Here is a 72,089-nt window from a genome sequence, read left to right as displayed (position 1 = left end):
ACCAAACACTTCCTGTTTTCTAGACATTGAGTTAGACACCTCAAGCCTAACAGAACCCTATCAGCAAAATAAATGCTGAGATATTGTCCCATTTTGGGGGTAAAGTCTTCACAAAAGAGAGAGAAGCATTTTCTTCACTTAGAGTGTGGTTGAGCACTGGGACAGGTTCCTTAGGGAACCTGTTCCCTGGAACAAGGTCATGGCACCAAACCTGCCAGAGTTCAAGAAGCATTTGGAATGCTCTCAGACATTTGGTTTGATTTTTGGATGGTCTGGTGTGGAGACGGGAGTTTGACTTGATGATCCTTGTGAGTCCTTCTAACCCAGGGTGTTCTCTCTATAGTTTCCATGCAAGGGGGAACGTGTTAATTCACGAAGCTGGTCACTGTTTTAGTCGAGCACAGAAAAGCAACAGCCTCACAACTGCTGTTGTATGCAGTGGGAGCATTCACACAGAATTCTGCCAAAATCAGACACTAAAGTTTAACATCTAAAGGAGACAGTATTAAATTTTATGTTTCAGAGCAGAGACTAGCTTTCAAAATGCACTGCTCTTCTCTGTTCAGCAAGCTGAGCTGTTCTTTCTGTTGAGCCCTGTTCTCTCTGTGGAACACAATCTAATAGGATTTTTCATGACCTGCTGCTGTCATCAGCCAAAGGAGAAACTGCAGTATGTAAAAGATATTTAGGCCAGCCAAGAAAAGCATGAGAAAGGAGAGCATGCCACACCTACACAACTCCCATGAGGCGCTTTGGTGTCTCATAATGCAGACAACTAATTAGGTTCAGACAGATACATAATGAAATGCTTCCTAGTTCAATTGTTCCATTTGATATGATTTGACCCAAAATAAAATACATTGTTTACATCTCATGAAAAGGGAAAACAAAGAATTTCAGTTTAAACCCTATGGGCCCATGCTTTCAACTGGGGGAGGGAAAACAGGAAACTTGTACATCATAATATAATGAAGTTCACATAACAGTTAATAAGAGCACATTCAAGAATATCAATTCTTTCTGATGAGTTAAGACAAAGCTTTACATGAAATTACTACTACACAGTTTGCCAGATTGTGCTGACATTTTTCAAGGTACCCAGTTTGAACAGACAAGTCCAGATTATATTGTCCTAGAAAACAGAGTAAAAATCCAGTTAAACTCTGAATTTTATCGCTTTTGCATTTATATGCTTTTAAGTCCCAGATCCTGAAATCATAATTATGACAGAATGACATATTTCCATTTTATTAAAAAAAAAAAATAATCCCTCAATCATGAGGAAAAATCTTGAGAATGTGAGTTCTTACAGAGGTGTTTTTTTTGTTGTTGTTGTTTTTGTTTTTGTTTTTTTAAACATGCTTTGATCTTTATTTTTGGAACAGTTATCACATTTTAATCAGTTATCGCTAGTAGCATTATAGGGCAATGAGGAAAGATTTTTTAAAAAATACATTATATTAAACATAGCATCATTTAGCTTAGGCTGCTGGAAAGATTAAAAAACTTCAGTCTAATGGAGGCCTTACAAAGTACCAACAGTAGAGAATATCTTTGTTGTAGTTTCATAATTAAATAAGATTCTCCAGACTCCTTTTTACCCCAACAGTTAATTCTGAAGAATGTAAGAAAATAAAGAAGTACAAGATTTTAATTTGTATTTGCAGCGATATAACTGAAATAAAGAATACTTTTCCTGACTTCACTACAAACAAAATAGTAATAAAATTGTTGATCTATTGAGCTTTTTCATGAGCTCTATTAAAATAATTTATTATCATTGCTACCTTGGAACAGATTCCTAAGGAAAACAGTTTTTTTTCCTTAAGTGGATTCAAATATACCTTCCATTTGTCTCTTAATACAGTAAAAAAGGCACCTACTGTTTTATGAAAAAAACATCCATACGATTAACAGATTACTTCAGTAGACACCTCAATATACTTCAGTGTATTCTTGAGAACTTGGTTCTCCAGACCTCTGGGCTAATAAATCTATTCAGCATGCTCAAATGTCTTATTCTGTTAGTATAAACCACAATAGATGTACATTTTCCAGTTGAAATAAAGTCCTTTGTGCTCCATTTAGAAGCTGGAGCTATGCTGTTGCGCTTATCCAATTTATATTCAAAGTGCTTGCAAAGAACTTGACAGGTTGAGAACTCACAAGATTTTCAGAACTTCCATATACTATATTTTAAGGGACAAAATTTATCTTAATAAAGACAATATTCATTGCAGACCCTGCTTTTGATCAGAAAGAACTAGTACTAAATATGGGGCAATATAAGCTTGTGAAATATATAACCCCCAGCAGAAACACAAGCAAAATAAGCAGTAAGAAATGTAAGTGTACTCAAAATATTCTGATTAGTGCTAGAAGCCAAGTCATCGTGTACTTATCACAGAGCATTTTACACATTTGCTAGACATACTGCTCTTGTCACAATCACACAGACAATACTCCTTTTTTTCAGCACTAAGGAGTTATGAATCAAAGGAATATACTAAAGACAACTTTCATCCAAGCAATTCTTCGTCTGGATGTGGGAATGCAGTCTCTGAAGGAAACTACCACTGATGAGGCATACAAAAACTCTGCTCAGGCTGCTGTGAGAAACTTGGCTAGAAGCGAGAAGGAGCAACAGGGGAAACTTGCTACATTGTGAAGTTTCATTACTGAGAAGGGTTTGCACAACTTCCAAAGTACTTATGCCTGCAAAAGCTTGCTTCCTTTGGAGGATGTAGTGGCTATTTGTGCTCTACATGTGTAAAAGTCTGAAGCAAAAAATTCTGATGCTGAAAGGGTTTTATAAGTCATATTAAGATTAATGGTACTGCATATCCGGGGAGAAGAAACACTGACCCTTCTAAAGGATAACCATCTTGCAATTAAGACCCCAGGGACAAGATTTTTATTCTGTACAGATTAGATCCAAGTACCTGACCCTGTAATGAGGCTTAGCCAAGCAGCAAAGAAACCATTGAAAGTTGGAGCTTCCCTTTTTAAAAAGCATAAAGCATGGCAACAGACGTTGATATGCTGCTTTTAGAAATCAGGGTACTCTAACACTTGAAGATATGCAATTCTCTAATTTTCTGCTTCAAACCTAATCTGTCCAAAGGGAATAGATGTTTTTTTTAGCTCTGTTCCCTTCCAGAAAAATACTAAAAATACTACCATATAGTATCACTATATGGTGATACTAATGAATTTTTTTTTTTTCTCCAGAGGCCTGCTCATGTATAATCAATTGATTTTAAGATCAACACAAAAACTGCTTATTGTATGCACTTGATGGTAGCTTAGTTCTTATATGTTTATTTTCATATTGTGGAAAATAAAGTGCATTGTTTTATCCTGTCATACTGGGGACCAAGTTTCTACAAGCTGTAAAGGAACAAACCAAGTAATGACAATACTTCAGGGTCTAGTAAAGTAACTGCCTAAAATCTCTCATCAGCATTGAACAACACTATTGTCTGCAGACTGGTTACTCATCTTCATATTCAGCCATTAACACATACCGTATGTCTAGAATATCTATTTAACACAAAACTGTAATTATCTTTACCTAATTAACCAATACATTAAATCAAAGGCCAAATCTAGAAAGTTAAACCACAGCAATTACTGATTGCGATGTGTATTTTCATTCTTATAATTGTCAGTGGAGTTTCTCTCTGACTATGATTAATACAAACTGATTAACTTTCTTTTTATAGTTTAAATCTTTCTAAAATGTATAAATATATTCTAGTATTAGTAGGTCTTGAAATTACAGCTGAGGGAATTAATTTTTCCTTTATTTATTGAGTTCAATAGTGATTAATAGTGATTAGCTGAGCCCCATCAATTCTTTCTAAAGCTCCAAAACGTACGTGTTATATAAAAAAATAAATATTTACTCAATATTTACTGCTAATTTATTTTTCAGACTTACCTTATTGAAAAAATAATAATAATATTGACCACATATTCTTTCTGTGATCACCCAGAAATCTAAACAAATTGCTTATGACTGGAAATCCAGCCCAAATTTAGTCTTATTGCAAAAGGTTAATTTCTTTTTACTCTTTCCAAATGCACGTTGTATCAGTTAGCCAATCAATAAGATTTTAATGCAAAACACAAATTTGTACAGCGATTGTTTGCTCCATATGCCATGTTAACTTTATCATTTACTTCCTTGTTCATCTGCATGTGACCATACCACACTGAGCCAGTCCTTTTTATTCTCATGCTATTTTTAGAATGTCAGAATTTCAGAGAAAAACATACTTAGAAGCAGGTTTCCAATTGTTTTTTTTTTTTTCTTTTTTTTTTTCTCTCTCTTTATATAACTTCATTCCTTTCCAACATGTCAGCAGTATAGTTGTTTGCCTTCTGTCTGCTTGCCTGTCATCTTTGCTATCTATCTGTACCAATCACTTCCAGAGATGCATGTTTTTATTGTGAAAATTAGGATGCATGAGACAGCACATGGATGATGACTATTTTGCTACTGTGCTTCTACCTACATACAATATGTAAACAGAAGTGGTCCTGAGAAAGTGCTTGTTATTAGGCCTTGATTTGTGAATTAGTTCTACCTCCATCAATTCTGTTACTATTCTATCACTACTATTCTTCTGTTCAGGATGAAGCTAAAATTAAATGTTACTGTAAAACAAATATATTACTCCAAGGATTTTGCTGACTCATTTAAATTAAAATATTATGTGCAACAATTTAATTTTGGCAATGTCCAAGGGATCCAAGACAAGCTTTCCAGAATCGCATGCCAAGCCATGTTTCTATGAGAAGCCTTCCGCCTTGCTTCCTTCCTTCTCACTAGCTTGCTTAGCTCCTGGCAGCTCACCTGATGCGCTGAAAGCCTGAATGACCTGGAATACTAAGCATGAGCTCCTGACATTGACATCTCCCAGGCAGACTGCCAGGTGAACAGTTTCAAAGCAGAACACTATTTGTTTGCTCAAGATGCTCACATCTCTCCAACCAAATAACTTTGGAAATACAGTATTCTGCAAAACAGAACAACTGTTCTCCAGTCAACTCTGCCTAATATCTGTTTTCTTTCTTTAGTAAAGGTTTGCTAAACATTTCAAAATCAGTGCATGCTCCTTCCCATTTGATGTACTCTGAGATCAAGGAGGTATCACAACATTCTCACCCTTGAAGTGCTGTCCGTGCAGAGTAGACTGTATTTGATTTAGATTACCAACCACTATTTCACTATGACAAGACTTTCAGTAAATAGGAAAAAAGGATTTTCATCAAATTGCAGGTTTCTACAGAGGCCTTTCCAGGCATATTAAACATGCTAATTTAGAAGGTATGTCAGGTGTAGCTGAGAATACTACAGCCATTACTAGGCTAGACTTGTCTCTCAGAATAATTCAAACTAAAGGCAACTACACAGAAATGAACAGACCTAAGCAACAGAAACACTTAAGAAAAAGAATATCTGGCAGCCAATACACAAAAGGAAGTGTTTTAAACAGTATGTGTGCAGATATTTGACAAGCTTGGATGACTTCTCACTTAAAATAGGTTTCAGTAATAAGTTTTATTAAATCCCCCTTCATTCTTTATCAGGTTACATTACTACATATATACCCTAAGAGAGATGCAGGTGTGACCAACAAGATGACATTTCACCAGCACTGAATAATTCAAACAATTGTGTAAGCCAGCAAATAATTTATATCTTCCAGTGCTAGATGCTAAAAATAATAATAATAATAAAAAAAAAAAAGCAGGACAAATATATAATCCATTCTTGTAGCACAGAACCGAGCCTACAAGCAGGAAGTCCCTAAACATTCACCTACAGGAAAGTCCAGGAAGAAACACTAAATGGCACTGATATTATATAAGCACCGAGTGCTTAGCTGTCTTCTCTCCTTTGAAAACTAGGCAAAGCATATTACTCAGTGGGGCAAATATCATGGTTTGCACCAGTTTCCATCAAAAAGAAATCAGCAACTCTATTCTTAGACTTTTAAGCCTTTTTAAATATATAAGTAGTTCTACCATTGCTAGTATTAGGGCCAGATTTTCAAAGGAGTTTAGCTCTTATTTTAGCACCTAAATAAATCAGCAGATTATCAAGTAAGCTCAGTTTGTTGTCATTAAGCATCTTAAGAGTAAGGAAACAGAGCATGGATGTCTTTGAGTACTTTTTTCTTTTTTTTTTTCTCCAAGTTTTACCGTTTAATTTTCTCTTGAAAGACTGCTAGAAAAGCTGATTCCAATTCCAGATGCTATGTAATTAAATTATTAGGGCCTTAACCTCACCACTAAGAAACAATATAAAAAAGACATACGGCATGCTAAACTACATTTATGCTCATCATTGATAACGTTCATCAGGCCAAAACCTTCTGCCTGCTAAAAAGGGGCTTCTCTGATTCTCCAGCATTTTCACACAGCACAAAACATCTGGTTTGAGACCAAGCCTCCACCAATATACACAGAAAAGAGACAGCCAGGAAAAAAAAAAAAAAAAGAAAATGAAAAAAAAGAAATAAAAAGTATTACAAAGGCTTATGAAAATTTAAGTGGAAATTCTGATCAACAACAACTGCAAACAATTTATGGCATGGCATGTGATTCAGAAGGAAAATTGTATAAAGTAAATCAACAAAATATAAGGTATGACAACTTAACAAAAGAGACATAACACTGCTCACTGAAAATTTTTGCCTCTGCACAGTAATTACCCTGTTCAACCTATGAGAGGGCCCAGAAATGGCAAATAGGGAACCAAGTATTGTGGATTGCTGAAGAATGGGATCTAAACTAAACAATTAACTATAGATAAATTAGATAATAAACTAAAATACCATAGTTCAGTCAAACTTCCACTTTGATTTACCAACTCCCTATTCTATATCCTCTTGTATTCTCTAAAAGATGCCTACATGACTCTACCACAACTTTTAATTCTTTACATTGTGGATTTCTCCACAAACTAGCATTTTTCCTGCTGCTGACATGCTCTGCAGTGAAAGGATGCATAAACAGGGGCATATCTTTGTCCCTGATTCAATTCATAAGATATGTGCTAGAGGACATTTTTCAGGTCATGATGTGTCTTGCTGATTTATGGTAACTGACAGCTTCCACAAGAAGTGTAGAAATTGTTTTCTAGATTTTTAAAATACAGTTCCTGATCAATTCTCATCAGGTATTTTGTCAGATGACTACTAGGTAACATTTATTTAACAGGACTCAGGGGAAGGGAGGGTGGGGTTAATCTGAAAGGTATGACAAAGAATTATCATACTTTTTTTCTTTTAACCCATTTTATTCATACTATATATATATATATATTTTTTAAAAGTTACATCTTACATTGACATATAATTTGTTTATACTTAATGCAAAAATAAGCATCATTAAATGCCTACAGATTACACTTACTCACATTTGAAGATTATAATCAATGATCAAATCATTACAGAGATATTCAGAAGGATATTCAGGTAAATGTACATACAGAGGGACAGACCTATGTTAGCATAACGAACTTTATTTTAACAGTATTTTGTAAAATGCAGGATGCATGGAAAATATTTTTTTGACTCTAAGTACAGTCTAAAAATTCTTGTCTTCCGAGATCTAGAGTACAAATTTGCACACAGATTATACTGCATTTCATTTCCACACATGGAAAAACATCAACACTATAGAAGCAGTATGTTTAATATTTTCTGAAATGATTATTGATAAAAAAATTTCTGGGAGCCAAATTGCACCAACTCACTCATTCAGTTGAATTTAGAGATTGTCAAGAGATTAGCCCTGAAGCAGTTTACTCACTAACCTCTGCTAAAGTTAGTGAGCTTCTTATTAGAAGCTGAAGAGCACGTAATGTCTTCCAAGTCATAGTGTTGATGCCACTACATACTATTGCCACTAAAATTTAATTAACGATAGTATCACTTAATGCATCAGCCTATCAACATGGAACTCCAGAACATCCCCCTTTAGATTTAAATTGATTTTTAATCACAGCTTGTTTTCAAAGGTTCTAGGTTAAAAAAAAAAAAAAAAAAAAAGTAATAATAATAAAAATCTGTATCACATTGTATCACTGTATATCATTGTATACAAGGTAGTATAAGACTAGTAAAGAGAGACACCCAGAACCATAACCTTCAGAAATCCTTGATGTTAGTCAACTAGCCTGAGTTAGCAAATCAAGTACTAAATCACGTATCTTCTAAATTAGAGCTTTGAAGCAGATAGCATGCAACTATACACAGGGTTTTAACCTGTATACCCTTCATATACTATCTTAATGAAGAAAAATCTTCAGTAGCAAAGATTTAAAGAAAAATACTCTAATGAACAACAGAGAAAGAGAACCAACTCCTCAATAATCAAAAACTTATTATCGAAACCCTTAAAGAATTTAAGCCTCATTTGTATGTTGAAAACAAGGTAGGAGGCCCTGAAACACTAATCAGATGTATTAAAAATGAAAGAAAATATCAGACACGGGAAATGATTGTAATTAAAATTTGAACACATACAAACAGAACAGCTCCAACATTACTAAACAGAAATCAAACAATGGTATCCAGTGTTAAGGGACTGAATAATAAGCCACCATTTAATTACCCCCATCTGCTCTTGTAAGTATGTACCTCAAAGAATTATGTTAATTCCAGGTATTAAAACATCAATTATCTTAAAAAGGTTGAAAGATTTGCTGACCTTACACCAAAAGTCAAAGATCCTATTTTTCCAAATATTTATTTATTTATTTATTTTCAAGTTCACTTCCATTTTTCATTAAAAAAATCATTAGACTGGGAAAGAGTCTGAATTTGATTTTCCTTTAAAATGATTTCTTAGAATTCTGCTTCCAAAAGCTTTTCTTTATAAATACTATATTTTATTAGTTTGACTTGATTTCATGCACTATCAGCAATAACAGTTATTAGTATTACCAACGTCAGTAAGTTATTATATAATACTTACAGCTTATCATCTGTATTTAATTTTTAAATGTACAACAACTACTACTTTCACCTCCTTTTCCAAATCAAAATGTTTCTCAATTCTACTGTAGTCTAACATTCTTAGGGTCAAGTTGTTTCTAATTGTCTTTTCATATTTTTTTTTAATATTTCTTCTATTGTAAGAGGTCTCCCACAAAACACCCTTAAACATTACTTTTAGGCATCAATTTGAAAGCACAGCTGAAAATGTCTACAACCACAGAGCATCGGCGAGTTGCAACACTGTAGTTAACACTTCAGAAAGAGGTACAGAATATTTGATTTGAGCGATGTTATGGAAGATATTAAGGAGCAGGTTGAGTTAGGCACCTACTTCTGCTCACATGTTCCAGTTACCCTCCCCTGTCCCCTTTTTTTCTTATAACTTAATACTTTGATTAGAAGAATTAAAACAAAATCCAAGGACAGATCATCTTTTTTCTGTTTGAAAACAAACTCATTGCCAAAGCTCCCTACTTCTTTGGAACATGCATTATGTTTGGGAAAACACAAATCATATTAGTCTATCAGTGGCCAGAGGGATTAGGGGTAATCTGTGGTATCTGCAATAGGGTAATCTCTGAGAAGCGTAAGAATAGTATTATCATTTATGGTCAACAGGCGTATGGTCAACATGAATATCACAAAGATTCATAGATAATCTTTCATAGAAGTACCACCAGGCTAGATCAGAGCAGCAGACAAGCTGTGGCCTCCTTCGATTCAGCAGAATTTCATCTTTATTCTAAGATCTAGTCTTTCCAGAGTCCACTTTTCCTATCTTGAGAAAGCTCAAGGTATAGCTAGATAATGTAGCATGTGATGTTTTTTCTATTTTTGTCTCCCTTCCCATTGCTACATACATCAACTCCACTTAGCTCATGGCAACAAAATATTTCCTTTTCCAGTAAAAACCCTAATGATTCCATTTTACCTACAGTACACAAGATAGTCTCTCTGAAAAACAAAACACTTTGCATTTTATAATTAGGTTGTAGGAAACATATGTGACATTACAGCCAAGAAGAACTGAAACTAATAAGATGTAGAGAATATGCTATGCAAAGGTATTTTTTTTTTTTTAGAGAAGTTACTTTGGTCTCTTCCAAGCTTCAACGCTGCATTCTCCTGTTAGAAACACCTTTGTCTTTTCACAGAATCGGCTTTTTAACAGCTTTCCATAGATGTGACAGTTTTCCTGCTCTCTCCTTCCTCCTATATTATTCCTTTCCTTTAAGATATCTTGCTAAGAAACAAACATGTTCTTCTGAGTCAGATTGTCTCTATAAACCTTCTGGTGCTTTCCTCTTCAAGTTTGATGCAAGTAGTCTAAGACGGCTACCAGTGCTTGACTTTAGTCACTATTTACTACTGAAGAACAGACGTAAAAACCACTCTTGCTGTTGTTATCACCTCAGATACTATACAGACTGTTTTACATGATCTGCTAAGCAAATATATTTTTGGTGATATCTTGCAACTTTATACATTTCTTTTATTAAATAACCTCATTTCCAAATTATAATCAGCCCAGGTTAATCTGTTTCTACAGTCCTTCACTTGACAGATTGCCACATACCTACTACTTTACATCAAGAAAGAAATTACTTTTGAGTGCTGGCATCCAGTCTTTTCCTGAGAACAGAAAACGCTTTTAGCTCTTGTTGATATGTCTGGCCAAGTCTCATCAATCCACTGAAACATTGTTCCTTTTACATTTTGTGTGTTTTAAGAAACAGATAGCTTCCCATTCCCTTTCTTTATGTACCCCCCTTCCCCCCCCCACACACAGCCACCCACCCCACCTCACCCACCCCTTCATCTCCCCAAACACAAAATGTTCTCTCAGTTTAGGAGTTCATCTCCCCAAACACAAAATGTTCTCTCAGTTTAGTGCTGATGACACACAATTGCACCAAGGACAAAGTATTTTTTGTTTTTCCTTCTTACTCAGAGCCACAGTTGTCATCAACTCCATAGGGGAAGTTTGTTTAGTTGACAACTTCTCCATTGTCTTATTCAAATACCAAGTTACAAATGAGTATTTGGATATTCCTAACATTTTAAAAATACATATATATTTTAAATAACCCACAGTGAATATAAAAGGTTTGTTTAGAGTTTGTCTAGATTGAAAATTCACTTCCTTTTGTAAGAGATGTTCCTGAACCAATTGTCTTTTTGGTATTTTTATTTTTTAAATCTCTTTTGGAAAACTTTGTTTGCAGAGATGGCTAAGTTCCTGATGCACAGGGCCCAGGGGATTTGAGTTTTGTAGATTTCAATGGTTTGAGCACATTCTGTAACTCATTCTTTTTTCAGTTTATTTATATTTTAAATCAAGCCAGTCTGTACTATCTTCGAAATAAAGCACAGATGATCTGTACTGCAATCATTCTTTTCAGCAGGTGGAGTGCTAGCCCACATGAAGTTTACAAGCTTTGTGAACTTTGCATGTGCATTTGAAGCTGTGAACAAATCCAAAGAAACTATTTGAAGTAAATCTGCACTAATCATTCAGTTCCATATCTTTCTGCTCATCAGCAGAGTCCTGAAGTTTGAGCTGTGATCACTGGTCCAAGGGATTGGTAAAACAGGAGTTTCTAATAGTAGTTTACTGGCATGTTTAACATCATACACCACTGCTGGATTTGTTATTTACTTTGATGAACGATGCTACCAAGTCTGAGCAGTTCTACCATGTTTATGTTACCCCTCAGTACATCTCCCTAGCCTTGTCACTCACCCATTTTATTATTATGCAAGTCTGATGCTCTAAGATTTCTTCTTTATGTAAGTTTTAAGCAAACAGCTTATGTTTGTTTTCCTTCAAGGAAACAGCAATATAGTCAAAGAGCTTAAGAGAAGCACCAAAAGAATCAGGGATAAAAATGGCTCTCCAGAAAAATATGTGGATAATTGGAGAGAGTCATCTAAAAAGCAAAGAAGACAATGCATATAAGAAAAGGAAGGACTCTTAGTTTGTGAAAGACTGTGATGGATTCAGAATTGATGTTAACTGATTTCTAATCTGAAAGTAATCATGAAGCACCAAGGTGCACTGAACAGACACCACCTATTCAAAGGTAGCTTGGATTCCCCTAAACCCTACGCACAAACGCCAAATACAATTTCCAAGGAAGGCAAGAGTTTAACAGAACAATAATACTTAAACAATAAACATCTATTACCCAAACCAAATGACTGCAATCCTGCTGTCAATGATCCTCTTTTCAAGAACTTGGTATCATTATAAACTGGTTTGACAGGCCACTAATACCATCAACATACTATGTGACCAATAAGAACAGGAGAGAACATACCAATTTTGCATTTGGAGTGGGGGAACAGAAAATGTTTATTTTGTACATGGAAAGCATCCAAGTACAGTTGCTCAGCAGAAGGAATGCAATATTTTCTAGCAGAGGTCTGTTGTCAAGCTACAGCAATCTTGAACTAAACCCAAGTTCCAACCCAACTAAGAATCTACTCTTTCAAGCTGGGCTAGAAATTGTTTGTTTCAAATTAAATGGGCAAAAACTGTGCAATATTCATTGTTTCTACACCTACCATCAGCTTCAGAGAGTTTATTTCTTATTTAGGCAAAAAAAGGGAATACTCCCCACCTCAACAAACATCTACTACAAGTATGTTAATTGGCACAGCAGTTCCAATAATCCATTGAGATGGGATAGTTGAATGGGAAGCGAGGACGGGCTATTCTACTCCAAGCTAAACATCACAGTAGTATGTTCTGCAGTAGGTCACCAAGACTAGTTCCATTCCTACAGGTAGCATGAATCTAAGACCATCATATTGTCTACTCAATATTCATGATATTGTTAAAATATGACAGTCCAGTATTAAGCTAGACTGACACATCATGTTATGCAGTTGTCATGGCATATCATCATTCAGTATCTATTCACCATTCATTACAATGGTGTAATTGTATGCTTCAGAAAATGATCCCTGATCTCAAAGAGATTCCACTCTACTACAGAGAAAGATATATATCTTGTAATGATAACGTGAAATAAATTGTACTTCAAGATTTGCTAAAGACCAGTAAGATACATCATAGCAACTCAGGACTACACACACTTCAGTGAGTCACATTTTATTAAGGTGAAGATGAAACAAAGATCAGATATGTAACACTACTTCCAGATTAAGGTTTCTACATGTCCTTTTCCAGAAATTCTAATCTGTATCCCACAACTATTCCCCACTCTCACCCCCCCATTTTTACTTGGCCAAAGTGAGGCAACTAGAAAAGATTGCAACAGCAGTGCTAGCATCTCTGAGCAGGGACCAAACATTTCCATAGCAACTTGATCCAGCTACACAATCCTTGGTAACCAGTTTAATGCAGTTATTGTATTTACCTGCATTATTGCTCCAGGGCTGAGTATTTTACATGACTATTTGCTAGTTTCACACTAGGTACATTTTTGTTTTGTGTAATACCTAATGAAATACCTTTCCAGATACACAATTGAAGTTTAAATTGGCCCACAAAGAAAACACACAGAACAGTCAACAAAGTTTTATTAGTGACCAAAGACTTTAAAATAACTTTATTTTCACACTACATTTCAGTTTGAGTCTATTTGAGCTAGGAAAGTACATCTAAATCTCTAAATTGGTTCAGATCCATCCAAATTGCAGTAAGTATATTTAACTTCTAATGAAAAGTAACAAAGTAGGTTGTGTAATCAACACACCAGATCCAACCCTGTTGAACTTGACATTCAGCTGTTTTTCTAGTAACAGCATTCAACAACAACCAAAGAATTCATTCTCTGCTAGTACCCCTTACAGTACCGTTGATTAAATTGTGAAAAATTACTAGGCCGAAGTTACAGGCTCCTTTTCTTCATCTTCTGTGACATTTTTAAATTTTATATTTATCTTTAGATTTTATTTTCCTCTTAATGAATTACAACTAAAAATAAGACGTAATTCACTGTTTTAAGTATTCTACTTCTGTGGGTTTCTAATATTGATAAGGTCTAGAACGAGTTTATTTTAGGGTTGCAACAAATCGATAGGAAATGGACTGCTATTAAGTATTAATAGTTGTATCCTCCAGAAGTGGTAACTAAATACTATATGGAGCATGTAGTATATGTAGTATAATCAGCCTTTCTGCACTGCAGTACTTTTGAGATAGCAAGCATATGTATGCTTATGTTTATAGCCACACACAGTATCTTGAAATAGTGATCCTTTTGTGGTAATTTTCAACAGATCACTTAATGACACTGATTCCTTGTAAAACAATGTACACTAAGGAAATTGTAATAATTTTGTCCACTGTCTGTTGAAAGTAGGGAACACAAAAGGTTCAAAGTGTAATGAAAACAAAATTAATTACACAAGAGTTTGACTTCTAAAATTCTAGCCCAAAGATGTATCATAAACCCCATATTTGTGCAGTCCTCATAGAATCAAAGCCTAAGTCATTGGTTTTATACACCATTTAGCAATAAGCAGCATGCCAGCTCTTTGAACCTGATCCCTTCAGAAATAAAGTTTGAAGGCAAGATACATAAAAGAGAGATGTCTAGCAGAACTATCTGTCTGAAAGAGGTAGAGAAATGCTGGTGATATGGAAAAGAGCAGTCTTCCTGGGCTGAAGTGCCTAGGGTGGCAAGAGGCTACTGGAAGAAAGTTATAAGCAAAAACAATATGTGAAGAAAAGGAGGACATAGGAAAAAATAAGCAGGAACATAACAGCGCAAAGGCAAAAGGCAGGAATATGATTCAAGGATGAATGAAGAATGTCTGATAAATAGCTTCATCCAGAACTCATTGAAGACAATGGCAAGACTTTCAGAAATGATTTGATATGAGGCTTGTAATCTTAAATGACTGTATTTGGAATCACTGCTTGACCAGCACATCAAAAACCGAGTGCTGCTTAAAAAGTGACTTCATAAAGCCTCTTTTGAGATGAAGACACCACTGCCTCTTTGAAGATATTCATTAAAGGATGAAGCATGTGAACAGTCAGTACAAGTCCTCTGAAGTTTAACTATAATCTCCTTATTATTTCATACTCAATTTCTGAAATATCTGGTGCAGGAAACAAAACTGAGGCAGATAACTTCATCAGTAAATTACCTGGTGTCACGTTAAAGGGGTGTAGCTGATTAACCGTTACGGGCCCGGTTGGATTCAGAGTACTGAACCAGTCGGACATTCACCAAAACTGGGGGTCCGCTCGGACATTCACCAAAAACGTAATAACCACCTGGGGGTCCGCTCAGACATTCACCAACAATGCATTAACCGTCTGGGGGTCTGGTTAGATTCAGAACACTGAACTATCACGGATAACCACCCTCACCCTAGTTGCATTAATGAGAGCTATCACAATGCAATCAAGTATGGTTTATTACAGCAACAGATAATCAGGTTCTTTTGGATTGCCGGTGATAGTGACTATCTGCAAAAGCAAGCTAGTATGCATGAAATACACAGGTGTTACAGGGGTTCTAGGTGCGGGTTCTAGGTGCGGGTTCTAGGTGCGGGTTCTAGGTGCGGGTTCTAGGTGCGGGTTCTAGGTGCGGGTTCTAGGTGCGGGTTCTAGGTGCGGGTTCTAGGTGCGGGTTCTAGGTGCGGGTTCTAGGTGCGGGTTCTAGGTGCGGGTTCTAGGTGCGGGTTCTAGGTGCGGGTTCTAGGTGCGGGTTCTAGGTGCGGGTTCTAGGTGCGGGTTCTAGGTGCGGGTTCTAGGTGCGGGTTCTAGGTGCGGGTTCTAGGTGCGGGTTCTAGGTGCGGGTTCTAGGTGCGGGTTCTAGGTGCGGGTTCTAGGTGCGGGTTCTAGGTGCGGGTTCTAGGTGCGGGTTCTAGGTGCGGGTTCTAGGTGCGGGTTCTAGGTGCGGGTTCTAGGTGCGGGTTCTAGGTGCGGGTTCTAGGTGCGGGTTCTAGGTGCGGGTTCTAGGTGCGGGTTCTAGGTGCGGGTTCTAGGTGCGGGTTCTAGGTGCGGGTTCTAGGTGCGGGTTCTAGGTGCGGGTTCTAGGTGCGGGTTCTAGGTGCGGGTTCTAGGTGCGGGTTCTAGGTGCGGGTTCTAGGTGCGGGTTCTAGGTGCGGGTTCTAGGTGCGGGTTCTAGGTGCGGGTTCTAGGTGCGGGTTCTAGGTGCGGGTTCTAGGTGCGGGTTCTAGGTGCGGGTTCTAGGTGCGGGTTCTAGGTGCGGGTTCTAGGTGCGGGTTCTAGGTGCGGGTTCTAGGTGCGGGTTCTAGGTGCGGGTTCTAGGTGCGGGTTCTAGGTGCGGGTTCTAGGTGCGGGTTCTAGGTGCGGGTTCTAGGTGCGGGTTCTAGGTGCGGGTTCTAGGTGCGGGTTCTAGGTGCGGGTTCTAGGTGCGGGTTCTAGGTGCGGGTTCTAGGTGCGGGTTCTAGGTGCGGGTTCTAGGTGCGGGTTCTAGGTGCGGGTTCTAGGTGCGGGTTCTAGGTGCGGGTTCTAGGTGCGGGTTCTAGGTGCGGGTTCTAGGTGCGGGTTCTAGGTGCGGGTTCTAGGTGCGGGTTCTAGGTGCGGGTTCTAGGTGCGGGTTCTAGGTGCGGGTTCTAGGTGCGGGTTCTAGGTGCGGGTTCTAGGTGCGGGTTCTAGGTGCGGGTTCTAGGTGCGGGTTCTAGGTGCGGGTTCTAGGTGCGCAGCCTAGAAATAAACGCGTTAAAAGGATCAAAGACTCTATAGAGATTTATAAGCAAATATTCAGATCTCACCCAAAGGCGTCCCAATGGGGGGGGGAAGAGAGGCTCAGCCCGTCGACTGATCCCAGGAGTCAGGAGGTCCTAAGGATGTTGTATGTCCTCGGGATGGTATCTCCCCTGACGATGGTATCTTCCCTAACATCCCCTCTATCATGGGCCAATTTATATTATTTTCTATCTTTTAGGTGGAGCTTGAGTGGCTCTAGTCAAGCATATCTTAGTTATGATTGGTGTAAAGTTTTCCCGTCTCCGTTTAAAGTAATAGGCTCCGAGAAATTCAGAGCGCATGCTCAGTGAGGGGTGGTCGCACCTTGGAGGCGGGTAGCTTTTGGGATGGAGGTGTGTTTTGGTATTATAATGATATTATAATGAGCAAAAAGTACACTAGGGTACAGCATTTGTCAAAACATGACAGGTCTTTGGCTTAGGGTGGCAAAAAGTGCAGCTTTGTGCACAAGAACAATCGAGGCCCCACCTGATTACAGAGCCTAGCCGTGGTGTCTCCACTCCACTCTACGCTCCGTGGTGTTCCTTAGAGCTAGCACACCAAGTTTCCCCAGCGCGATAGCATCTAAGGTTGGGAGCCTAGGGAATGCTCAGATAATGCAGTTATGCCCTACCCTGAAAGCCTCTTCAATGCTGTACCTTTTCCTTAAAAGCGTGAATGTTAGTTTTATTTTCCTAGTTACTTCAGGCATTTACACCACACCTGGACAACTAACTTTATTCTGAGATTTCATTTATGTGGGGGCATATTCACATACACATATGATTATAACAGCATCTAAGCTTTTTACTTTTGCATTTACCTGAGTAAACACTGAAATGCAGTGCAATTTCCCCCTTACATTAGCTATTTGTTACAGCTACTAGCTACTGCCTTCTTACCACCCACTGATATACATTTACTTTTGAAATTTCACTGTTCAATTAAGGACAGTTAAGAGATGGTATCCAGCCTTTTACAGCGCCTGTAAGAGAACAAATTTTTCACCATAGTTTGCTTTTTATTTGCTTTTTGTGGAGCAGTGATGTTTTTGTGCAAAGGAGAAGACAATGAAGCTTAATGCATAGCATGTTGAATCACAGTGAATTCTGAAGCAAATACATACAAGAGTATATACAAATACTTTTGTATATGCAGTGTCTTGAAATATATTAGATACTGGATAAGGCACTCTTGTTCAAATGCATGAAATCTATCTATATTTGTATGGTAGTGTTCAACCTTTCTTCTGTTCAATAAAAGGATGCATTTATACTTACTCCTGAATTTCAATTGTAGAGTTCATTGATCTCTTTACAAAGAATGCTAAATAATAAGCTTAGTACTGTCTTAACCACTACAATTATCCAACTTCTGGTACAAATGGGAAACAAGCAAATACTATTCAGATTTCAGGAGGTGCTTTGCCTGATTATGGACCAGACAGTCAAGAACAAATTTATTTTCAAGGGGGATATATTCTATATCATCTCACAGTGCTTTACTCTGCAGATGAGTACAATCAAATCAGCAAGCAGTTCCAGGAATAGTGCCAACCTGTTATGAAGAACTGCATCAGATTCAATCCTTCAGAGTCACAGAACACATGTTCAGCTAATATATTTCATGACATAAAAGAAGCCAGGACATTCACTTTTTAGTCTGAAAATAATTCACATTAAAAGGAACAACAGAATGAGAATGCCCTAAATGATTTTGGTGAAAATAAGTAAGGAGTGCAGGAAGTTCTGGGTAGGACCAAAGTAAAACAAAAAGTTTTAAAGTTCTCAAACATTTCCTTGTAAAAATAGTTTTTTAAAACACTTAAAACTAAATAAAAACTGTTGATATTGGACTTGACAATTAACGGAGTAGCAGCCTTGTTTGTGTGGATCAGACTTTGAGATTTAAAGGCAGCGTAACTTTTTATTTAGCAACATATGAATAGATAAAACAAGACATAAGAACAAAATCTAGTGGGAAGAAACAGAATTGACTCTTTCAAAAGGCAAGTTTCAGTGGACACATAGGAAAGTACCCAGGAGTCTTGCTCAGTTTCACAAAGAAAAACATTTAACACACGAAAATGATGAGGCCAGAACAAGTCATGAAACAGGAAAGGTTTATCTGAAATTAACAGATACCAAATCAGTATTTCATTATTATCCACTTAGGACACTTGAGATTCTCCTCAGCCAGCTGACTCCTACAATAGTCACCTAATAACATAGGCTGACTTTTTCCACTTCCTGCCAGAAATCATTACTGAAGCAAAGAAAGAGGGACACCTAGGGTCACGTTTAATGAAGGACTAATGGTTGTTCTAGCTAAACATTGAAACTGATGGAAAGCAAAAGTAAATACATATACATAATGAAAGCAGTGCCTATAGTCCATTATTCTGTACTGCCTGAATGTTAATTAATACCTCTTCATTCTAAGAAGTAAAAAAAAAAAATCAATACTTATTGTGCTGTGTGGCCATAGAGCAACCAGAGTAAATAAAATACAAATTTTTGTATGCGTAAATTAAGAATTGCCCTCCTAGAAAAGGAACAATATTCAGAACCTGAGGAAGAAAAACTTTCAAGCCTTGTACTTGTACATCAGGTAGCTGCATGGCTCACTTCAGAAAGTCCACTGTGCAAAGAACTATTGTGACAACAAGAAGAGTATCACCCTCAAGAGTGAAAATTCTTGAAAGAAAAACTAAACATTGGTGGCATTAGCCCTGTACTGTGGTGAACACTGCAGTCTCCACTGATGTTCAACAGTAATGTACTTTGAATGCAATGTCTCTCTATGCAAGCAGTTACTTTCCGAGATCAGGAATTCATAGGTATCATCTTATACAGTCAGAAATAAAACTGGAACATCAGCTCAGTTATTTATTGTCAAGATTGAGATATATTGACACTTCATGTGCTCACAGTTAACTAGTCCAAACTATTGTTCCATGGACCAAATAAAGCCCTGAAAGAAAGCAGAAAAAAAATCTGAACATGTAAATAGATTAAGGAGTCATCTGCTGTGACACTATTTCTGCACATAAACTGCAACATCCAGAATTAACGCACAGGTCCACAGGTAGAAAACAGGAAATAAAAGCTGCTAACTTTAGAAGTCAATTTCACATTATCCAGTTTTACCAAGAAAAAAATGACATTTAAAATTAATATTAATCATATTCCAGGACACTAATGAGAATGTGAAAATTACCACATTTCCATATTTACCTTAAATTATCATCCCATTAACAGAGACATGCAGAGCCACACTTCTGAACTTTCCAATCACAAAAATACATCCATTCCAAAGTTTACATATTGCAACAATCCTATTGAAAGTAGATCTACATTTCTGCATGAAGTTAGCCATTTTGCTTTATCTTTTCAGGACTGGGGTCAACCACATTCTTCTGTGTTTACAATTCAAGGTTTACAGTGAAGGAGCATAGAATACAACTTGGAAGTGGAACAACAGAGATTCAAACTCATTAAGGTAACATTAAATAGATCATTAAAATTCTCTGTCAATCATTTAAATATTCAATCATCTTATTAGGATAAAGTATTATTGGCATCACTTAATAGAAGCAATTCCAAGCACCAACTGTTTCCCAAAATCTCAAAGATAATTACTTATATAAGTTACATGATTTATGGATACCACAGAAGTAAATGCTATAACTTAAGATAACAAATCAAAATATAACCATCAAAAAAAAGGCACAAAAAACCCCCCACAAACTCTTGCAAATTCCAGTTCCTTAATACATAAGGAATGATTCAATGGCCCTTTAAATAATGAAAAAGCTATCATCACTTTCAAGGTTATTACTGCTAAAAGAAGAAGGGCCTGTAATTCTCCTCCTACTTTCAACTGAAAGTTAAGTTTCAGCTAAAATCTAAGCTAAAATAAGTCTTCATCTGGAAAGGAAGACTTGATATATGTTGAGATTCCTTAATAGCTTTCCTGTACATTTTCTTTTAAACTGTTGTCATTGTTATCTTCCATATTTTGGAGCTTGAATTCATTCTGAAAATGTAGCACCACTATGGGCACACATTATGTGGTTATTTATGGCAGTGACATTCACAGAGATTTGAGTACTGAAGAAGCGATACCAGTGTTTTGAAAGCCTCGCTGAGAACAAAATGATCACTTCAAAAAATTTTGTTGGAAACTGAAGAAGTCACAAGCAACATAAGACTTCCCTGTTGAAGAGACTAATAGCTATTGACAGCTACGAAACATTAATTTTCATGTTTATTAATATTTAAGTCCTTCAATTCAACTTTCAAAACATACCTCTGGGACTTATAAGATTAATAACTGCATTTCATTATTTTTTTTTATCTTCCAGAAATTAATATCAGATCTTCTGGGTTGCCAAAGTTCAGACAGCAAATTCCTCATCCTATTTGTCCATACAAATAGCTTCAGAGATTTAACTGTACTACGAATTATTACAGTCGTGTTCACACTCTTGTACATTTACCCAGTTGTCCATCAAAAACAAGCTTCCAAAAATGCTCTTATCACCACAATAGAATAGCTTTTCAACAACATATCTGATGTTTAGCACTAATGCTTTGCACCATAGGGCAAGACACGGATTATGGAATACTGACAAGGACACGTTTTAAACCATTGTTTTTAATTGGTAACTACTATTTTGCTAATCAGTAGAAAGAGAAGGCAAAACTTTTAGAATAGTTAGAATTCAAATATTTAGAATTTAGAACATTCATTGATTTGTGCAGATAAATATATGAAATCATTACCAGAGACAAATAGCTACAAAGGTAAACTTCCTGTTCTGCAAAGCAGTGAACTCTTCTACCTCTTCCTCCCACCCCCCAAAAAAGTGCCATTTGAAATAAGCACAAAGCTCTGTTTTTCCAAAAACATAATCTTAAAAAAAAAAGGTTTAACTATGAGAAGTATCTCTTTCAACACATGTCCCTATAAGGGTGTTTAAGTCACAGTAACAGTATATTTTTCATTCTGAATGCTGGACAGGATTCAGCTCTTCAGGGAAAATCATATAAATTAAGATAATACCTTACAGTGCCATCTACTGCTAAAAATTTTAGCTACTAATTATTCTAATTTATATGCAATCGGCAACGCTTTAGTACAAAAACCCTTAGGAAACATAATTCAAAAGTGAAGAAAGATGGTATAGCATGGCTAATTATATGATATAACACAAATTATTGCCAAATCAATAGCTACATGGATTAGACAAAATTAATCCAAGAAGGTAATTATCAAACTTGGATAAAGTACGAACAGTTTAATCTTCTCTTCCCACCCCCTCCCGCCTCCCCCTTTCCCCTTCTTATTTTCTCTTCCTGCAGTTTAATTTTGAGGAATCACTTTTAGGCCTTACTGCATGTATGTGCATACTAAAAGGAAATCTTTGGAACAACAAGCCTTTTTGCAACAACAGTGCTTAAGGTGAAATATAACAATGTCCCCACGAGTATATTTTACCATTATAATACAAACAATTTTGCAAATAAGTATCTAAACACCTGTAATGAACAAGAAATCTTGGGACATTTGTTAAGTTTGTACTATGAAGCCCAGTATCTGGAGGGCAGGAAGGATAAGTATTTGTAACCCTCAGCAGAACCATTTTAGCTCCAAATGCATACCACAATTAATGATATATTTTTTAAAGAAATTGCTCATCTCAAAACACAGCTAAGACAAGTGTCCAGAGACAGAAATTGTGCAACTCTCAAGGGCAGAACTGGACGTTCTGTAGATGACACCACTCCTAACAAAGAACCAGAACAGGAGATGAGGGTAGCAAAGGACAACGAAGCAACAAAGAAACCATCTTTCGAAGCTGCTACAAAAAAATAGTCAATTTTGATATTTCTGTTAAAATTATCATCCAGTAAATTCTAATGTCTCCACTTGTATTAAACAAGGCACGTCTCTAGCACTGTTACAAGACTTGACATGTGTTCTGATGGTATACAAAGTCTCCAACACAAGATTTTGATCACATCTGTAAAATCATTTAGATACATATTTTAAATTTGACTATTTAGAAAGATATGCAACTTACAGATCCATTTCTGGATTTTCCTGCTGGCAGTGTTACATGTAGTGTCTTCTGGGCATCTTCATCTGTATTTCTGTATAAGATTCTGAAATAAGAGGTTTTCTGTAACTACATAGCAGGAAATTTGCAGGCATAGTGTTCTGGGTATTCATCAAGACACATAACAAAAAAAGAGCTTCTCATGCATACTTTAAGAAAAGTGGTTAGCTAAAGTGAAGAGATACCTCAACATGAAGAAATACCTCTTTTTCCAACATCAAAGCATACTTTTCAAATTGATGAAACTAAAATTTGTGTCATGTTTATACACCTACATCCACTGGAAGTTAGGATTTGACAAATTCAGCTACAAAACTTGAACTAATCTGTATTCAAAGCATATTAATTTTCATACGCAATCAGCTGCCAGGCACTTGATCTGAGACTCATCATTCTTCCCCATGAGTACATTTTATTACTTCACTTAAAGGTTACAAAGATAATTTCCAAAATATATTGATTTGCTATTCACCTAGTCTTCCTCAGCTGCAGGAACTGTTTTGCCCCCAGAGCTGACAATCTGAACATTAAACACCTGATAACACCAGCATCATTTTTTCTGGCATGTTTTAGCACTGCTATTCCTAGCTATTTATGAATTTCATTATTGCAAAAATGCGAATTATTAAATGAACGATTACCATGTCAGATTGCAACTCTTGGCACACATATATTTAATTTACATGTTTCTTTTTATAGTTTTATCATTTTATTTATGAATATATCCAGCACTGTGGCAGAAAATATAAAACAAAGTGAAAAGAGGCTATGATTGCTTTTTCAATAAAAAGGGAGATAATTTTACAGTGTTATTAGGGTTACAGAATGACAATTGATCTATCATTGGCCAGTCTTGATAGTTTTGTGTGTTTTTTTTTTTTTTTTTTTTTTAAAGTTTTACACATTTAATGCTCTGATGATTCATGCACCAGATTGTCAGTATTGTTAGCACTAACGATTGTTTTGGGCGCAATGATAACTTGCTAAATATAATCTCTCATTGAACAGAAATGTTCATACTAATCTTCAGCAACTGGATAGTTGCAGAACTGGATTGTGACTGCAGTTTTTCCAGTTGACCCCTTAGGACTGAATAGCACTGAGTTTCATATTTTGTGACACAGTTCCCAAGTATATCATCCTTAACAGAACAATCCCAGTGAAGATTTTGCACATCTCCCAGAGTACATCCAATAAGTGTACACATCCTTGCTAGTTCAAATATTCATCACATCAGCTCAGTGTTTGCCCAGGAAGCCTTATAAAGTTTCCCTACTGCCAACAAGAAAAAAAAAAACAACTTGGAATTTTAATGTAGCTTTACTAAGTGGAAAGCACTTATTTGCCAAAAGTAATTTTATTCTTATGAAAGAAAATAATTTTGATAACACTCAGCTGAGAAGCATTTCTGATATCAAGAAGTGGTCATCAGAACCAGAGAAGCAGCAGCCCTGCAATAACTGCTAAGCTATTGATCAAAAAGCCCACTTAAACAGGAGAGCAACATTCAGATTCCAGCCCTGCATTCACCAGGTAGGTTTCTTTCCAGGAGCCAGTGGGTGCCTTGGGAATGGTCCCTCAATCTCTTCAACTGGACTGATTTGATTTTATATGAATAAATATTAACTGCAGCAGCAGCGGCTCTCCATAGCCCACATGAGTACTATAACCACTGAGCTATAAAATCAGGGCTTCTCTCTTGCTCTCCAGCAAAATAAATACTTAACTATTTAGGCAGTGAAAGAGTTCAAATGAAAAAAATCAAGAAAGATAAGAAAGTAACCATCTCAGTATCCCAATAATTAGGTCTTTCAAATGGACTGTGCAGTCCATGCTGGAAAACCCTGGTTTCTCTCTGCCCGTGGAAGATTTCTGCTCTGATACAGACCAGTACAGTATTTGAGTCCCAGACATGTTATTAAAAACGCTTACTACCCAACTGAGTAAGCAGCAACTTGTATGCTCACCACAATTTCAGAGATGAGAAATAGAACAGCTGTACTGTACTTGATACCCCATACGGAGTGATATTACTCATTTTCTCAGTGCTCCCAACACACATTTCTACCTGGAAGGTTTGGTAGATTATTTTACTGTGGCCTCCAGAAACAGGCTCTGGTATCTTTGCTGCCTCTCACAGGATATAACCAAGATCAATCAGCACCTAACCATCGAGGCCTGCAGCTTCCTCTCTTGGAGCAGCTGAATCAATCTCTCAAGTAACACCTAAACTCTGGTTACAGTATCTCAGCATTCCTGCTAACCTGTATTCAGACATGGCCTTCAGCTCCTACATACACACACACACTTAACTACAACAATAATTTACTCCCCAAAACAGCTACAGTTAAATTTCCCTCTGATGAATCATATTACTGGAAACTAGCTTTCAGAAATAATTGTTGCTTTTTTCTTTCTTGCAGTGATGAAATATATATTTATGTATTTTATATATAAAATTGTGGTGTTGGAATATCAGTTTCTTTTAATCAGATTTTCAGGATAGAATTAAAAACTACCAGGCTTTAAACAGAGAATTATGTAGCACTCCATTGCAAAGCCATGTGTACAGAATGACACCATTATTTATGCTGTCTTTCATATGACAGAGGTTTCTTCATTTAGATATGCTGCATGAAAAATAGATCTTCTGCTCCTAGTAAAATTAAATGTTACTGATGCAGGCATTTTTCCTGAAGTCTATTTTTGATAGACGTCTGTTGCATTGGATCACTTTTTCTAATCAAGCTTTGCATAACTAAATGGTGACAGTAGAAGGAATATAGATAAATATTTTTAGCTGAGACTAGACTGAGTGATTTCTGCCCCCATAATCAAGTTAACCTTGTACAGCTGCTTTAGTTCTTTTAAAAACACAGCTTGCCTGATCTATATTACTACTTATATGTGAATAAACCTGTTTACCAGATCTGTTTTATTATTTCATGGCAACTGCCACATGACAATACACACTGACTGCATGTAATTCATATGAAAATAAAATTGACATTTAACTCTGGAGAAGTCCATAGACTTCATTGACGTATTCTTAAAGACAGCTATTGAGTTCTTGTAGGCTGCACTCTGTTTTTTAACAACTGGTCAAACCATATCTAAATTTGAGGATATGCAAGGCAGAAGAATTTATGTTTTATACAGTAAGGAATATTACTGCTATACTAACGATCTCACATAAATAGAAAGATCAAGCCAGAAGAGTCAGCAACAGAGTTAAATAAGTTTTCTGTTTGTTTTTAAATGAAGACACTGTTATTACTCTGAACCACTCATCTCTAGTTGAACTAGCACTGGTGAGATACACATGTAGACCCACTAATTGTCCACATAGGAACAGCAGAACTGGAACAAAATTTAGAGTTATATTTGCTTACTAATACAATTAGAAGAAGGAATGAGACAAGTAAGAGTGAAAACTGTCCATTATAGCTGCAAGAAGTTCAGTTGTCTCACATGGTTTACAAAATTTAGCTTTTGTACACAGAAGTAAACAGTAATATGCCTAGCAGCTACCCATAACTTCCCAACCTGAATACAAAGCATTCTGGTATGCTTTGAGGCCCAAGCAGAAGCCTTGAACGGTGCAAAACACAGAATTCTGCAGCCACTAAAATGTTTTAAGCATCTCTCCCCAACTACATTACTAAATTATATATCTTTACACATGTGGTAATTATGTAATGGATGACAGACTATTTATTAAAAAGCAAAGCAGCCAAATTCATTTAAAAAGAGGAGAAGGGGGGGGGGGGAACAGATGCCTTTATGAGCAGGCTGCAAACTAAACTATTTCCAGAGCCCTCATGTATTTGCTGCAACAAGCAAACAATTCAAGACTGCTGGGTAATGTATTTTTAGAGATGCAACAAAATCAGATACTACCTTCCTTGTGAAGGAAGATCTTTAGAACTGAAACCAAAACCTGTAAGACCTGCAAGTGTTCTCATTCCTTGTTCTGTCCCTACCCTCCAGCAATAAAATTCCTCATTCTTGTTGAGTTATCACAGAAAATGTGCGTTGTTCCACTCCAACAAGACTTGCAGAATCCAGCCCCTCACTACAGAATAAAACAAAATGGGCCACAAATCTGCTCCAATATTCAGCAATTCATTTGTCTCATCACTACTCACGCATGCAAGTAGTAAAGAAGTGAAATAAAAATGTAAGCACTAGAGAACAATAGTCTAAACAGCTTTAGCTTTATACAACTACCAATTATAATGCAGACAACCAATGCAAGCACTGTCTTTCACTGTTAGAGAAACCTGTTTAAACACATTGTATGGTTTGAAAGACAGGAGATGGCAAAGAGGCAGGAGACACTACAAAGCAAGTGTTTTCCTCATAACAATAGTACCGGTTCCATCTGGAAAACACAACACTAGGAGTTCACCCATATGACAATACTTCAAAGGGCAACAAGCCTTACATCAATAACTGGAGCTTATTTAGGTACAGAGAGTGTGCTTAATTTCTGCTACTACCATTTATCAGTAACTCAATTTTTTGAGGTTTGGGGTAAAGATTTAAAAGATCCCTCCCCCCACACACAGACTGGGTAACCTCTGTTTTCCTTCAGCTTCACTTCTGTACAAACATACTACTTTTTTCCTTATTACTTTATTTCCCCTCTCCACTGGAAATATGAATTTTCAAAAGGAAGACTAACTATCTTCAGAGGAAAATAGAAAAGTTAACAAGTTTTAAGTTTAATTAATGCTTTTTATTTCTCCCCTTTTCATGAAGTTACCTAGGCTAGAAGGAATAAGTAACTCCATACCTTGTTTTTGAAAAGTATTTTTCAAACATTATTTTAAAAAGACCTTGAATTTAACTGAATGAGTTAGCAGCTGGTACAGCCTTATCCACATACCCCAACAACTGTTGGCTCTTCATTTTTATTTTTAAATATGGAAGCAGCCTTATGCTGATACAACTGTCCTTTTTCATTTCTGAATGACAGGGGCAAACTTTGGTCACAGAAGGCAAATTGTACAGATACATGAACCAACAGTAACCACCTGGAGTAAGAGGAAGCTAAGGATGTGATTTATTCCATCAAAATGAGTAATCTAGGAAATCTCTCATGGAATTGATTACAAGGCAAAGTTACCTGCTGATCCTGCATGAAGAATATGCCCATTCTATTTTATTGATTAGATAAATAATACCCTGTTTTCTCTTGTTGTTTTGTAATTTTGCAGAGTAGACATCAGTCTGCACTGTAAACACATTCATTGGGAGACCATATAAAAATACTGAGAAGGAGAAAGGCTGAACATCTGATAGAGCTCAGTCTCTCCCTGTATCAATAAGAAACCCTGACAAAAGTTAACTCATATTTATTGCTCCTTAACACATTGCTCTTAACTCCAAAGCAAATAGTTTATAAACATGTTTTTTTTTTTTTTTTTTGTTAAAAATAATAGAAAAAAATCAAGTATATGCTTCTGCACAAGATTGCTCCCCACCACCATTCACATTAAATTTAGAATTTGGAGTGAAGTCAAAAGGTGTCAGCCTAAATGATCCACAAAGCCTCTGAAGAGATTTTACCAAGGAAGGAAAGAACTATAAAGCGAAGACATACTTTATACAAAAAAGTACAGGGATGGTGAGATCAAGCTTATTACTTGATACTTATTACTTAAGTATCCTATTGATCCTGAGTTTTTATGGGTGAAGGATTAATTGGTCAAGAATGTTATTTCAGAATTCTCTCTACATCACTTGAAAAGAAATTTATTTAACATCAATTAAATTAGTTAAATTTAATTAACACCTGCTTCCAAGAAGACTGTCATCTCATAGGTCTATATAAACAGATACAGGTAAAATTGTCAGATTACATATGTATAAATCTGTTTTTTATGAAAGTATCCAATTGTACCATCTCATTCACACTAGATGTTTCCTTTTAACTTAGATGATTCATTATGGCCCTAGCAAGAGAGATTCAGCATTGAACTTATTAGAATACAAGAGTAAAAAAATAAAAAGAGTAACAGACTATTACTATTGGAGAGCCCATCTGACGAGCATGGGAAAGTAGAAAGGCGGAATGATTGGAAGAGATGAAGTTAACAATTACACTATGTAACAAAAAATTAATATTGCATAGCCACAAAGCTATAAAGCAATGCGTTTGTGTGCACTTAAGGTTATTTTTTATGTGTGTATATACATATATATATATATAAAATGAAACAGCCTATGTGTCTACATGAATAAAGTGTCAGAGCCATATAAGATGCTTGAAATGAGCATTAGATAATACACTTTAACTGCTATTGCTATAGGAGTAACAAAACCCAAAACACAAGCTTGAGAAATGTTTTAGTGCTATAACTTCTGGTTCACTCAATTTCCTTTACAGACATGGTTGGAATAGATAGCCCAGAACTACTCATCACCCTGTCTCCTCTTGGGATGTAACAGCAGGTACAAATCACAGATTTCATAGTGCTAAAGAGCTAGATTTTATTTATACATTAGTCAAACAATATCTGTTTCTTCCTCTTCTTTTTCCTCCTTAAATGAGGAAATTATTATACCTAGAAAATAAATAGCATTCTAGCAACTACTCAAACATGCAGATACCACAAACGCCTGTATCTTTTCAGATGGAAATGGAGTTGCTTAGTTTAAGGACATTTTGCTAAAATAATAGACCAAATTCTGCCATCCATTCTCTCAATACTATTGGCAACTGGAAGCACAATTTAGCAGAAAGTTAGAGGTAAGTAAAAGTACCACTTGAAGCTGCCTTTTGTAAAAAATGAAGAGGGAAATAATCTTTCACGTTTGAATTTGCATTTAATAGCTACATTCAGTACTATTAACTAACATTTTAAGGTTATAACACATTTTAGTCACTATTCCATCCACATTCATTGTTTGAGTTACTTTATTTTGAGTTAGCATTTACTCTTCTGAAACATGGCAATTGCAGTAGAACCCTAATAAATTATTTACACTTTCAAAGACCAAAAGCTTATTAAAATTTACCTGGAAGAGGACATCTGTGCTTTGCTCAAAAACTGAAAATGTAAGTTAACATCTTCTGCCCTGATTCTTTTTTCACTTCGTAAGTATCATCCTCAGTTAGAATTGTGCAAATGAGAAATTAAGCCCAGGGCACAAGAAGGGATTATTCTTGGAGGTCTTTAACACATTCCGAGCTCTCCACTGGGCTATAATTTTCAGTTACTGCAAGAAAAGTACTGCAGACACTCACAGCTATCAATATTGAAAAAGAAGTCTCAATAATACAAGTCCCTACATTATGTTTTCAAAGCATAGAGCTGTCATGTACATAGACATGCTAGCAGACAACCTTTTCAGACTGATGGCTAACAGATGGTGGACATGACGTAGTCAGAACCTGAAGGTGTACCTGTTGGCCCTGGTACTCCTACACTGAAGAAAGCAAAGAATGTGATGCTGAGGTCAAAAGATTAATCAGTGGTAAGTGAATGCGAGCAGTAACTGATCCAACCAGAAAAGGTTTGTTTTATGTGAGAGTGTTTGCTTTGCATATGATCTTCACACAGCAAGTCCAGAGAACATAATAGAATGAAATTTTGGGATGTGCTAAAATAACGTGAAATCTGTAAAGTATATGCCTTCTAAATGGCCATTAGTATCCTAGCTCTTCAAAGCACCTTAAATTTCAACAGTTTATTCCTCTGTAGTTAACATCAGTTAAGACAGTGGTATTACTTGTCCAGACATGGTGAGTTACTGCAGTTTTGACTTACAAAGAGAACCAAAACACCTTTGTATATTCCAATAGACAGCTGAACCTACTGTTTACAAATAACACCGCTAAAGGATACTCTTATCTCTGCTGCATCCACTCCATGTCAGCACAAGCATTTGCATAGTGACAGGACAAACTGATCCAGGTTAAAAATAATTCATTTTTCAAGGGCAGTTTTAAGCTTCATTAGGTCTCCGGTCCAGTTCACTAAGCAACTTCACTAACACTTCAGCTGACATAACAAGTTTACACAAAACACTGACTGGTTGCATGAGAGAAGGAAACGTCAAGTTTCATCAAGGTTCAGTGATGACACCCCTGAGCGTACATACCACCTAACACTCGCAGTCAACAGAAGATTCCTTCCCACTCTATAGATTAGATTTAAGTGAGATGTAAAATGCAGAGCTTTCAAGAGCTAAGGTACTCAAAATCCAATGGATGACTACAACTTCAAGTCTTAGGAAGACTTTTATTATATGTACATTTTACAGGAATACATAATATCACATTTGAATAATTGGATCAGAAGTTGAGTTCCATTCCCATGGGTACCACAAACTTCATAATTTTAGTAAAGGTATTTAACCAATAGGTAAAAATTTCTGTTTTCTCCCATCAGCCTGGAAATAGACTTTAATCTTAGCTTCTCAGTTAACCCATCTATTAACATGGTAGAGAAAGCAATAAGGTGTCTAATTAATATGTATTCTCAGTATACTGATGTCTTCGATAAGTTATTGTACAAAAATAAGGACAGCATGGCATCTAAATTATCCAGATTTGAAGACCAGATACCTACTATCACCCAGGTAGAATATGTAGTCTTCTTTTTAAACATCCCATACCTCTAAAGATAAAGTCAAGCTTCCAACATGTGTAAATAAGCTTTAGATAACAAGCAATTGCAACACAAGATAGCTTATCTAGCAAAGAATAATCAACAATAGCCTGAAGGCAGAAGCTGACATCTCAAAAATGACATATGATATAGGGAGGTAGTGATCTAATTCCTGGGGCTTAAGAATTAGAGGTAAATCCCACACACTGAGTGCAACAGCAACAACAAAGGAGAGCTTGTGGAACAGCAGAGAAAGCAGCACCAAAAGCCACGGAAAACACTTTTTGGATCTACCATGTGAATGGATGCAAGAGCAAGTTTGTCAACCTTAGAGAAAAGAATGCTGTGTGAAATGAAAGAGAAAGAACCTGTTAAGAACTTTAGCTAGACTATGCTATGATTTGTAAAGAGCTTAGAAGTCTACGGTTTAATTAAGATTAGCAGAAGAGACCACAATGAGAGTAGCTATAGGATGAGCAAAGGACTGAAGACAGAGCTCCTGGTCAAACTCCCAAGAGAGAGTGTTTTAGCTCCATCTTAGATGTTAAGTGTCAAAAGATTGTGTGGAATATTTACTGCAGATTCCTGCAAGGTTGGTGCAGGTCAGCATTGGTAAAAAAAAAAAAAAAAAAGAAAAAAAACACAAACAGGGTGTTCTGCAGCTTCAGCTAGAAAAAGACAGCTGAAAACTGTGTAAAAGCAATACTTAGGGCCATCTAAGACAGAACTTAAAATATTTAAGTACAAAGGAGTTTGTTTTGATTTTATTTCAAGAGTAAATAGGAAGTATACGTGCAGTCATGAATGAAGACAGACAAGAAAAAGTAAGCTGAGGGAGTTGTATATGAAGAGATCAGAGAACGAAAGGGAAAATAAAATGGAAGAAATCACAGGAGTCACTTCTCTGATAAAATACAAGTGAGGTTTCTGTGGAGAGTATGGATGAGGTAGTGATTTTTTGCAGCTGAAGACCCCTGATGGAGCAAATGAAGAAGAAAAGTTGCTAATGAGGAGTAGCGTAGGGCAGGCAAAAAGAGGGAAGGAGAATTTCAATACAAATAATTGTGTGGAAAACAGAATAGTTTATACAGTTTACAATGCAATTCCTACCCAGAGCTTCTTCCATACAGAGATGAAAAGCTGTTATTTGAAGCATATGGAATAGGAGAAAGCTAGGACCACTGCCCCAGAACTTGTAATGAACTCAAAAAAAAAAAAAAATCAGCAGATGCAGCAAATTCCTCTCTCCATTCATATCATTATTTTCTAGTAATAGCTTGAAGCTGATTTATTTTCTTTGCATCATATTATCATGCTACACAAAGTTCAATGAGCTATAGATAGCTATAGCACATTATATTAATATGACAAAGTAATCTCATCTCTATAGAAAGGAAAATTTTCCGTTGACAGGAAAATATTGCACTAAACTGGAAGAAGCAGACAGTGTCCTTTCAAGCAGAACAGGTCTGGGAGAAACAGTTTAATAATAAGCGGTTTATATGTCCTGATGTGTACTGTGCATAGTGCACACCAAAGATGATTTATAGTTAAGAATCAAGAAGAGAATGAAGGCTGAAAGTAACAGTGAAAGCCAGCAGATCTGCTGGTCATCGTCGTGACAAAATGTTGTGGGTTTATCACAAGAAAGAGATGGAGATTTACACATAGAAGCACTTGCCATCCTGTCATACTGTTCAGGCTGACCAAGCTTCCTCAAGAAAGCAAGTACAGGGCAGATCAAATCAACACAGTAAAAAAAAAAACTATTAGTTTGTGTGACCTTTCTGGAACAAGGAGCTGAAATAATTCATTTTACTGCAGCACTTTTAGCAAAAGGCTGACAAGGGAGTACATAGCTTTCTATTCCAAAGTGGCATTACCTATGTGCCTGCAAAAACAGAGGTGAGTCAGCCTAGGATTAAGTTAATATTTAACAGGTTGCAAAGAAGACAGTTCAACATCACTATGCATAAACAGAGAACTCTCATGGGGAGGGGATCTTTGTTAACAATGCCTTTGCAACACTGAACTAACTGTGCAGCCAGATCTGTTCTCTTTGATTTACAGATCATTGTGTCGCCTGTTTGTCCAGCAGTCTTCAAAGGCTCAGGTTTAGAAGCATCTTTGCTTCCTTGCTTTTCAGGTATGGATATGAGCACTGAGTGGTAGTGCTGTATGTATGAGCACCTCTGGAAAATAGACAGTCTGGCAGACACACACACCTGGAGCCTTTCTAGTTGGGCTTCACTACTAGTAGGTTCCCCTGCTCTCCAAGGATGAGGACAGCACACACTTGTTATCAGTACTTTTTAACCGCTCAATACATATTTGTGTCCGTCCCTCATCACTCTTTGAGGGAATGTCTGAATACAAGCATGTTGATATTGTATATCAGCTCTTTGCCCAGGGCCAATTTCAAGCTCACTGTTTATGCAGGGTCTGCTGGGAATACACTTTAAATACTGCTGTTCAGATATTAATACATCACATAATGGAGTGTATGCAAATGTAGCCATGAACATGCATCAAAAATATAAAAAAATACAAGATATTGAAACATGTCATGCACAAAGAAAAGCAGATACATTATGTACTCTAGAGACTGTTCACTGATGAAAGCCATAGGAAAATTTCTCTGCTGTTAAATTGCAAGTCTTCAGAAATATACTCTTACACTTAATACATCACACTTAAAGTAATCTGTAAGCACTGCCTTCAAAACCAGAGTAGGGCCTCTGCTCAGCCCTTAAGCAGAAAGCTACTTTAAGTTCAGTCTTGAAATAATTGAGCACTGATGCAAGTGCTTTAATCTCCAGTGCTAGAAGTGGGACTCCAGCTTGCTAAACTGGAAGCATCCCTATACTATACCATAGCATAAAAGTAAGAAGCAGTTTTACACATGATAAAGTATGTTTCTGTGTGTACATATTTTTATTAGTAAAATCTGAAGTACATCACCTAAAATATTAGATAACAATTTAACTTCAGAGAGATTTAAAGAAAAAATCAACACTGCACTTCCTTGAAGACCTGCGACCATTATTTTGCATTACACAGTGCCTTACTTCATAGCTTAAGTTTCATGAAAGGAGAAAGATTGCTGTAATCTTCTCACTGAAGTTAAGTTAGTTTATTTAGTTCATTACAGGTTCTAGGCTATTTACTTCATTACTATACCTCAGCTGCAACATGGCAGCCCATTCTTCTACATAGCCTTTTCAGATCAGGTCTTGGCACATACAAACATAGCTTCTCCCCATCCAAAAGCCAGTCACATCCAGTCTGGGTTCACAGTTCAGTTTTGGAAACCCTAATGACTCAGCTGCCCTAAGGGTTCAACAGCCAGGACCAGGATGGAACAGAATAGCTGGATTCCCTTGTAGAAATAAGTTCAAGGCTGTGTTTAAGAATAAGTTAATCAATTTCGCATTTTACTTTCCTGTAAGAATAACTTTGAGACCAACTTTGTGGTAACAGAGGACCTCTTTTCTCACAAGTATTCACCTCCCATATATGCATCCTCACAGCACTGGCACACAACTAATGATAGAAATCATTAGCATGTAGGTGAGATCTCATCCTGAGATCCTTTCTGCAAGGGGTTCCAGCCACAGATGGGACTTGCAGCATCCCAAAGTCAAACTAAGTTTAAGGTTGCCACAAGGGTAATGCAGATAACTTCAGATCATCTCAGGATCTCTTACCTTTTAGGCCCATACAAGGATTCCTTCAACCAATTTTAGCTCTTAAATCTTTAAATCTCTCCAAAATCAATACAGATGATAATGAGGCCAACAGTATCACTATCACCTGTATACACAGGTATACATCATTGTTTCTTTGTTTTAGCTTCTGCCAAGTCTTACCATACTTCCAGAGCACACACAACACTAGGCATCCCCAAACTACTATTTATTTCACTATCCCTCAACTGTGAGCTCTCACTAGATGGTGTTTTTCCACTTTAAAAACCAGAAGCATTGCTATTCAGTAGAGAAGTCAGACATTTCAGGTCTGTTTATGATCTCTGCTATAACTCCTTGGATCCACAAGTGTTTAGACTGAAGAGAAACACTACACCCATTTGTTTTTTCCCAGAAGCACATGCATTTGCTGAAAGGCAACATCCCAGCAGTTTCACACTAAACCTGACTCTGCCTCTCCCCTGACATTCATTTTAGCTGTAAGCCTCCACTTTCCCCACTAATATGCACTGTGAATAACTATGTCAGCCTAAAAAAGCAACATTACTTAAAAAATAGACCAAATTATTTCCCGTTTAATTGTGTAAGTATCACTGGGCTTAAAATACAATCAGGATCCTGAAGTGTTTTGCTAGGCTAGTCTAGCCAATCCTAAAATATTGCAGAGGAGAAAGTAACAGTATAATTGGACATAGAGAGCCATTGTGTTTAGATTCTTGATATATATATATATCACAAGCAAATCTCATTCTTGTGTTAAGACAATTTTGTTATTGCGTTATTTCTTCCCTCTTCTGTTTACAATGGTAGCTTTTTTCCTTTCCCTTTCCTTCTTCAAAATTGACCTGCTGCATCCATATCAATAAAAGGAGAAAGGTGTCTTTGGCAGGTACATTAAATAAAGTCTATAGACAGCAATTCAGGGAAGAAGAATAGAACAGAATCAAGTGATCTGATTGCTGCTAGGGAAACAACAGACTGATACTTCAGCTGAGGAAGCGTTACTCTGCTAAGTGAAATGGAAAGCATTTTTAACAAGTGGATGAGTACGGTTCTAAAAGAGGTTGAAGAAAGAAGAAAACTGAGTGTCAGCAGTCCTTCAAAACAAATGATAACGCTATATTTGCTAAGTTCCTTGAGATGGGCCTTTGTCACTGAGGTATCTAGAACATTTGAAGCAATATTCAAAGCAGCAATATTTCCATTTACAATGGTAGCTTATTCAGGAAAGTCAAGTTTCTTTTTCCCCACCTAACATAAAGCAGCTGGCCATTGATCCAAGTGTTGTGTTTCCATAGTTTCTGATCACAATCAAGAGCCAAAGCAACATGTTGCTACCATATCCGTATTTTTTTTTTTTTGAAGTACACACTGTTATAGAGCATGACATTCAGTGAAATATCCTCACCGATGAGGATCAACTGGTACAAGACAAGTTCTTTGTGATACAGTAGTATCTTATGTAACCTTAGTGTAACTAAGCATAAAAAGGATTATTTTTTTAAACATTTATTTGCATATAGTATTTAAAGTAGACTGCATACATGATTTTAACAATGAAATAGAGATAAGATACAAACATTGAATTCAAAATATTTTACTGAGTCAAAAAATCCTTCAGGACACTTCAATTCTAGAAACATTTTATTAAATTAACTAGTTTATTTGGAAAAGTATAACCAAGTCTTACCTTGCTCCTCCTTCAGACAATATAAAAATTTGAAAGTTAAATGAAAGCTCAGACTAAGTGGACTGAAAAAAATCAATCACATTTTAATCACTTAGACCATTTCTTTTTCTCAGTAACTTTTCCTTGTACCACAAGCAATAAATTACCTATTTCCCATTAGAGAAAGCAACTACCTTGAAATATCTTTCAGCATCAAGGTGGTCCTCCAACTCCCTTGGTAGCAACAGCTTCTGCTTTCAGATAGTTCAGCTAGATATATTAACCAGTCAAACCCAAAACAGTGCTCTCCCTTTTCATTTAGCTTTCAAGTTTTCAAGCTCTCTTCAGGTTTGAAATAAAAGCTGAAGAACCAAGAAACTCAACTGTTTTCTGTCAACCATTTTGGCTGGTCTACAAAAATGATATTACTGTTACTGTAAATATACAAGTTTAATAAATATTCTGACACCAAACCTAAAAATGAGTGCTATAGGCTTGATAATACAACCCACCAACACAATTCCAGCATGTTTAAAAACTAATACTCTTGCAGCCAATTTTACAGAGAGACTATTTAGATATTAATGTGATGTGCAAGAACATAAAATATTATGATCATGTTGCTTATAACGACTAAATTAACTTTAACCACAAGTAGTGCTGCTCAGTTTTCGTTACATGCATCTTTAAAATAGAGAGCATTGGAGAATCTGATTCCCAAATTATGTGACAAAATATTATCTACTATGAATTACCTAACTAACTAAGAAAGGGTCAGTCAGATAAACAGTAAGTACATCATCTTCACTTAAAGCTTTCTAATGTCAATAGGTCACGTTACCGTTATAATCTTGTGCTTTAAGATTATAAATTAATGCTTGCATTTAAGGAGCATTTGCACTGGTCTGCTAAAATTTCATGCCAGTAGTATATTATTTAATGCTTTAATTTAAGGCTTCAGAAATGAAATTCTGTTATCAAGACCAGCACTCAAGTCTCATGCAAATACTGGTAATAATATTAGTCAATTTAACAAGGCATGATGAAAGCTTTAAATCAATATCCTGACAAATAGAATAACCCAAAACAAACCTTTTCACACAGCACTTAAATCTGAACAACAGACTGAAGTTACTGCCTTAAACAATCTGCTTTAAAATATATAATTTTCTGCAAACACCTATATATTTGCTAGCCACTCTGTAATTTCCCTGTGTTATAATGGGGTCAGTTTGTAAACCCAGTAAAAGTAATAGCACAACACTAACAATTAGCAAGTCAAAACAGAAGGGTGTTTGGGACATTATTATGGATCTTTACATATATCTAAAAGTAGAAACAACCATAACTAATAATTATAGCAGAGATTGAGTAATAGCAAATGAAATTACTACATTTATTACATTATGGAAATGTATATATAATTATTACATTAAATATATGTATATTATATGTATTATTATATGTATACATATAATACATATATTATATATATGTATTAATGTATATATAATTATTACATTATGGAAAAAATAGACAAGTGGTGCTACTTTGAATTCCGAGTTCTTTTCCTTCCAAATTCAACAGTAAGCAGATGAGAACTACAGGGCGAAAAGGTTGCTATTACTGATCTAACACTTCAGAGCATTTGTACAAGAATAAGATATTATAGGCATATTATAGGCCATATAAAACTGAATTTTTGAAGTAAAAATAGGCTAAAAATCTTTGCTGAGGTCAGCTACTTGTAAGTAAAGTAGAGCACGACACAATCAAATGTCTGGATCAATGTAATTGCACTGAGAGAGATGAAAGGAAACCACTTGCATTAAGAATCACACTGTAATTTACACAGGTCCCCTTATCTTACTTCCACTGAAGTCAACAGCACATTTTCATCAACTTCAATGGGATTGCTGATGGGCCATGAATTATCCTTGGATGCACATCATAGGGTCTCTAATTCCTGCCTTTTATTCTACCTGGTTGATGAGAGGTAACCTCACAGACACGTCATTATAGCTGGCATACTTACCTTAATAAGGAATTTTGAATGATGGTATTTTGTTCTATCACCAACCTTTTCTGAACAAAATGAATACCATGTCAGAGTTGTTATTGGTGAACTGCTCAGCTCCACTGAAACTTCATAATATGATGGGATAGATACTGAGTTACTCTTGACAGGTGATAGAGACATTTAATAACATGCACTTAAGTCAGTTGAATAGTTTTGAAAGGGGTGGGGGACTTATGGAGGTAGACCACTACTTCTGGAGTTATATAAATATAAAAGCAGAACAAACACGGAGTCTCTTCAGCAAGAAAGCCACTATAACCTTTGCCAGTTTTACTTCCTAGATGTGAGTAACCATGGATTTGGTCAAATAAGCCTGGTAGTTATGAAACAGTAGAAACCACTGCACTCTACTTAGGCACATTTAATACAGTTACAGCATCTATTGAACATGAAAGACAGGGTTCAAGTGAGTGAGACTTAACATCAGCCCATGAGACTAGACAAATCTCTCTTAAATCCTTCCTCCCCTGCACATAGACTTTATATACTAAGCAAAACATTATTAGACAAGCTTCACTGATATACATAGACACTTCCTATGTACTGCAGTGTTAAATGTAAAATTCATCATTACTCACATACATACATTTACATATGTAGGCAGATAAACATCTGCTAGGAGCACATTTGCTGCTCTGGGCTGCAGAGCAGCAAAGATCATAGTGACTGAGATACATTCTCAAGCTTTTCTCTTTCTCCGGCATTTTCAGCTAATGAGCCTCCAGGATCATCAGCTTTATAATTGTATTTGCAATGTATGCAGCTTCACTATTAGCATGAAAAATTCCGTGACTGAGGCAATTCCTAGATTTAGATATCCTGTGCTATTATGGACACCTCACTAACATCCACCAGGTTATACTGAATTAAGAACCTCACTCTCAACAAACAAATAGATACATGTGGACTAAGACAGTGTAAGACTAAACTGAAGGACCAAAGTAATTCATAGTAATACCTGAATCATTTTTACCTCTTCAAGAATCCCAACAATACAAGAAGAAAAGCTGCTGTTGACCATGTAATAGCCCAAAAATCCCTTAAGAAATATCCTTCCTGTTCAATTATTACAGCCAATTATAATATATACCATATTTATGATAAAAAAGGGACCATAGGATACATTGTATAGCAAGGAAAGAATTTGCAATTAAAAATAAGTCTTATACCTTGATACAATTAGTACAAAATGCCAGCCTTCTCTCTACGCAGGGAGTTATCCTGCTGACAGCTACAGAAGTCATTCACATGAATGAAGAACTTTTTTTTTTTTTAAAAAAAAAAGCCTATACAATTTTTCCTCGTCTAATTCAGACAATACCTTTCAGCAATCTCTAGATGTTGTTACTTCTCTGCCTCTTTTTTGTATGTGTCCCTGCTGCTGGGCAGGGAGGTTGCACCTCCACCCTAGTAATAATACAATGACAAGATCTTTTGCTTCAACTCCCTGGAATGAAAATAAGGATGCCTGGCTTGGAAGGGTACTATGGTAAGACATCTGAGCTAAAAACAAACAAAAAAACCAAAACAGACACACCCAGGTTCATCTCACTTCCATTCTCTACTTACGGTTAAGCTCCCAAACATGAGAAAGTGAGGGAAGGAGAGCACAGGAGTAAGCAAGCAAGCAAACAGTAACTCAAATATGAAGCCTAGAGGCCAAGCCACATGTTGGAAAAAGATTTTTTTTTTTTCCCCAGTTACCAATGGAAGCCCTCAAGTGCAAGCTTGTGAAGTTGGACCCAGCACAGCACATCCAACACCCAAGGGTTCACATCACAAAACTTAACTTCCTTTCTTCAATAATTATCTATTCTGGCAGTTAGTCCTCCCCATACACTTTGTCAACCTTCATACTTGAATTGTGATTACTCACTTCAAATAACATAATTTGTAGCAATGTTGACAAGCATAATTCTTAATGTTACTTGAAAGTTGGTTTTGAACATCCATTTGGACTTGCTCTTGAGTCATCCTTCAAATTAAAGAGCAGGTTTTGTCAGTAAGGCGTATGCCCTGTTTTTCTTCTGAGGCATTCATGAGTGCTTGTCAGTACTCCTGTTTCCTTTAAAATTTCTCACTTGACATATCCCAACCTCATGCCAAGCTTTCTACTACTGTATTACACCTGTGGCTCAGCCATATCTGTTACGCTGCAGCACCTGAGATTTTCATTAGGCACTACAACAAGTGAAGGTCAGTTCCCTTGAGTTTCATTTCTTGATTTTTGGTTCTAATGCACATCCTTTCTGATAAGACACCTAGGAAGTATAGGAACATATTTCTAATAAAGATCAACTCAGCTGGTGAAACATTAGTCTGTGCACAGCTTGCGCTCCATCATTTTGGCACATCAGCATAAAAGAGGGAAAGATGGTTACATGCGAACTAGTCCATTCCCTTATCTCTTTTCCACTCTTTTGTGCACACAATGACTAATCCATTATACCTATTATCCAGCCACCAACAATAGGGCAGTATAACAGCAGCTTAGATTCACAGTACAGTTAAAATCCAAACTGCTTAAAGCAGAGTCTATCAGAATGATGTAGCAAGAACTAACAGAAATTTCACATTTCTCCCAAATGGAAGTGATTACTCTAAAAACAAACACCCCACTTTTTCCTATAGAACATTTTCCAAAGTCCAGATATTCTGAAAGATTAATTATAAATAGGAAACTTAACAATTTCAATGTTTTGTTTTCTACACTTTATGGAGAAGGGGGGAGATAAAAATAGGAAAGAATAAGTAATGAAGGATAAGGAAGGATAAGTAATGAAAGTATTTTTTGAGAGCTTCCAGCAGCAATCATTTCAGCTGATATTGACAGTGATACTAAACACAGCAATGTGCATATTCTTTAAGTCTACTGTTCCCTTTCAATGAAGCATTTAGCAGGGACATGAGTCTGGAACAAGCCTGTAACACCAAACACCTCCTTATGCAATAACCTTCAAATGCCTATTAACTACCTAAACATTTTAACACTCTGACAGTATTCTACATTCCAAAGACTTCAGTGCCACAGAGTGACAGTTACCTAAAACCTATAACTATCTGAACAAGGACTTGGGGGTAGTGAGAAGGTGACTAATTTTTCCTGCCCCTTTCCCTCCCCAAGCATACAAAAGTAAAAAATAAAACTATGATCTACTGAAAACCAAAAAGTAAATTAAGTAAATTTTGGGAAGAATTTACATTCAGGAAAAAAAAAAAAAGAAAGATTACCATGAGAATATTTTACACATTAAAAGCTCAAGCGTACCTTTAAGATCCTAAATTCAGACTCAGCTTCACTATAGACTGTGTGCTGAGAAAAACTTCCACAGCTCTTGCTGCACGCTTGTTTGTACTGCTCCTGTACAGTAAAACCCACGGGCTCCAACAGGCAATGTCCTTGAAGCACTGCTTTTCTACATAAGCTGATCCTGCATGTGGCTGAAGGTTACCAATAGCAGGGAACACTTGGTACCTCCTCAGAAATTTTACCTCCAGAGACTGGTGACATAACTTCTATAACTTTTATCCATCCATAATTATCTGTGGCTCTGAATCCATACTGCCACCCAGTGAATGGAAACAGTTGAGATGTCTCTTTCCAGAGCACACTGGCATTAAGAGATTAGATGTTTGGTTGGGGGTGTACAATTTTGGAAATACACAAAATATTTTTCCTTTGCATATCAATTTAAATTTTTTTTACTTTTAAAATATAGAACGAGAAAAATCAGGTATTTTGTTTTTGCTAAATCATTTGTTACTTTTTTGGGGAAACCTTACTAAAATACTGTACATACAAATTATTTCTAAATCTAAAGCCCATGCCCCTAATGGATTTCATGAGATACTAACAGTTCTCTCACATAAGTAAACAAATCCTGCTCAAAATAGATCATACTTCCCTTTATCTGCTTACACATCTGGTTAGCTGATTGATGGAGTCCAAAGGAGAGATGTAATAGTTTCATTGGCTTCTTTTGGTGAGCAGATGGTTTTTCAGACTCTTTTGATTTAGTTTAAAAAATGAATATAAATTCAACTGTAAACAGCAGCATTTTAAAGTAAGATTACAATGCAAAAGCATATTTTAAATATACATACATGGAGCAACAGCTTCATCTAGAGAAGTTTGAGCCTGACTGTCTAATACAAAGCAAAAGGAAAACACAAGGGAACTTTAGATTCATAGCACTGTCATCAACAAAGTGTTGTTAGAGTACTTCCCTTTTAATAAAGCTGGCAGCTGTGTGGGGTAAGCTGCCTTTCCTCTTTCCCTCAGCTATGCTTGTAAATGCTAGGAAGTCTGATTAAAAGTAGCTGGTTTGTAGCTCATTCACAGCAAGCTAGAGAGGGAAGACTAGGCCGATACAGCCTGGAAAGGAAACGTGGTAACTCAGGGGAGAACAGGGCCACTTTTTGTTAGGGATTTCTATAGCACTTCCAGCAGCATTATAAATGAGCAGGTGCACATCCTATGAAAGCAATCTTTTGCAAGAAAGCTGTTCTAGCCAACATTTCTCTAAAGACTTTAAAGGGCGCTAATTTACTATATCCAATGCAAATGAGATACAGAATTGAGTGGGCAACAAAGTCAGGTTTGGTAACTTGAAGTGAAGAGTTACTTCTGTGCATTTCTTGACCACAGCTACAGTTTGGAAAGCCTGATAGTCCACAGTTACAAAACAAAATTCAAGCAAATTTACAGTATAGTCTTAGCCTTCACACAACTTCAGCATCATGGTCAGCACATCCACAGCCATCTCTCTGCTGAAGTTCCGCAAACAGATTTTGAATCAAGGGTGAGTCATAATTCTAAATCAATACACAAATTTGACCCCAAAACTACTACTTTATCTCTCCAATCAGGCCTTTGCCAGTATACTTCAGCTGTTATCATCTTATCCAGGAGAGCACAGCCAATATTGAACCCTAATTTTTGTTTAGTATGTTAAAATATTTTTAAGTCCAATTACTCTTGTCCCCTAGTTTTTAAGGGATTTAGAACTACAAATTGAAGTAGCTTGCAGAAAATCAGCTTTAGCAGCATTTCTCATTCTTTGAGCGTTACCAAAAAGTATTTTTTAAAGAGGTCAGAAAGAAATGAAAAGGAGAATAGCAATTGATGTTACAACTGTTTATAGGAAAAATAAAGTTGCAAAGCCATTCAGTTCTTCATCCATCCTTTCCCCCCCCCCCCCCCCCCCTTCTTTTGGAAGTTTACTGTGTATTTGCACTACTTCAGAGAAGAGGGGAAAAGGTACAACTCTATTGCACTGGAAATAACCACCCAGTCATTGACAAATAACATTCCTGTAGCTATAAGCTGTATTAATTCTAGCTCTCTGGTAGGGAATAGCATCACTTTTTGCTTGAAAACAAATCTTACTGGAGAAGTTTACTGGTTCTAGCAAGCCTTTCATCCATAAGAAGTCCTCTGAATCAGATGAAGTTTTCCATCATAAGCAGATAGAATAAAAAACAAATTTAATAGACACTCTATCCAGAACAATCCATATTTACATAAGCTCAGTACAACTATTTGCTTACATAAACTCTGATTTACAGAAAAAATCTGATGAAGTTATTTGGCCTAAATTATTTCACTGTCTATGCTGTTCCCAGCATCTACTTTCCCTCAATATTTTAATGATCTTCCATCACAAGGTAAATTTTAATTTGTTCATGGGACTATTACGTTTACTTATAAGTGAAATATTGTTAGATATGGATAACTCAAAATAGTTTAGATAGCCTAAATAACCATTCTACAGGAATTTCTGTACTAGTATGTAAAAAATACAGCAAGAGTGCAAAACGTAACTCCATGCCACCAATCTACTTACAGATTTGAGGAAGCTAGTCGAACATTTTACAGCTACAAAATACAGATGATGCCTCTTTCACAAATAATTTGCATCTATAACATGTGCAAGGCCTAAATATTTTTTTAAAAAAAGAAAGCAAACCTTGAAGCAGTAAGAAAATATTTGTTCACCACAATTTCTCTTAAAAAACAAACAAACAAAAAACAAACGACATATACTATAATGTTTCTCTCAAATTACTACTGAATTACACCAGATAATCAAAAACCCATGGAAAACCACTGAGTTTAGAGGCAAGAATGTATCAGAGCGTATTAGAAGTGGTATTCAGACATAATTACTGTTATATCTTCAATTAGTAAAGAAAACAGTTATAGCTTTAAACACAAAGAAAACGTGATTCAAGTACTGAAGTTAAAAAAAAAAAAAAAAAAGACAAATTGAAGCAGCAGTGGCATAGCAATTTGTTGTGAAATCATCAACAGGTAAGTTTTCAACACTCCCAGTAACTACATTCAGCAGAATGAAATTTCCACTGCAGAAACCTTCTCTGCTTTCACATAAAAGAGACATTCACATTGTAGAGCTTAGGGATATGGTTTAGTGGGGACTGTTAGTGTTAGGTCAGAGATTGGACTTGATGATCTTGAGGTCTCTTCCAACCTAGAAATTCTGTGATTCTATGATAATTATAGCTATAAGCTTACTTTAGCTATATGAATATAACTCCAAAGTATTTAAGTTAAATATGCAGCTCTATGAAAGTTAGAGAGAAAAGTTTCATGCACAAATGCTCAGTATTTATGTGGGTATATCAGCAAACCAATCCTTTTTTCTTTCTGAACACTCAGTTGCATCTTAAAACAATATTCCAGCATCTTTTAGATATTTATAACATGTAAAAACATCACTAATAAAATCCTCAATCCCAACTGTAGTTGAGATCTAATAACAGTAAAAATAAGAATAATTTAAGAAACAAACAAACCAAAACCAGTAGTTGATTCCCTCCAGGCAGCTTGCACATATAAAGTGCTAAAATAAAAGAAATTTTACCTTAAGTAACAATCAGAATTAGCATCCTGCATCACATGTATGCTTGAATGCTTGAGCAGCAATAAACTAGAACACACAACTAATTAAGTGTTCTTTTAAGAGAAAATTGCTGATAACATTTTGGTTCAGGTGTACATTTGTTTTTTTGAGAAATAATAAACATTCAAAAGCATGCACCAGAATACAACTACACAGACTCAAGCCCCTTCTTTTTGTATCATAATATCAGGGAACAACTTCAGTGAAGAAATAAACCTTATAGATTAGGTACTAACCTCAACTGCTCAGTAAGCCTCAGGAAAACTTCCCTGTAGCCCCTTCTGAGACTGATAAAAACTACCTGGGAAATATGTTTCAGCTGGGCCAAAATGGAGCCTGATGAGGCCCAACGGGCAGTGAGGGATATCAGATGAAACAAATAACATCATCAAGGATGCTGTGCAGGGGCACTGTTATTCATCAGCTTTGAGTTTGCTTGATGCGGTTTACAGCAGGACAAACCCAGTCTTTTCTATGCTCTATCTGCCTTGCTTTTGTGGTTGGGGGAACTTAGCATGTCTTCCCTGGGGTCTGCTGAAGTGCTCTTGCTCACACTAGAATGTGCTAACTCCTGAATCCTATGCTAGTCCTGTTTAACAATGGAACATAAGAATACATATGAAATGGTATACCATAAATGGATAGAATATAGTAGCCTTTTTCAAGTGAATTTTCCACAGTAACCCTTAACTCCTCAGAAGAACTGGTCCATTGTATCAGACTGTAATAAAGAACTTTATAGAAATGAATGGCTTTTCCTTTTTACACTAGCACATTCATGCCAACTATCTGAAAAGCAATCTCTGTCCAGTGGTTCAAATTACATGTCTCTAGTTGAATAAGGTATTCATAATATGCCTCCACAGTTTTGCATCTCTACTATTGAGAAACAAATCATTATGCCTTACAAGTTTTTATGTCCTGTGTATTTATTATTACTATTAAGTTTTCTCCCACTGCAACACTATTAATATTGATTTTGTAATTAAGTGAACTAAAACTCAAGCTGTGAGTTTGAGTGCTCCACCATTTGCTGTGTGCTACAGACAAGGACAAAGAAAAGCAAGTAAGGCTCTCTTTCTTCACACTTCACAAAGATGGCAGAAGGAAACTTCTTATCTCCTGTATGGATTTCTATCAAGCTGTCACAGTCCAAATACAGATATCCTTCATGCTCCAAAGTCTTGACCCCTGTCCACTAGTTTTCATCCAAAGTTTAGCATGTCTAAGCTTGAGTTACTGGCATGCTTTTTTTATTTTAAAGAAAAAAATAATCAGGAACATCAGGGACTATTATGCCCTCTATATTCAAACTATGAATTAAAAAGGACAGAGACCAGGTGTGGAAAATGTCATCTCAAAATGGAAGTTATAAGCATGTCAACAAGAGAAGACATAATGAAGTTTTACAGCCTGGATTGTAATGGTTATTACCACAGACAGCTAAAATAAAAATGAGGCTAACGCTTGACATCACACCTCTATATGATAGGCTTGCTTGCTTCTAGGCAGACAAACTGATTTGTGAAAAAAGCTTAAACTTCCACTTGGGAAAACAAACAAACAAACAAGGTAACAAAACAAAACAAAACAAAACAAAAAACACAAAACCACACAACTCCACAGTACACGTCTTCATTTTCATTTACCTTTTCTTCAGCTGCTAACTAATTCTTAAGCCCATTTACTTCTTTGAAAGCTGTCTGTCCCATCATTATCTCAGCTTCCAGGGCAGCTGAGGTAATGATACACAAGTGTATGGCACCTGTGAAGTCAGTTAGTCTTTAGAGAACTTCAGATTAGATGGTGAAAGAATTGTTAGCAAAAAATCTGTCGCAGTTGTGCAGCCCTGAGTCAGGAATAAAATTGCTGATCATGCTAATTAGCGGTCAAATTGCACATGCTAATGAAGAACAAGCTGAGTAAGAAAAAGCCAATTGTGTTTAGATATCAGAGAGAAAATCCTGACTCCTAAGACTTGTATGGAAAGAATTTTCATATACATCACTAATTACTATTCCAGTCAATACTAAAAAATACTTGTATAACAGTGGTACTTACCTGGTGCTTTAGCTATGCTACTTTATCTCCCCCAAGAATCACAATCCGCTAAGCTGCATCCTTTAAACTTACTATCTAATCTCTGTGAGTAGACACTGTGAATATACAGGGGTACAGACTACATTTGTTCCAATTAAAGCCTAGCAGGTTTTTCCTCATGATTGAATTCTACATCATAAAGCCTTTACCTACACTTTGGACTTATTTTACTTCCTAGATCACTGCCCTTCCTAAGACCTACATGATAAAGCTCATTCTTTCATATATCACCTTAGCAAAAATACTAATCAAGCTTAAACCTTCACTACTCTGGTTAACTGATATCAAGTCCACACAAATGTAAAGAGGGAAATGAAAACCAGTTCAAAATAAGAGAACATCTTCAATATATGTTTATTTCTTCCCATGGCTTACTAAAGAAATGTTTCATATGCCTTTCTGTCCTTGATACTCAGTTGTAGTATCAACCAAAAGATAAATGTTCCATGGCATAAAGACCATGCCTTTGTTCATTATGGAAATGCAGAGCCTGAGTTCCTTCAAACATTAGGGGAGTCAATGAAGAAATATAGTAATAAGCTAGCCAACAGAGAGGTCTGGACTAATGCTAGTCTGTACAAAACTAAAAAGATTGTACATGGGAATGAGTCCTCTTAAACAGAATCAAGAGACAAGAAATAAAGTAAAAGACAAGAGCAGAAGTTTAAAATGTAGCTACCAAGGTAAGTAAAAAGTAGACAATTTTATCAGTGCTGTATTAGTGCATGAAAACGGAGGGAGAGGCCAATTAGCTATTATTTTTATTTTTACTGATGCCAGACATACAAGATAGTGGTCTAAGAGATAATATGCAGACAGAGAAGGAGATTTTTCTATTGGAAAATTTGCTGGCATTTGATTGATTGTTGTACAGTTAATTAAATGCTCTTCATTAAATTTGAGCTCAGTGGGTAATGGTTGTGCTTTGCTTTATACTACATATATTTTGTATAAATATGTGCATTTAATATTTTTGAAAGAAAAGTAATACAATTTTTTTAGGAATCTGATTTTATATATATATATAAGTTTTAACATATTAGGTAAAGAAAACCAATTGTATCCATATTTTTTTTCAGGCAATTCTGATTAGGAAATAGGCCAAAAACATTTATAATTAAGAGTTCATTAAGCAAGGCTTGTTTCATATGGTTGTAGATTGTAGGTTTATTTGGTTGTACGTTTCATATGCTTGTTTTAAAAGCAATGTTTTAAAATTTATTTTTTAAGACTGCAAAAATAAAATATTTGTCAAAACAAAAAAGATGAAACTCTTATCAAATTCCAACATTATTTCTAATACTTTTTCTACTCCCACCATTTAAAGTTTGTTGTTTTTTTTTTTGTGTGCGTGTCATTCAAAAAGCCTCCAAAGTCAAGAGTAAAATCCATTATGAGAAATGACTGACGTCATCCACAACTAGTTTTAAAATGATGTGAATTATACACAGTTATTAACAAAAGGGCAAATCTGTATTGTAACAGTACAGTTATCTTTACTACTGCCCAAATTTAGTGGTAAAATTACATACCTGAGCAATCACTATGATCAATTTCCTATAAGCAGGAAGTGAAATAACATTGGTGTTTACTGAATGTTGTGAAATTCTCTAATTTTAACACATAGAACCAAACCTGAAGAACATCTTCGGCTGCCAATCAAGCCAACGCTACAGAGGACAACTTCTCACCAAAACAGGGAGTGTGCAGTACAAACCACCTTTTTGAGATATTTATGTAAATTCACTTCCTCTAATTTCACTTACCTAATTCATTTATGCTTTCTGCTGCATTTATTTTCTCTTTTTCTAATAATTATTCCGTTGGTTACTTTTCATGTGGAGAAAGGAAAATCATAAACCAGGCTGGAGGGGAGGGAGGTAAAAAATGGGGAAAATCAATCAATCGAGCAAGCAAAAATCAAAGCAGAATACTTTTGTATGTGATCAAAATAAAGGATGATATCTGGAAAAGCATCATACATTGCATTTTACTTCATGCATAGCTCTGACAATTACAAGAAAATAATAATTTAGAATCTCAACACTCTCAGGAAAGGTATTTTAAAAATGTTACTACAGATTTCAGCAAGAAACAATTACATTAAAGCAAAGAAATAAAATTAATTTTTAGACCATGCAAGAAAACGCTACATGTATATGTGAAGTAATGACTTTATGCTCCAAATCAGCTTATATCTTCATACAAGGATATTTAGGAAGGAAAATAGATAATAGTTCTTCTAGTAACTAAGTACTACCTCTCCTGACAAAGTAATATGTATTAGGTTTAACAAATGCTATTTGCATTGAAGCTCAATGGAGAGGTTTCATTTACGTGTATCACTTACTGGTATCAGTGATGTCTATCCTTCACATTATCAGCCTTGAATAAATGAATTTTCTACTTACAGCAAAATTTAGGAGATAGTAAAGATTGAATGTTTTCCTGTTTTTCCCCTCATATATCTGTTGCACAAGCTGCATATTTTTAACAGATTTAAGTGAATGTATGCGTGCTTAATTTTTAAGGTGTTTTTTTCTTCTGATGTATGATGGTTGGGACTTGACAGAACGATCACAAATTGTGCACGTCACACCTCTAACAGACTGACAGGACCCCTTCTGGAATGCATGGAGCACAAGCCCTAAAAATGTGCCAATTTATTTAAATTTTATGAATTACACCTTGACGTAAGTGGTTCCTCTTCTCTCAGCAGCATCTGTCAACAGACCACACACACTTCTGCACTTTTTCCTTGTTAAACATTTCAAAATTGAACTGAATTCAAAATTGAACTTAATTGTTCAGTGGCCTGTCTGTACAGCTACATATAACAGCTACAAATGAGCAGGAAAAAAAAAAAAAAAAGTTTTGTAGTGATGATAAAAGTAGCCTTCCACTCTGCATTAAAGAAGAATTCAGGAGATTATATGCTCTGTGGTCCCAGTAAGATAGATTATGCACGAGCAGAGTTATTTTGCATAAGTATGTCTTTTTTGTGTGCAGTATATTTGATCCATCACAACACCACGTATGATTTATCGCAGGTGGCCACTAGATATTTTATGAACATCTACCAGTCTAGGCTTCCAAGTACCAAAGTACCAAGAAAAGCCGCCAAAAGCTATAAAAATACAGCATAAAGGAAATCTTTTTTTTTTTTTTTTTTTTTTTTTAAGAGACAGGTTTTAATGGGAAATTTCATAACAGAATAAGAATATCTGGATACATTAGCAATCACTACTGGATCAAACTGCACTTGGCTCTCTATTCTCATGACTTAGGAGATGGCTGTGTTTCTACCCACGGACTAAGGTGCCTCCATCTCTCTTCCTATTTCACAGTAAGGGAATGTTGAAGTAGTTTATAAGGTTTTTACTGCTGCTTGACTTGTTGCTCAGAGACAGACAGGATTTTAGTCCGTGTGACATCTTTCAGAAAATGTACTGCACTGATTCTCTATACCTGGCCTTGAAAGTAACTGCATTTTGCTGGAAATACTTCTTAGAATCAGTTAAATGGCTAGCATTCATCTTCTTTAAATTAAAGTAAAATTAAATCAAGCCAAATTGAAACCAGCTTTGCCTGCCAAGGAGTTTCAGAGAGCTGGCATCTCTAGAAGAATCCAATTGGGCTACAGCGATGGCAGAGCTCTGACTGGAACCCAAACAAGTTTTATAGCAATGAGGATGTCTAGATAAGAAAGCCAGAACTGAAGCGTAACCACAGAATGTCACTCTTCAGGTCACAGGCAGCAGTCTTATAGTATGACATGAACTAAAATTACATACTTTTCACAGAGAATCCTCACAGATATAAGGAAAGGGATTGCACAAAGATCAAGGGAGAAACACAACCCTTACTGCCAACTTTTAGATTGAAAATTGACTTTTCTTAAGCCACATTTATTCCTCCTTTGCTGCATCTTTTCATGTCATCCTATTACTTCTTCCTTAAAAATATCAACATGTAAACAATTAAAAAGTAGACAGGTATACCGCTACTGGGATTTCACTAGTCAGTCATTATCAGCATAAGAATGATTTTCCCATTTAGATTATTCCTTTATCTGATTGCATAGTAAATATATATTGGCTTCATTTTATAGGATTTTCTATCCATACCTTTCATACGTTTATGTTAAAAAGAAGTTATGTCTGAGTAACTAAATATGAAGATCATGTGTATTTTGCAATAGTTCCACATTTAGCATTCCTCTTCCAAAATACTACAAATATTAATATACAAGTGTAGATGTTTATGGCTATGGATGTTAAAACTGGCTAGTACAGTTATTTCTCTAATGTCACCCTAGGGTACCACTGAAATTGGATTTACAGCATTTAATTTCTCCAATAAGTATAGCATCAGCCATAGAACTTATGTAAACAGTACTCATAGAAATAAGATGATGAAGCAGAGATTCTTCTGACTCCAGTAGCTTCAAATATAACCCTATTATGATATATAGCCATTGCATGCAATAAACAAGCAGAAAGCATGACTAACTTTTCAGCTGGCATAATGCAAGCCGTAGCAAGTTGCAGAAAACCATGCTGGCAACTGAGCAGGTCCATTTCCTTTTACAATTGGAACAAGTGATGGATGTCGGTGTCTTGAAAAATAACAAGGCCAGAAAACTGGATTCACAGCTCTCCAACTGAGGTAGTTTATTATCTGGCTCTGACATAAAGAAAAGGAATTGCAGACTAAACAAAACATATTTAAAAACCTGTAGTGGAATATATGTATTTATGCCAGCCCCACTTTGGTCTGGAATACAGTCATTACGTTTCCCCCCGCGTCCCCGTGACCAATAACTGGTACATTAACTATGCTCCATGAAAGATACCCCTCATATGAATTCAGTCATATACTGGCAAATCAAAAAGAATGGGTAAACTCACCCATCTGATGCACATGAAAAACAAGCATTATGTTGCTTAATGTATTAATTCACTTTTCTTTATGTTTTAGAACATGATTTATATCAGCTGGAGTTTTACTCTAGGGCAATAAAATCAATGTAGTTTTCTCCCGTGGAAGCATCTTTATGTCTCAGTTTTGCTACCTTATCTTTCCTAGGCAAGCAAATCTCAATCCACTGGAAATAGGGCAAAGTTCCTTACAGCACATGCTTCTCTTCAGTTTATCCTCTATTCCTAAATTTACATTTTTTTTGACATATATGTACATGTATTATGTTATTTGAAAACTGCAAAAAGGAACCCTTTCTTTTCTGTGTGTGCCTACTGCTCTACAGAATTCCAGAAACAACTCAGGGATAAGGAAAGGTTACCAATGAAAATTAAGTTATATTTTTATTTTTTTTATGCATGCTATAGGTTGCCAATACTAAATACAGTTTGTCATCTTTTCAAAATCTTAATTTTCTAAAATCAGAAACAGAAAACTTTGATTTCTTTTCCTCAAATGGGTATAATTTAAAAATAGTAATTAGTGTCCCAAAACATTAATTAGATCACCATACATTAACATGTATTTTAAGTCACCAAAAGGAAAGAAAAAGAAAACAGAAGAGAAATAAAAAGAAAAACATTTGAATAAAATTGTAACAAAGATTTAAAAGAACCCAAGACTATATATATGGACAAGGTGAGAAACATTTCACATTTCTCATTCAAGGAAAACACTAGAGTAAACACTTCTTAAAAGGAGAGTTTGAATGTCCCTACTTCTGATTCCTATTCTAGCTCACCAAAAAGCTACTGGGACAACTTTGATGTGAAAGCATTATTTGTCACTTACCAGATATATCTTATTCACTGCTGTCACATACTCCAAATTTCCCATTTATTCCTGTAACGAGCTCTGATTTCATGCAAACACTGAGAGATTTCATTGAGACTTCTTTGGATGCAAAGGAAGATCTTCTGAATGCACCTGATACAAATTCCAAGTCATGGAGGAACTATGCAAAATGCCCTCCAAACCCCCCCTCTCACACTGACCTGTGTGGCAAGATTGCCACTTACATTCCTTTGTCATCCTGCCCAGAACCTCCTGCAATTTTTATCCTGGACTGGTAAAAAGGAAAAAGACTACAAGAAACTGCTTTATACTCATGGGTCTCTGACTGTTGCAAATCAACTTTTCCCCTGATTCTTCAAAATTCATTGTACCCATTTATTTATTTTATGAAATTTAGATTTTCCTTATATCACACATATTCAAAATACTTCAGAGTGCCATACACTATGCTGATCAAAACCAAATAATCTGTTGCTTCAACTATGCAGTGCTTTTTCTTACACAGTTACATCATTTTGCATTCTGGTGGGGACAGGGAAAATTCCTATACATTATCTTGATTCTGACAGTGACCAGCTTAAACTTAGAAACACGAGACTGAAATTCTGCATTTTAAAACACCAGCTTCACAAACATAACATTTCAACTACTGTCAGCCTAAAGTCCATTTGAAGCTGTCCAACTGAGTGTTATGTGGATTTTTTTCCTTCTACCTAAACAATAAAATATTCCTTCCAAAATTATTTGTGGCTGAATATTTTCATTGGAAAATAAAATACCTAAAGCAAATTATTACTTTAATTTCACAGGAAACTGGCTTTATGAAACTGCTTTTCTGTGAGGGTTTGATGTGAGTCATCATATCAAGTTGTGCCCCTTTGCTAATTTGCTTTATTACTGCAATTCTACATGTCTACTGCAACCAGTTAGAACTGATTAGAAATCACTGCTTGAGCTATTTAAAATGGCTACTTTAATTTTTTATTCTGTATTTATGAGGTGTCACATTTTCTTTTGTTTACTTAATTGCAAGGGTTTCCTTATTTCTTTTACTTTCCATCTTTGATGCCTCAGCTAAAAATAGCTACAGCATATTTTTAATATCCAAAGATCCTGACAGTAATTAAGAGGTACATCATCATCCTAAGTTACTCTGCATTCATATAGCTTAGACTTTCAGAAGCAGCTCCAGTTTATCTGCTTAATTTCCATATGTATGTATATATCACGTGGCCTACAGAGCAGTAGGTTACGGCTTTGCACTTCTCTGAAATGAACTATATCTTATAATAAAGGCAAATTCCTTGTATGAAAACCATGCCCCAATGTTCAAGGGATTCAAAGAAGTAAATCTCACTGATTCGCACAAATGGCTGCAGTGCCCTAATTATGGCATTTTATGATTGAGGCCCTGAACTATCAAAGTTCTTAAGTATGTACTTAACTTTTAATTCAATAGAAGCATTCACCTGTTTGAAATGCTTAAATACTTTCATGAATTGTGATCCAAATAAAGTGAACAAGCAATGAAAAAGAGGCAATAAAAAGTACTTATGCAGTAAATACTCTGAAGCTTATTTCAAGAAGCTGCCCCATCCACTAGCTATGCAGCTGCAACCATCACAGGCTGCAAGCGTACTCAGATTTGCTCATTCTAGGGGTGAAGCTGAAGCGCTTGAATCTGTTTCCTCTTCTTCCCTCTCTTCCCTTCTCTGAGGATGTGCATATCTGTCTTTTGCTGTGCAAAGCCATCCATCTCGAGACACCTATATGCTCACCTCACCTGTTCATCTATGAAACTGTTGAGAGAACACAAGGTGACGAATCAAAGATGAGGTTCTAGCTTCTTTACAATGCTTCAGTTAAAATAATCATAATACAGTGGAAAGTTACAATAATGCTCTAACTAGGACATCTGTCCAACTAACCAAAGTTCTCAGGTAGCTTTTCTAAACAAGAAGTCATATACAAAGGAAATCTGTAGACTCACTGGACTAGACTCACTTCTCCTAAGAATAAACTCCCAACTTGCAATTAATTCTGCCTTTATTTGTAGTCTTTGGTCTTTTCTTTCATTTTCTACAGCCATTTGAAACCCCTCCATTTATCAAAACATTTTACTAGTGTTCAAATAAATAGGCTTGATCTTACCTCTTTAATCTTGATTTTGGCTTTCATTTTGAGTTACCTACTTTATTCTCATGTGTCAGTTTAGATTAATTTGCTATGCTAAGTACTTGCCAAATAAATAATGAGCTTTCAAACGAGTCCATATGTAATAAGGCAAGGATTCAATTATTCCTAACACCATTAACATTTTACTACTGTATCAGGGCCTTAGCTGAAAATATGATAGACACCTTTAGGATTTCCAAGAGCCTCAGTATTTTACTTGCAAACCAATGCTACTGGTAAGACATTAGCATCTAATGATCTGTAATAATGACAAAAAGAGGGCAATTCTTTGCAGTGATCCCTACAATCAGACATTCTCCATGTTCCTTATTTAGCTCCAAACTTAAATTCACAGAAAGTTCCTGCCAGCTGCTGGAAGCTATTATTTTGTAGAGGAGAAAGAGAATAAAGAGTCTAAAATTATGTAAAGAAGGATTTTTATTTTTATTTTTATTTATTTTTATTTTTTAAACAATAAATGTCTTTGAATTAATTTTGTTTCCTATATAATTGTCCTTAAAACCAATACTTGCAAGACAGCCACAGGTAAAGTTATTAGCTGCAGTTGAGGCCCACCTGTGTAGAAAACTAGATGTGAATTAAAGGTAGTCTCCTGCACATTCTGCAGAGATGACAGACCAAGAAGGAATGAGGAACAGAAGTACGAGCAAATGGGGTGATGCCACACAACCTGCCAGTGGTATGTGGGGAAGGGGTCCTATTCCCAGCCCCTGAAGATGATACTGTGAATACCAGCATCTGGGCTATGACAGTTTGAGATACATTTGTATTCACTTTTCAAAAGGTAGCCTGTCTCCTGGGATGGAGCCCTTAACAAGTCAGATCTTAAAATATTCCAAAATCACCCACAAATTCCTTTGAGAATGCTATCACCAGCAAAGAGAAAGAACATTACTTGTTTGGAAAAAAAAAAATAGTTGCAAGGACTTGAATTTTCCCAGTTCTTTTCTGTAGTAATTTGGCTGATAGAAATTAAACATATGTTTTTCTGAAAATACACAATCAAAGAGTGAAACCAGTCATTTGTTTTTTATTTCAGAATTTTCTTCCATAATTGCACATTCAGCACTTCTCCCTATTTTATCACTAAGAATGGAGATAACGAAACAGCTACTTGATCCATCAAGTCCAATCCTTTGCAACCCCTAAAAGCAAATAATATAGCAAGATCAGCACTTACATGCCCTTACACACTTCCAGGCAGAAAGCATTTTAACACCTTGGAAGAAACTAAAAATCACATATACAAAGTGCACAACTATAAGGTGTCACAGCAGAGTATGAAGGCATAAGGGAATAACCAACATCACAGGTTTTACCAGCAGGAAGGAATTTATGAAACATTTTGAGGCCACATGGCCACCATTAAGCACTATCAAGTAGGCATTTACTTCTGGAGATCTGGAATCTGAAAAGTGAATAGTGTGTCCTGTACGGATCCAGTCTTTCTACTATGTGAATGAATCCCTGCACCTGGATAGACCCTAGGGCCTAAAAAAGGTGAAAAGTCTGTCAGAGGCCTGTATATGAATGCTGACACTGAACACCAATATCTGGCCAAGGGCAGCAGTGAGGCTCAGGGGGCAAAGCCCTGCCTCAAGGCATGTGCCCAATCCTCAGCTTTCACTGAAGGATGGCAGAATATTGCCCAGTGGACCAGTATCACTATTTACTCATCATGTAAAATGGGGATAATGATCCTAGCAGATAGATGACAGCTCTTTAAAGATCTCTGAGTGACTGTGCATTTCAGGTCTTTTATAAAATGTTTTTAAACTCTGCCAAATAAACAAAGAGCCATATAAGAGTACAGAGTTATCACTATTGATCTCAGCACTGTGATATTGGGTCATAAATCATACCATTGACAAAACCTACCAGTCAATGAGTTTTGCAACACCATCTCAAGTTTAGTTCTTTCTTATTTGTACATAAATTATTTTCCTACAAAAATGTGAAATAAAAGCAAGCCCTTTGCAATTTGTTGACTTTAGACCCTAGATTTTAATATTAGTAAACTCACACATATATACATAAGATGTTTTTCCCCTTTTCAATCTTCCCGAAAAGTTTTTCTTGCTTGTTTAACTGGATTGTTTTCAGTGGGTTTCAGTGCTGAGAAAATGGAATTATACTTGCAAATTTCCCTTTACTGGTAGTTGCCTGCATGCAGTCCTAGCCAGAATACAGCCCTTGGCACTAACAACCTTATAGCAAGGGAATGATATTTCCATTTGCAGTAAAAGAGTTAATGGGAAAAATCCATGTTCAGGGCAGTCATCTGAGGTCAAAGACTGTGAAGTGGTTTGGGGGCCAAATTACATTTCTGTGTAGGAAGCAAACACTGTTTTTCACATATTTCAAAATATTATACTTGATATTTTCCAGAAAAGCCTAAGAAGATGCAGTATAAGTAAATTTCAATGCATTCATTAATGAGCAAACTAAATCTTCAAGTTAGTTTGTTAAGTATAATTATGCTTAATTCAGTCATTTCTTTTTATTAGCCATTTTATGTTGCTGTAGTGATTATAGCCAAGTACATTTGCATGTGGGTTGGCAATGGAAGAAGCATCTTTGCACAACGTTTGTCACAGACAAGGTGGACTTCAGAGAAACTGGTACTATATGATTGTTACTGAGCATGCTTGGAAAGATTACAAGGAATAATCTAATTATTTGAACTTTCATAAATCCGTCCAAGAAGAAAATAGGTGTGCTGTGAAAGAGGTGAGCAAATAAAATATAAACATAGCAAAAGCCCTGGAAAATAGGAGGGAGTGATTTTTATTACTTAGTAGTAGAGTGGGATACATGAAGGAGACCAGGTTCATGTGGATCTGGCATGAGACTGCGTTTAAACTCCATCGGCTATGTGTGAGTGCCTAGCTGTAAGGCGAGAATAGTATTGTTATATCTGGAAAGAAGTACAAGAAAAATGTAAACTATATAAAAGTAGTGAAAAATCTAAAGAAGAATAGTTATTTCCATCTCAGTAAGGGTCAAATTCTCAAGTCCCCATCTCCTCACAGAACCCTAACCCCCGCCTGTGTACACTGAAGACATCTCCAAGACACGAGAGTATTTTTGAGTGCCCAGAGGCTATTATAAGTTTCAGAATATGCCTCACAGAGGCAGGAAGGCAGTGCTGCAGCTACTTATGACAGCTGTGAGATGGCTGTTGCACCTCCTGTCCCACTTTTACTGAGGCACCACAAGTGCGACCCAGACCCCCAGTGTTGGCCACTGAGAACTGTGAAGATGGACTGGTGGCAGAGGTAAGGTGAATTGTGTGTGTATAGGCTTCTGCGGCTACAGATTTTAATCTTGCGTTGCTGTTGTTGTTGTTGTTGTTTAAATGTGTTAGGAAAAGTACATTTGGGGGACAAAATGGAAATGAGTGGCTCCAGGGAAATATATTTAAAGGAGAAAAAAAAAAAAAAAAAGCTCCATATGGGAATGTATACTAACTAAAGAAACTTAACAAGAAAGCTGTGCTTTATTTTAAAGGAATTATTTTTACAGCAGCACTATCCAAACATATGTCTGCTGACCAATTATGTTTTAAATGAGCATTCATTCTCTCACATGCTTTTACACACAGATATATTTTTATATCAGGGACATTATGAGTGACTGAAATATAAGTTTTGAAGTCATCTTGATGACTACAAGCCCTACTTGAAAAAAAATAAAAAGTCATAAAATATGCTAGAAATGTGGTTTTGGGTAGCCTACATGTAATTATTATATTTCACTGGGAAAGACAAACTAAATGAAGAAATATGGAACTTTAATATGTATATAATAAACCCAGGAGTGGGTCATTCTGATTGCTGCTTCTGACAAGATAAAGCCCAGAAAACATGAGGCTTCTTCTTACTAACCACACCTAAGTATGACTAGACTTCTAAAAGTGAGATATTCAGCCCAAACTATCTGTTCCTTTTCTTAGAGCCAAGTGAGACGGGTAAATGCCTCCAGCATATTACTTATCCCATTGATTTTAAAAGTCACATTTTGCATTATGTCTATGCTAATTTAATAAGAAGGTACCAACCACTCCAGGGGGCATTGCCTTTCACTCTCCACTTGTGTCAGTTTTAAGCTTCCATTGCCTCCTCTCTCCTGTCTCTCTCATTTGTCTGACAGCATTCAGGAAGCTAAGACACCACAAAACTAATCCTCTACAGAACATATAAATAATTTTCTTCCTGTTTTAAGATGAATTAAGATTTGCAATGATCACTCTGTATTTTGACTTATGCAAGTATTTACAATGGCTTTTCTGTACTCTTGAATGTTGGAAGGAAGAATTTTTTTATTTTTTTAAATCTATCCAAAGATAGATTATAATGCCAGAACAGTCAAATCATGCAGTATGTTGAAAGGTTCATAGTTCAAGAGAAATAACAGAAGGGTAAGGGAGAAGCAGAATTGTGAACTTTCTGTATACATAAGATATTTTCCTTTTGGGAAGTCAGAATTCTACATTTTGTCACCAATTTGATAGTAGACAAATTGGATAATAGTTGAGGACAAATTTCATAGAAGTCAGGATGTTACTCTTAATTGCCATAGCCTGATCTATTTGCCAAAATAAATTCCCTGTATGTTATAATGAACTAGCTATTTATTTCTTAATGGCTGGGAATCAAAACAAATCTTGGAGGTCACTTATATTTGCAGGTTTTGTTCTGTCATTATACAGTCATAAAAGTTAATAGTCCTTGCTGCTTGCCTGGATTTGGCATTAAATTCTAAGATGAGTTAAGAGAATGTGTTAATTACCGTACATTACCATAAGAGTTCATGTGAAGCTACTTGGAAATTCAGTCAGCAGAGATAATAGAGAGCATTTTTTTTTTTTGGGGGGGGGGGGGGTAATAGAGAAGTTTGGAGGGTCAGTGAGAGCTGATCTGTCAAAAGTGAAACTTTTTGATGGTATCTGTCATGTTTGATGAAAATTAATGGAAAAAAAAAAAATGATCTCTGGATTTCAAATAGGGATTGATTCCTATTCTCATTCCAGAGAGCATCAAGTCACTTCTTGAGGTAAAGTAACCCACAGCAGTATGAGAAATTTGGTGCTGAGTATCTCTCTCTACTTGATTTGTGGTAGGTGTGGAATCTCTCTCAGTTTTCCTCTTTGCTGAGTGTATATGCAATCACCATCAGGCTTTGGGTTATTTTGTCAAGTGCTACTTTCTCTGAAGTTTTCATTAAAATACTTCAGATCTGGGTTCCTCCCAGTAAAGACAGGGAAAGATAACATGGATTTTAACAATCTTTTTTTTTTTTTTTAAAGGATATTGTAAACCTGGATGGGAGACAGTTTTCCTATCTCCCAAATTTTCTTGATTTTTCTTGAATTTGGGAGAGAAAGAAATGAAAGTAAACGTCTTTCAATAATATTAGTATTTCACTGTTGCACATTCCCAGTCACTGTACGTCTATCTCTCTATGTCTGAATCAGAGGTCACAAATTTTTTCTAACTAGATGCACTAAGAAAATGGGAAGTGACACTGATGCTTCTTTTCTTGCACAAATTAATTTAGCCTGCTCAGCCAAGATACAGGAAATAGCTCACCCAAGACATGAGTTATTGTCTGACTGTCTATGGAGGCTCAAACACCAATCTCCAAATTTCCTACCTAGGACTACAATACTATGAGCTGATTTGGTGTGAAGTGAAGGACTGCTTGTATCCACAACTGAGGCTGTTTTAACCCTTTAAGAAATCTGACAAGATTTCTTTACAGAAACGTGTATGCGGTGAAAGTACGGAACTAGAACCTGTATATTTTAAATGAAACAAGCTCTTATAAATTCTTTTCACATTTTACATTAAACAGTTGCTGACTTCCTTATACAGCCATTTTCTGTACATGATGACTTCTGCTGGCTTTCAGCTGCACAGGTTGGCTGGTAATGAAGATCTCCCACAGCTGGGAATCAAATCTGGTGAACGTATCATGGCACCTCATTCAGGGTTATGAATTTTCATGATGTGCTTAGGTCTTTTTTAGGATCTGGTTTTAAATTCTTCGTGCATGATTTAAGACACAGGAAGAGAGGCAGCATGCCAGGAGGTTCATATCAAATCCATCTAGCAGACTGTGGACAGAGAAATGTCTGTTCTGCCCTTGCAATGAGCAGCATCCTTGAAACTATTACTGTGCTCCTCAGCCTTGTAACAAGCATTGAACTGAAGCTGTCCTTTTCGCACTTCAATCCTAGTTATCACCTGTGCTGGAGACAAAACTTTCATTGACTTTATGGTGTTTGACACAGGCTGGCCCATAGTGGAAGTTGGCAATTCAGTAGTTTCTAGAAATCAGACAGTACAAAATAGACAGTATCAAGCTATTGTAATATTTTTTATTGTTACTTTTTTTGAGTAAATGAGAAATAAAGGGAAATGGGATATTATAAAATCTGTTATATAATGCATATCAAAAGAGACTTTAATGGAGATGAAAGAGTTAAGGAGGAGAAAGACACACACTAGAAATACCTAATTTCTTTCCTTTTTTTCCTAAATTAGTTTTCCCACCTGAAAGTATTTATAGATTACCTGGTGAATCAGAAGAGATGAAGAAATGTTAACTTTTAACTAAGAATTTAAGGAAAAAGAAAGAATAAGCATAATTATGGGCTAACTATTAGAAAAATTGTAGTGCTAATGTGTAGCAGAGGTCAGACTCCTCATAATTTATAATCAACATCAAGAGAATAGAAAACTGTTAAGAAGAGCTCCTCTTCCTCTGCACAGCTAATAGCATTTTCTTCATGTGGATGTCTTTGTCAGTGAATACAATAAGCTGATCCATTAGACAGACCTATTCACTGTAAATCCACTTAATATTAATACCTAAAAGGTTTAAAACATTTTAGTGATCATCTTGCACAGAGCTGTTGTAAAAAGGCAGAACTCAGTTTGCCCTGTCTCATGCTGAGACAATGCTCAAGAACCACGAATGTGAAAAGAATGGACAGATGGTCTTTAACACATAAAGTAGTATGATGGGACAATAGACATGTGCTTGACTGTTGTTGACTGTCAAAAAACAATAAGCCTAGTCTTTGCAGAATGCTCAGCAGCCTAAAAAGCCGTTTCACCGACAGGATTTAAAGGTAGTAAGAGGTATTGTTATAAGAAAGCAGTAAATATGAATGAATGGCAAAAGGTCCATACTTGCATTCGAGATAGCCTTTTAGGTCTATGATGCTGGAAAATATAAATGTATAAGAGAGTCCCAAATTATCAGAGCTATGTTTGACTCAAAAAGAAGCCAAGGTTAATTTTCATCCCTTTAAAATCATAAACTTCTCCCAGTTAGCTGCTGAAATCTGTCTCCACAGCACTGCTCTTTATACATATGCACACAAACCGTCCCAAATAGTTTTGATCCACTAAAGCAATTAACATAATGTTTCCCTGACCCCATATTTTCATATTAGTTTGTAAGTAAACATATGGTGAACAATATTCCATAGCATAAACCTAGGCAAATATACCTCTACGGCATTGCTTACCACATATTAAAAGCATCCTTCCTATGGAGCAAATAGAAAAGACCCGGACCAATGAAACTATGTATAATATATACAATAAACTTCATTGGTTCTGCAAAAGTAGAATATATCACCGTGAATTTCAGCACTTTCTAATGGTATTTTTTCTATTGACTGTGTATGTGTACCTATGGATGCATACATTCAGTAGTATTCCTTATAGATCAGAAAGGCTATTACAGATAAAGGAAATCATACGCTGAAAATCTGATGGTCAGGATAGATCTAATTGTCTGAATGTTATCTTGTAATAGAGTTCTGCAACAGCAAATCATCACCATCCTCGCTATCTGGTCCTTGGAGGTGTTAGGAGTATCATGATAAAATTGGAGAAATCCAAAAGGCTGCTCAACAGTTACAGTATCCTTCAGATGTTGTTGTGGCCTGCTTGATGTGTGTACTGCCTGCAGCCAGTACAGGGAGATACATGTAGAAACCTCTACAGATAGAACGATCTTCATGTGTTTCATTTGTACATTCCCATGCAAACCTTTGGGCTTAACAATGTTTGTCTCCTTATGAAATGAAGCAGAGAGAGATACAACATTTGGTAGAGTTTCCTGTTGTTTTTATGCATATTTTGTATCCTTGAAGGAACACCTAAAAGCATTAGCTGTGGTGTGAACCTGTTGTGCCAGGCACTATACAAACTGCAGACAAAAAGCTATTTGAATGTACATCATGGAAATGTTTTCAAATTAATGTTGTGTTTTCCTTGTAACTGGCAAGTGGTTGTTGTTGAATGTATGAATGTTTGCAGGGGCAGCAGACATCCTTTTGAGTGCACAGATACTTTTAAGTAAAAATACATTATATTTCAATATAACGTATTTCAATACATTATATTTCAATGCACTGTACTACAACACGAGGGAGCAAACATAATAGATATTGTGTCTGTGATAAATTCTCTGTTAATGCTAAAAGGCAGTGTCTGTGAGATCTTTAACAGAAAATAGCACCATTTGAATGTTCACATTTTCACATTTTCAGAGCTGCTGAATACAAAAGATTATAGGTGATGAATGGATTATTAAAATATAAAATGGGCTTTGGGAAATCGGAGGAGAAATATCAATGTTATGAACAGAAGCTAACCATAGCTGCAGTGTAAGAACACATTTGTATACAGTTTATTTCATTCCTGGAGGTCCAGGTATCTCAGGTTTAAAAGACTGTTGTGAAGAAAAACAAGATATTTTTAAATATCTACTGTTTCTGTGACAGTAGAAAGACAGCAACACTCTCCACTTGACCAAAGGTTAAGAAAGGTGGAAGCGAGAAGGTATCTGCTAGCATGCTCGAGAGATTGGTGCCCCGTGTCTTAGTGTCACTGAATTGGATTTCTCTCAGTAGTGCCCAGTGACAGGTCAAGAGACAAAGAGCAGAACTGAAATACAGAAAGCTCCACTTAAACACAAGAAAAATAAAACTTTCACTTTGAGGGTGATCAAACACTGCAACAGGTTGCCAAAAAAAGATTTTGGAGTCTCTATCCATGGAGATACTCAAAATCTGATGGGAGAAGGACCTGAGTAGTATACTATAGCTGACTATGTATAGTATGTATGACTATAGTATAGCTGATATACTATATCATACCATGTCATACCATGTCAGCCCCAGCAGTGGGGCTGGACTAAACCATTTCCATATGTACTAAGTATCTCCTTCCAAAATTCTGTTAACCAGTAGATGTACTCAAAAATACAGAGATAAAATATTGGCATAGCAAAATGTAAGTATGATTTTGAAACTTGGAATGGTACCTCACCATTTTTCACAGAATCAGTGAGGTTTTCAGTAAGCTAAAGAATGACCTTTGTTTGGTTGTGTTAGACTTCACGCACAAAACATTTGCAAGTTATAAAAGGCAAATGGTGCCATTGGGAAGGGTCCTGATAGAGACAGTATATGGGACTTTTCCTCTCACAGTGGAAAAGACTAGGGTGACAAGAAAACACAGTTGTTTGATGAACTTTCAAATTGTTATTAATATGTGACAGAAAAGCAACTCATGCATGACTGTAACTAGTCATGGTGTAGTAAATGCTCTCATTTTTTACTAAGTGTCTGTGTGTTGGGAACTTTGAACCCTGGTACATTCTCAGCAATCTTCAGTAGATGGATGGGAGAATATATTGTGATTCCCTTTGCAATCCCTCCCCATTAATCCTAATGTGAGCAGAAAATTGGAGTGCATTTTTACACATAGACAGGGACGATTGGCAGACTTCCATGTGAAACCCCTGAGAGAAGAATAAGCTTAATCTAACTAAAATTTTGTTGTAAACACTTAACAAAAAAAAAAAAACATTTTGGCCTTTAAGTAAGGTACTTGAGGACAGAGGTTCTGCAGGTAAGCTTACTAGACAGTCCATCTGCACAATGGTATGGTAAATGCATGGTAGTGATGCAGACAGACAGCTATGTGCATTGGACTACAAAAGGCACATCCTGACCACAGAAAAGGAGGTTGGTTTCTAATCCTATGCACAGCACAAGAATAACAAGCTGACCAAATTGACATGCCTGAAAAATATTTCTCAAAGTTATACAATGCTTCTTTAAGTCATTTATTAAAACACCGTTACCTTAAGTAATCTGTGCTTTTTCCATATTGAATCTAAAGCACTCAGAATTCAGAAGCAGAGAAATATGAAAAATACTTCTACACATTCACTTTGGACAATTTTCATCATTTGCATGTGACTGTATCACCACTGGTAGTAAGGTGTTGCTCTTTTCTATCAATAGCTACATCAGTCCAGCTCCACTGAAGGGCGAGTGAAATGCAAATCACACAGAACACTGGAAACAGTAAGAATTGGGAATGCTACAGAATAAATAGATGATGCAGATCTCTTTTTAACAAAAGCATTTCAGAGTCATGAAGCCACGTTCTGATTCTTTCTTAACACTAGGAAGCAATAGTCCAATTGGATTGTATTTGACTCCAAATTACCTAAACATTTTTGAAGTGCTAAGTCTGAGGCATAACATCAAAGCTTGGTTAAATCCCAGATCTAGTTGTCCTAGCTTCCATCTTCATCTACAGTACTTCATTCAATAAATTCCCCATGCTCACAATTCTTCAGCAACGTACACATTTATTGGAATTTATTAAAATTGCAAATACTGTCTTCTCTGTCTTTGGCAGTAAATAATAAATATATGTATATAAGGGCCTTCTTCAGAGGGCCTGGAGCAGATACTACATCGTATTTTTAAAGCATCTAACAATCAGATTCTTTTATTTGTGAGAAGCAAGGAAGATATTCTTTTACCAGTTTAGCTTCTTATTACAAAGTCAAGGAAAGAAAGATTCAGACAAAATCTGCTCTGCTCACCAACATCAGTTCAAGTTTAAGGCTGATTAGAAGCTTTTTAACAAGACAAAGTTTTCCCATAAAATTCCATATAATTTGGCTCACAATATTTACTTTAACATTTTAATTTTTGCTGCTTCTGAAAGAGTTGCCAAGGTTTCTTGTTTTCCTGACATGGTACATCCCAGAACCAAGGATGCTGAAAGCTGTTAAAGCTGTTATATTGCTTATATGCTCTGGGGAAGATACAGCTGGATCCCTTACAGCAACAAATATCTAGCCTCTATTACTGAAAGCTGAACTAATTTCTTTAACTTCTCCTATTGCTTGGCTGATTTTTTTAGGACAATCCCAATTTGTCTGCTCCTTAAGGGTTTATGTACATCACATTTTAAAAAGTGATGACAAAAAATAAAGACTTTCTTCTAGAGGAGGTTTTATCAGTTCTACAAACTCTCAGTAGTGCTTAGTGACAGGACAAGACACAATGGGAAGAACTGAAATACAGAAAATTCCATTTAAACGCAAGGATCACTATCTCCTTCCTGCAAATTATGAACGTTTTTTCCTCTCAGAATGTGTACGTTTTGCATTCGACAGCATTGAATGATGACTTACATTCAGTTTTCAGTCTGTTGTAAGTGCAGTATTGGTTTGTAGTGCTGCTGCCTAGTTAAAAAAAAAAAAAAAAAAAAAAAAAAAAAAAAAAGTTATTTAGGCAGTTTGCTTTCATGCCTTTTTTTCCAGTCTCCCTTTTCCTCCACACCCTTAAGTATAATAAACTGCACTTGTTTCTAGTTTTTATCTTACTAGTTTCAGCTCTTTTTCCAGATTTTTGTTTGGATCTTGGGCTAAGCAAAAATGGGGAATACACTTCCCAAGAAGCAGGAAGAACAATAGCTACATAATAGAAATGGCCCCGAATTGGTCAATTTTTGTTTGTTTGTTTGTTTATGGATATTGCTAGTTTAACTTTATAGCTTTCCTCTGGGGATACTTTTAAAGAAACAGCTTTGGTATTACCTGTGTTAGAACTAGAAAGCTTTTGAGAATCTTACGTTGATTCCTTGTTAACACCTTACCAGTATTTATCTGGCATAGCACACTATTAACATCTTCAAGAACACTAATGTAAAGCCCAACCCATAAAAAAAGAAAGCTAATTTTTTCCCCAAAAATTCAAGATAGGTACTGCAATACAGTGGTCTTGACTTTGTGGAATAAATTATGCTTAACTACTCTATTTTTTATCCTCAGTTTGGAATTGGGCATTTCTCAATTCCACTTAAGAAGGTATTATGCCAGAAAAAGAACAAATACGTTTGTAAAGCTGTCACTTGTGAACAAAACCGGGAGATTCACACATTGCTTATCACACCTTTCATTTCCTTCTATTCCACATGTAAATATATTAAGGTCATTAGCTAATTGAAGGGCACAGAAATATCAAGCTATTAGCACAAACATCAAACATACCTGAATGTTAAAACCCTTATGTGTTTCCCAACATATATATTTTTTTCTCCAATTTGAAAAAGAGGTGTTGGACCTTTAGTGGAAATATATAAGTAAATAGGCAGTAAGATGATTAGGCTGCATACAGATTCTTTGCCAGAAAATATTGTACATACTTGCAAAATTGTTCTGATTCCTTTCACAATAGGGAAATGCCAAAAGGTAGCTACAATGCAGAAAATCATATATTGCTCCATTAATGAAATCATAACAGAGGCCAAGAACAAAAGCATCCAATCAAATCAAGTATTTTATAGACGGCTTAATGAAGAAAAATAATTATCCAGACTCAGATGAAGAGTTTTGTTAGTCATTGGCTCAAAGCCTATTACTTTCTTATAGGGTTGTTTTTAACGAAGTCTGAAAGTCTTGTTTTTTATCTTCAGTATCATCCTTGAAATGATTAATCTACTCATAGACATTATAGTCAGGTAGTTCTGTAAAAGGAATAGCTATACCACCAGCAATCAATCGCCAGCATTGGGCTCTTCACAATTTCTCTGTCCTGTGTGGAAGACATGAATGATGGGCTTGGGAAAATGAGACAGACAACTGGTGATTCTGAAGACTTTCCTATTTCCATCCCACAGGAGATTTTACATCTATAAACTCACAATAGCAAGGAAGCCTCTTGAACTGGGGATTCACTACTAGTGCTTTCTGTGATCCTTCTCCTAAAAATGTGTTGGTTTTCTTTGTTTGTTTTTAACACAATCATAAAGATTCCTTCTGTTTAACCTCATGAGAAGGAAACATAATCATCATATTGCAAATCTTGTAACTATCTAAAAGACATTATCAGTCAGATGCTGATTCCGAGTTTGCCAGTCATTAAAAGTCAAGTATATATTCCATTTTTAAGGCAATTCAAAAACCTACCCTATCTACCCCTCAAAGCTTTCTGGTGCACTATTGTTCTGACAGTGGTATCATCTTTCATTTCCTGCTATTTCAGTTTTCTCTGGCATATTTGTGATTTCCTCCACACATGGGAAGGGACTCCATCTAAATGCAGAAGTCACCAAAAGATTCATGTCCCGGTGCATACAAAACCCTTCGTGCACTGAGTATACCTGGTTTGTTGTGCTTCCCATATTGTCTTTTACTGCACTGGTGATTTATATATAGGTGATGCGTATATATTTTGACATTGATCAAAAACTCATTGAAAGCATTCTTGGGACTGCTGGGACTTTGTTGGCATTGAATTGTGTTATGTTCACTATTCTCCAATTAAAGCAGCAAGCAGCTAAATGGTTTTAAAGTCCTTCACCCTACTGGTACTGATGTTGGAGCATTTTGACAGCTGCAGATGCACAATGGCTTTTTTATCATTAGTAGTAACACTTCCTGAATACTGCTGCTGTATTAGGAGGGACTTTCAGGTAATTAGAGAAAAATATGAAGTTGCCCTTACAAACTCATTTACAATGTATATTGAAAAAAAAATGTATTTGTGTATGCATTGAAATCTATGTTTCTTTGAAATATCTCTGTGCTGCTCTATTTTTTATTTTTTGCTTTTAATAAATATAGTTAATAGCAGAGTAATAAGCATCATAAAATCAGTGGAAGTAATTCTGAAACCTGGAAATAAACAATGAAGTTTACAACTACACCTTCGGGACTGCATATATTGCTTATTAGTAATAAAGAATAAGATCTATTAGTAAGAAGGGAGAAGAAAGGATTGGAGTATTGGTATGGTATATTTATTATCCATTTAGTACCAATTATTCATGTATTTCAAAGCTTTAACTTAAAAATATCATTCATATTTCTCCAGTAGGTGGGTTTCTCCTGTGAAGAACTTTTACCCTAAAATTGTAGTTCCAAAAGAAATGCTCCATAAATTATTGGATTTGTAAATTCTCTGAACCATCAACTCCACAAAATATGCATGAACTCTCTGGTTTCCTTTTGACCACTTAAAATGCTGTCAGAGAACATGAATTTCCCAATGAGTCTCAGAGTTTCTTGTATGGAGCCAAAAGAATGTCAAGAAATCACATCATCATGAAAATGGATTGGCCTCTTCTAACTGTAGGTGAAAAGGGCATTCTTGCAAGAAACATTTTTAGACACCCATTTCTTAAATGAAGATTAACTTTTGAGTTCTACTTCAGCTGAATACAAAACTGATCTGACTTTATATTTAGCCCTGCTCTGAGCAGGAGGCTGGGCCATGCAACCTCCAGCGGTCACTGTTCCTCTGTGATTTTATGATATATGGAAATGCAATGTCCACTTAAGAATATGTGTGTTATATCCAACTTCTTTTATTCCTTTTGTAAATCTACTGGTCCCTGTACAGTTTTGTAATTGTACATCTGTTTCCTGCATCAGAATTTTATGAATGACACATTTATCTTTTGAAGACCCTTTTTCCATCACCATTGCAACAATTATGCTAATCAAAACTGCAGCTATACAGCTCTCCAAGTGCAGAAAAAGTATTCAGCCTGCTTATGAAGGGTAAGTTGAATGTTACCCTGTGGATATAATTATCTGAGAGAATAAAGGGCAAATGCTTAAATATTTCTGCCTTCACTCTTGTTTCTCAGAATGATCTTCTGGTAACGAGTAAAGCACGTGAAAGTCTGTCTGTCTGTCCTGGATGTTCAATAGGTACTTGCTGCTATATATGCTGACAAGATTTTTATGAAATTGGCGTACTAGAAGTTTAAGAAATCTAAATCCTTATAGGTGGAGTAGGAGAAACAGGCTATGTAACTCAGATTTATAATAAGCTTGTGTACAGTAGTATCAGATCCTAGAAAGGTATACACAAATATTTTAAACATACCATACATCCAACATACAAGTGACCTCATTAATTCATGATAAATATATTTCCCCTTAGGGGTTTGTGGGCTTGAATACCTCTCTTTAATTTTAAATGTTGATAGAATTTAGTCCTTCTTTGTTAAGCTAGCAAACAACTGTCTTTTTTTTTTTTTTCTCCATATTAATGAATTTTAAATGGTCAAATGAGATGCTTTATACTGGAATGTAACTAGCTCAGAGGATTTAAAAACCTGGAGCTAATACTACTTTTAATGCATATTAACCAGAAATCTTCTTATGCTGTCTCCCACTGCACATCATAGTACAAACCTGACTTTTTTTTATTATCCCTCAGCAAAAATTTAAACAATGGTCCAGAGTTTCACAGAACTCAGCACCTTTACAAAGATTAAACTTGCTATTTGAAATTTAAGGCAATAGCTTTAAAGCTTCTGATATATTGCAACTTAAAAAAAAAAAAAATCCTTTAAAAAACTTCAAAAAACTTTAAAAAACTAGCTAAGAGTAAAAATGTCTCTTTAATAGCTTCATCAGAAGACAAGCGTCTAAAATAAATTCCTCTCAAGCAAATACAAAGGAGCTAATGATAAATCTGATTACTTACACTTTAAATGGTGAGGAAAAATAGAACTATTTTCACACCCAGAAGTTCTGTTTGGATATTTTCTAGAGAGCTCACCAGTAGGATTTGTGATGTATACAGATTATAGAAAACAGTGTCAGCTGTGCCTTGTTTTATGAGAAATCCTATTAATTAGCCAAGGTCAATTTTAGCCTTTGCTAACTCCAGTTTCCACTTGAAGTTACACTTGCTTGCAATATTTACGAGGCAAAGCAAGATCATGGTCCAAAGCATATTGTGGAAGCATCAAAAATTCTATGTATGTCAAAATACACAATGCTGTACAGTTAATGGCATCAATGTATGCTTATATATATATATATAT

The 72,089-nt window shown here is 36.0% G+C and overlaps 1 long non-coding RNA gene across 2 annotated transcripts; it reads right to left on the bottom strand.

The window, feature by feature from the left end:
* Nucleotides 1-19,590: 19,590 nt before the first annotated feature.
* Nucleotides 19,591-46,171, bottom strand: LOC139998530 (uncharacterized). Of its 2 annotated transcripts, none has more exons than XR_002401275.2 (3): nt 46,077-46,171; nt 22,805-22,886; nt 19,591-19,689 (listed from the first exon to the last, which is right to left on the bottom strand). It is a non-coding gene; the product is annotated as an uncharacterized lncRNA (long non-coding RNA). The 2 variants fall into 2 exon arrangements; XR_001189245.5 differs by lacking the exon at nt 46,077-46,171 and adding an exon at nt 45,802-46,015.
* Between the last annotated feature and the right edge of the window lie 25,918 nt (nt 46,172-72,089).

The sequence above is a fragment of the Anas platyrhynchos genome, chromosome 10, assembly GCF_047663525.1.
Source record: "Anas platyrhynchos isolate ZD024472 breed Pekin duck chromosome 10, IASCAAS_PekinDuck_T2T, whole genome shotgun sequence".
Lineage (NCBI taxonomy): Eukaryota > Metazoa > Chordata > Aves > Anseriformes > Anatidae > Anas > Anas platyrhynchos.
This window is presented reverse-complemented; position numbering and strand designations above follow the sequence as displayed.